The following is a 60,948-nucleotide window of genomic DNA, read 5'->3' as shown; positions in this document are numbered from 1 at the left end:
TTTAAGCAGTCTGTAAATCTTCAGCGAGGAAAGGAAATATTTTTTCTCATTAAGAATTTTTATTGTCGAATTTAATGAAATATTCGTGATAATTCATGCTCATTATTTATGGTACAATGGGTTTCTTGCGTTCATTCAGCTTTTAGAATGAAGATGATTATTAGGGATAATTAGGGTGTTACGTAATGGTTGATTGGGTGACACATGGTGTAGAAATGACTGAAAATCAAGCATCCAAACCGACATGACTCTGGCCTGAGGCCCTGTCTGAGACTGGATTTCATCGAATCTGCAAATATTCGTGAGACTGAGACCAAGACTTAACGTTTTCGGTCCCGTCGAAACTAAGACTTCGAAAAACTCTACGAATCTGGCCAGATGTCATATTGCCTTACTTACTTCCTTGGCGAAGGTCGCACGGGGGCCCATTGCCGCATTTAGAATTTGTCGAAAGCTGGATCTGTCTTTAGATAACTTCTGCCAGTTTCTAATTAAGTCATATTGCCTTGGGGTTGTATTTTTAGGAAATTTCTACGCCGTGTGCTTTCCAAGTAGGATTGGACAGGGTTTTTAGGCATTTAGTTGCACTTCTTGTTTGAAATTAATTCACATTTTCATACATTACTACTTTTAATTATGTGTCCGAGCAACATCTTTGCTAGTGCTAAATGAAAGTTTTCTCCATTAGGTAGCCATTTGTAGCCTTTTCAATTACCACACTCAAGATGAATAGCTCGAGTGGAAAAGGATTGAAATCTACCGAATTCCCGGTTTCAAAAAGTTTTCCGAGACCGAATTAGAGAATATAAAGGAATTCTTCAAAACTTGAAACCAAAACTGTGAAGTCTAGCTTTACGGTGGGATGATGGTGGGTCTTAAAACTCTATTTTTAGCACTTTATAATTCCCTAACTTGACATTTCATTGTAAATTACACAATTGTCAGGTGGGTAACTAGCCTGAGCCTCACATTGCTCAAATTGCCAATTAAAAAGAGTTTAAAGGATGTTTTATGATTGCCTTTACTTACTTTAAAATGCTCAAGTAGTAATACCTAGACATGACATCACTCAACATCCAAACTAACCCCTAAAATGAAAGTAGATGCTTTGATCTAGTCCATGAAGATTTATTTCTCGTGAATAAGTACTTTTATTTTTAAAATTAAATTAGATTATGGACTTAAAATAGATGATGAGAGAATATTAAAAGAGGGGATTATGTTGGATGGTCTGGGGAGGGATATGCTATAAAAATTTAAATTTTTATTTGTAAATTGGGATAAAATATTCCTTAAACATAATGAAAAATTGATGAAAAACAAATTTGAAAACTTTCTTCAAAAGGTTTGATTTTGGGGAGTTTGAGGAATTGGAAATTAAGTGTGGGGTGTGCAGTTATGGAATATTTATGATGTTAGGAATAGGAAGGCTGTATTGTTTATAGGATAAATTTGAAGTCGATTAAGATTTTGATATGAAAAAGTCGACTCAATTAGTTGTAATTATGATTTAAAAATGGATTCCGTTTAGAGGTAGTAAAAGTGACCGTGAATGAGGCTTAACGGAGTCTTTTCATTTGTATCGGTCGGCATTTTATGCTCAAATTTGGAATATCTAGTCCATTATATGCTTTAATCGACAATACATCGTTTAAACTAGTGATTAACTTACTTTCAACTAGTCACAATGTATTTTTGTCCATTCGGAACGATTTTCATGTTTAATTTTAATCTCGAGCAGTACACCGCAGCCGCCAGGGTACCGATAAATCATATTGATTACGACAAGACACAAAAGTCCCTTGAAAGCACCGTGACGGCTGATTTTAGTCCATTTTATGGTAAAGAATGGCATTTGGCGGATCGTACCGAGCAGCATAACGTGTTTTTAAGTGCATGGATACGTCTCCAGATTAACTGCTTGCATGATCTCAATATGCTGCTCGGGCACATAGCTCATGAACCCTTCAATAGAGCATGCAATGCAAATCATAAGCTTTACAATATATAAATAAATTACCTTTATAATACCCAACAATCCCCCCATAAAATCTTCTTAATTGAAATTCAATTTATCTCAATTAAGGTAAATAATTTAACAAATTGAAAAGGACATCAAAATGATCTAGGCAAGAGAATCCATTTTTTTGTCCATAACTCATGTAATATTTCAAAGCTACGAAGATGATGATGAGATTGTTCCATTTTTACTTTTTTTTGTTAAGAAAATAAGATGCGAGAAGTGTATCTGAGCCTAATGTAATTTCCTGCAAAGAAGAAAGTTTCTTTAACTTTCCTATTATGTGAAATCGAAGCGTACTTCCGGGTCAGAAAAAAATATTTTCTTCTTCTTTTTTTTGATTTCCCGGGAACTTTGATGTGCACGTGTTATCAACCTTTAAGCATTTAAGGCTTTTATTTTGCTGTATAAATGATGGATCTCATAAATCATTGTGTCATGTGGGATGGGTGGGTATATTGATTGTGGTGGGAAGGGTTTGAATTTTTGTGGATGTTAAAGTGAAATAAATTTAGAATTTTTGGATATTTATTCTTAATTTTACTATTCTATGCTTGGATTTACGTCGAGCGACACAAATGAAGAAGACTCAGCTATGAGAGCTTTTAAAGGTCCACCTAAGCTTACATTAATATTAAAGCTGCCTCCATATGGACACCAAATGACAGTCATATAGATGCTACATTAAGGCGACCCAATAAAAGAGCTTCGGAGGAGCTTTAAAAGCTCTGTATCGAATTTTTCTTTATTTGTGTTGCTCGGGCACATATCCAAATATGCAATTTAGCTTTTGACTCAGTTAATGACTTGTCGTTCATAGAATAGGGAATGGTTTCAGCCCAATTTCAGTTTTTAATAGGAATCGAACCCAGGTACTCATGTACAATATGATACAGACACCCATTCTGTTGATTAACCTCTCCAATCTACTCTGGACAGAGCTCAACCTCTTATAAATTCAAAATCACTAAAAAATCAACTCAAATTCAGCCATAAATTCCAAATTTTCCACTCATACCTCTACCTCCCATAGCTGATTGAATGAACTTCATAAAACTATTAATACCAATTTTAATTAATATGAAATTTTAAGTTCATAATCATAAATGTTTAATTGGATATAACCATGTTACTTGTTGCTACTCACCACCATTGACGTAAATGCAAAAGTTTCCATTTTCAATAGCTGTAATATAAAGTGGGTTTTTTTATTTTATTAAAATGAATAATTAATCCGCAAAATTTCAAATAATTATTGACTTTTTGATGACTATGCGGAATTAAGAAGGTTAAAAATTTGGTAATGTATAGGCGCAATTTAGAATTTGATTCATAATTAAATCAGGCAATTTGGAGACAAGAGTACTAGAGTAAATTGAGTTTAATATCGGAAGTCATTTTGTGCTGCTCGGAAATTGACTCAAATCGGACTAAAATGAATGATTGGATTGATGCATTCTGGATGGATGCTGAACTCGATTTTGAGTTATATTTACATGGATTTGAGTAGACTTTTCGCTATAACAGTGGCGAGAAACCTTTTATTTTTTTCGGAACTCCTTGGTGGTAAGAATTTTCCGAAGCTAAACACGTCAAACGGTTCAGGAAATTTAGAATAAACCTTCTTGTCACACAGGTTACCCACTACTGTATCTGAGCGACATACTTACTAACTTACTTCGCCGGTCGTTCAGATCAATTGTGATCCATGACCTCCCACAGGAGTCGTCTGAAGCTGAGTCTATCGTTGGCTTCCACTTGCCAATTTCCGATACCAAGTGCAGTACTATCTCTAGCTTCCTTCAAAGAGCAACATAAGACTGTATAATGCTCGGAACCTTACAGCTTCTAAGATTCTAGAGAAAAAGTACACTTTCCTAAAACATAGACCGGAGTGGGACTCGAACCCACACTCTGTCGATTATATGGCAAGTACTCTTACCTACTGAGCTGCCGGGAGTTGTTAGGGGACGTGGCACAAAGCACACTTAAACTTTCTTCTATATCAATTTGACAACCATTTGGAAATTAAAATGGATTTATTATATATTCTGAATAAATAGCTGTCATTCCCTACTCGTGTATCAATTAGAGTAAACATTACATAACATCATCTACATCCCCCCACCCATTAAACCTTAAAAATCACTTAAAATTTTCCCATAATACAACAAAAAAATTCCATCAATAAAACTTCTTATTTTTCCCAAAACATTATCAATAGCTTCGCATCTTTTAGCGTAAATATTACTCTAGTTCCTTCCTAAAATATCTTCTTAAGCTGTATCATTAAGATCATTGTGAAATGATAAAGACAGCAAAATGCTAAATACTTTCTATGGATTATAAAGATAAAAACCCATAAAAAAAGAAAGTTGCGAGAAGGGAGCACAACAAACACAAAAAAATTAAGGTTGGGGTGGAGTAAGCAGCACATAACAATATTTGTAATGTTTTTTCATGAATCATTAACAAATAAAGACATCAAGAAAATTGCTGTGTAGAATTCAATAACATGGAAAAAATAAGTTTTTTTGGATATAGAGACAGACAGTCAGTCAATACAGCCATTAAATGAATAAATGATTTAGAGCAATTCCGTAATTTTTTCAATAGAAATTAACAATTTATTTGATGTTTAATGTACCTTTTAGGGTTTTGAAAATTGGAACCAATGGTAATGAAATTTTAAATTCTAATTGAGGTACAGCATAAATAAATAAGATTCAATATAAGGAAATATTTATGCTGTGAATGTTTGATGTAAACGGATAATTTGAGGGTGATTTGATGGATTGGAAAAATTATTTGGAAAAATTTTTGGGAAAATTATCTTAAGTAGAATGAGTTCTGTAGATGCTGATTGTACGGTACAGGGATGGATACCATTATATGTGCCATGTCACACTCGAGACCATATTTTACGTCATATCCAGTATGCGCGGTACTTATGCCTCGCATACCACTGACTATGTAGCCAGATGTAGCCAGACGTAGTTAAAAATTTTTAGAGCTAGGTATTTTGCATTTTTAACGCATTTTCCCGAAAGAAAATGACGCTATTGTTTATAGGGTTCATCCAACATTGCAAATCTACAGACAAAATACGCAGGCCTTCAGCTTTCGGTGAACTATCAGGTACAACGCAACACTGCAGATCTGCACTTGAAATAGATCAAATGCATAAATTCCTATTGGTGGTCAGATCTTTCCTAATTGTAGGAAAAAGGCTACTGTGAAAGAAAGCTAAAAAAAAATTCAGGAAATGCAGGCTTTTGGGTCTTGTTCAAACCCTATTTTTTATGGAAAGCAAGTAATATTTTGCAAGCTTTTTGACATTTTGTCTTGGAAAAATTGACTAAATTTGTTCTTAAAAAAAGGGGGAGGGGTTTGGTCAGGCCTTGATACACCTTAAGTCAGTCCTCTAGTCCGGTAACAGACAGTGAATCCAGAAATTTTTCGTGATTAAGACTTTCCAATTTTTAAGTGTTTTCTCAATTCAGTTTTTGACGCACATGAAGGTTCTGAAAAATACTACAGACCTAAGCATTTAAAACACAGATAACTCAGACCTGCAGCTTAAGGACACACCCAAAAAAATTTGACAAATTCCAAATTTTCCTGAATAATTGTCAATACATCATTATTTATTGCTAGAAATTTAAAGAATTCCTTTTTTTGTGAATTTCCAGCAAGGAATCTCCAGCTTGCTCCTACAAAACAACAAAGCTCACCAGCTCACATAAAACCGCGCCATCCCAAAAAACATCTGATTTTCCGTCATTAATTTCAATCACTTCTTCTTTAATGCCTCACAAATTCGATAATTTTCATCCTTCACAGAAAAGAGGACGTGAAAAAAAGAGGAAAATTGAAAGTTTTCTGTTAAGGCTTAAGTCACGATATTAAAATTACCACTAAAGCAATTTCAGGGAACAAATTATTGTGTTGTTAAAAAAGTTTTTCTACCTTTTGAAATGGGTTAGGGGCAGCAAAACATGCTTTTTTTTGGGTAGTCAATAAGAAAACATTAAGTTTATGAATTTTTCATTTCTACAAGCTGTTTTGAATTGGGTATTGAGGAACGGGAAAATATGTTGGAAATTAGCTCTAGTTCCGAGCGACAAGGCATGCTTCTAGGGTGTAGCCAAGAACCGCAGACCAAAATTTCTTGCATTTTTAAACCAGAGACCCGAATTTCTTGCATTTTAGATGCACAGATGTAGGAATGAGGATGCTGAACGTATTATCCTTGATATATCTGACAGTCTAAAATTGGGGATGCCTATATGAAAGCCTTCAATTTTGGGCTGCACCTTATAGTTCGTCCAAAGCTTTATTTGACTGCAAGCCTGCAATTTCGGACCAATTCTTCATTTTTCACGAAAAACCAGCACTTGATGGCTCTTTAGCCGTCGTTCAGAAATCATGACTGTCGCCTTTCCATCCTCACCAACATCATGCTCTACTCGGCATCATCACTGTTTCAATACAAATAGCTTCAAGCTTTTATTCATTTTTCGAATATTAAAACAGCGTGTTTCGATTTTCTTATTGCTTAAGAATGATGTAAGAGATGAGAATTTGAGGAATTTGAAAATATATATTTTTGAAATATTATGGAAAAAAAATATAATTTGATATTCATGAAAATGTTTCTTCTGTTTCAAGTAGAAAGAAGCATCTGAGCTAAAATATTTATAGAATTTTCTGAATGATTGTGATGAACATTTGATGAATTTTTGAAAAGAAGTTGATGAAATTAGGACAGAATTCAAAGAATTTATTGTTGACTAAACTTCTTTATTGTCATGGCCGAGGAGTAAAAGTCGGTTACTTACTTACTTACTTACTTCGATGGCCATACAGATCAACAGTGAGCCACATGTCGCATAAAGCCTGTTCTATCGCCGGCTTCTGCCTGCCAATTGGCAATACCAAATGCAACGCTGTTTCTATCGACAGATTCCTTGCAAGAGTTCTTCGGTCTATCACGAGCTCTCTTATCATCCACAAAGTCTGATTTTCAAGTTGACAGATCCAAAATTCGACTTGAAACCGGTGCGATCCTGACTTGATGCTGGATCCGATTTAAATCTTGCACCATCCCAGAGTCAAGCCTGTTCACTGATTAATGCAGTGAAAAATTGATAACTGCTTAGATCAGTGAATGTTCATAGCCATTAATAGCTGTAATATGGAGATGCCTCATGACTATACTTACCTTCTTTGTTGGTTGTACAGATCAATTGTGCTCCATGACCTCCCATTAACCTCATGACAATAATCCGTTTAATGAATGAAGCTATCACGACTCTCTGATGTAGTAATTCTGACAACTAGACAACTTGCATCATTAATGTGTTGTTAAAAGGGGTCAAAGAGTTGACTAGATCACTTTATATAATCTGATTACGATTAATGTTGGATTAATGACGAGTAATCGCATCTAAATCTCTCTTAATCGCCCTGATAATTCGGATATTTATTAAGTTGTTCATTTGGATGTAAAGTTAAAAGTGGATCTAGCGAGAAGGGGCATGGGGTCAACTACCAATAATTCTTTTCTGACAATGACTTTAGAATTGTTCAATTGAATGAAGTTTTTTTGGTCCAAAATTTCAAAAACCTAGTTCCTTCAATTGATTATATCTCCGCGTAGGGGTATTAAGGAAGATTCACTAGGGTCAACCTCAATTTTTTGGACATAATTCTTAAATTTGTTTTGATTTCCCGAGGCAAAAATTAAAAATTCCTCAAAATTAAGAAAATTTGATAGAGATCGAAGTCGTTGACTTTTTACATAGTCGGCGGCAGCTTATTCTTTTTTTTAACAGGCTAAACTTTTTGGCTTAGCTTAGCCGACTTTTAATTTAAGCTCTTAAGTGACTTCGATCTCTGACATTTAACATAGTGAATTGATCACTGATTACGTAACGCTCTTAAACGGGGGAGGTGAAAGGGCTAAAATTCAAAATTTCGCGTTGCATAATAAGTGAATAGCCCATAGTCTTTAGCAGAAGCTGCTTTTATATCCCAGAATACGAAACTTTTCAATATCTTTAATAATTTAAAAATTGCTGAAAAACAGAATTTCTCCCAATGATTCGTACCATGCGGAAATCGAACTACGCACCTTTCGATTGCTGGTCAAGTGCTTGCTATCGCCACATACCATTGGAATTGGCAATTTGCCGAACTTTAATTTTGTTTAATATTCATCGAATTCACAGCAAACCAATGAGAATCTCAATTAAATTCCAGAATTCCATCTAAACATTCACATCTTCCAAACGTGCTAATTCTCATAAAATTCAAATAAAATTAACAAGCATATATGAATAAACTATTTTCTATCCCACAATAATTATTTTTCACATTTCTAGACTCAAAATAAACATAATTTTCTACCCCATGAAACTAATGCGATTTTCCTACATATAAAAAAAAGCTAATTATTCCACAGTCATACATATTCATAAATGTAAGGTTAATGATTGAGGAAGTTTCATCTTTTATTATACATATTACTCTTGTTGCATAGATATAATGTATGTATGGCATATAAAATAAAAATGTTGGCGTTTTTATTACATGTCGCGTGTACACCATTGACTTTTTTTGTTACAGGAATACATGTACGAATGTGATGGATTAAATTACATATTATGATATTTATCTCAAGCTATAAAAGTTTAGTCACTAAGATACAATTTCATACATGTATGTTGCGAACATGACAAATTTTAATTAGGAATTATAGAAACAGTTTTTATAAAAAGGATTAAGTTTCTTTTGGATTTATGATTGCTAATAGGATTTTTGACTTTGTATTGCAATTATGAGGAAAATAAGAAATTTTTGGAAAATTTTGATATTTGGAATTAAATCCGTATTTAAGGAATTATTGAGTAATTACTGTGATAACAGTAACACAGCAATAAGACTGTTGCTAAATATAGTTTAGTTGCTATTCAAAATATGTCTGTGAACTCTGAATTTCAAGGTTGATAAAATAAAGGAGTCATAAGAGTGGAAAATATTGAAATTTCGAGATTTATGCTACATTTTTGAATGAAAACTGCTTGAAGGTTGAAGATGAGTCAGATTTTGAATAGAAAAAAAATTGCCTCAAGTCGATTAAATATGACATAAAGTTCTGTCAATTGATGGTTGGTTAAATATTGATTTCAAACATAGGAATATTGAGGAAAACAGTCTGAAATTCTCTAGAAACTTTCCTACTTCTTTCTATCTACTCCTTAGTTCCTAGAAAAGAAAGTACACTTCCCACAACAATATCCCGAGTGGGATTTGGACTCACACCTTCTTAATTGCATGTTAAGTGCTCTTACCTGTTGAGCTATCGGGAGTTGTAGGGGAGTGTGACGCAATGCTCATTTAAACAACTTCTCTAGCCATTGCTATTTATATAGATCCTTTGTTCGTTTTCTAAAAAGCGGCAAATCTAACATGGAATGCAATTGAATGCTAGTGCATCAAAATTTTAAAAGATTAAGAACTTAGTGTAATATTTGTTTCATGACTATTAACAGTTTGCCGAATGAGGGGTCACACCGAGACCTACAGCTTCTTACTTACTTCTGAAAGTGACTAATATTGCCAATTACCAATATAAAATGCTATACTGCCTCTATCAACAGCCTCTTTTCAAGAGTTCTTTAACCTTTTTCGCTTTCTTTTGTCATCTCCAAAATCAGACTACCTACAGCTTCCAGAATCCAAACCTATTTTTTGCGATATTGCTGCCTGCAGCCTATAGAGGGAGGACGATTCAGGGTATAACCGAGTCTTGAGTCTTCAAAAGACAAACCATTTAGGATTGTTCTTCCTCCATTTAGGATTCTAGAAGAAATACTAAAAATCAGAGCTTGAAGCCGTGCTCTAGAACTCGAGTTAAGTGTTCTATACAAAATCTAAGAAAACTTCCAGCCTAACAAATAATCATTGATTTTACATATTCTAATTAAACTTTTCATAGTTACGAAATTCTAAAAAGTTGTTTAAGATTAAACAGTTTCAACATTCTGCGATCACAACTGATATCGCCATGATACATAAACATTAACGAAAACAAATCAAAATCTCATCAAAATCAACTTCACTTTCATATTCATGAATGATTAAGACAAATTTACATCATCTAAAGATGCGCAATTAAAATCTTGAAGATTAACAAGAGTTTATGAACTTTTCAATCCTTCAGTCAACGTCAATGCCTTAGTAAAAAAATTAATTTAATTTTAAACAGTCAAAAGAATCAAAAAATTAATAAAATTTGGGATTCAAACCTTTTTTGGCGCTTCCTCCACCCAAAAAAGTGATTTTTAACCCAATTATTAATAATTAATCATTTCAGCTGCGACTATAAATAGTTAAAATATCCTGTTTTGAGGATTTAAATTGAGTTCATCACTTCATAAACATTTAGTTGTCATGACTTTAAAGAGATTGCATGAGCAGTTGGATGAGAAACAAAAAGAAAACATCATTTTCGTGACAGCTGTCGATTTTTTTGATAAAATAGAGTGCTAAAAAATATCCTCAAAAAAGCTATTGTATATGACTGCTCACGTTTTAGATGAAAAACCATAAATTGTTGGCTTTTGTCATTATTTCTTGGGGATAGGGAGACATTGAAGTGAAAAATAATGAATTTTTGGGTATTTTTCAAGCATTTTTTGATATGTTTTGTTAAGAAATTGCTTGCTTCACAGAATATTGCTTAAACGGAAGTGATAATTTGACGTTAGAAATGCTTTTTTTATTAAGAAAAGCTCGAGGTTGATTTGAATTTTGTATGGAATCAAGTCAACTTGACTCAAACTAACTTGATTCAAGTTGACTTGAATCACGCTGATCTGACTCAATCCTAAATCTGGGTAATCTTGTTCTTTGAGTATGAGTAAAACATCAATCTTAATTGATGTTGTATACAATTTTACTTCTAAACATGAATAAAGTTGACTTGACTCATGCCATCTTGATTTACTCAGCTTGACTGAAATCGATTTTTCCATGCTAAATTTGAGTCAATTTCTTCCTCTGAGTATGAGTAAAGTATCAATATTAAATAATGCTGCATAAAACTCTAATTTTAAACTTGATGCAAGTTGACTTGACTCAAGCTGACTTCGCATACTTAATACAATGTGGTTTCTAGCTCTGAGTATGAGTAAAATACAATAAAAATCTTAACTGATATTGCATAAAGTTATATTTCTCAAGTTGACTTAATTCGATTTGACGCAAGTTGACTTGATTCAAGTAAATTTTTCCATACTAAATCCTAGTCGTTTTCATGCTTTGAGTACGAGAAAAGTATCATTCTAGTGTTTGCATGAAATTCTAATTCGGAACTTAATTTTTGTCGACTTTATTCATGCTGACTTGACTTAAGTCAACTTGATTCAAGTCGAAATTTCGATACTAAATCTGAGTCTACTTCTTGTTATGAATATAGATTAAGTATCAATCTTAACTGATACTGTATAAAATTCTTGTTCTAAACTTATCTTTAAACAATTTGACTCATGTTAACTTGAGTCATGTTAACTTGACTCAAGTCAACTTGAATCAAGACAACTTGACTAAAATCAATTTTACAAAAAAAATTCCAAATCGACTTCCTGCTTGAAAATTTCAATTCCGCTCTGTTTTGAATGGAATTCAATTTAATTTTACTCCAAAAAAGCCACGTCCTTGATAATAGCAAAAATTAATTTCCCTAACGAGGTGTGTCATTGACAAAGACCATTGAACGTCACATGACATTTATGCAAAGACTTTATAATTAACCAACAAAAGCACCCAAAAATTTCCACTGAATCACAACATGATCGAAAATATATTTTTATTGCTTCACTAAAATTCACTTTACAACGCCTGCTGACTAATCATCCATTCAACTACCAACCTATAGAAAACATGTATCAAAAGGCTCAAAAAAAGCTTTTGTTTTTCCCACTGCTCGGAAAATTTTTCAAAGGAAAAACTTTTTTTTTTTAAGAAATTCTTCTTTATTTTTGGGAAAATGAAAAGGAGGAAAAGCTTTTCATGCTTTTTTCTTCAAAATTTTTAAGTTTAATAAAAATTTTCTTCATTTCATCATTTTTTTTAGGTGCTAAAAGTTATCATATAATGCTGAACAGTAAGCAATGAAAAGGATTTGAATGAAAAATGATATTTTTTTGATGAAAAAGTTTTTCGTAATGTCAAAATTCATTAATTAAAAATTAATTTGATTAAGTACGTGCTGTAATACTAAAAAGAAAGTTATTAAAAATAATTTGAGCCTACGCGAACAAAAAAAAAAGGAACAAAATATAAAAGTGTAAAAAAGTGCTGAATAATTGCTATAATATTAATTAAATTGAAAAATTATTAAGAAGCAGTAAGCCACGTGACGGAATCGGAAAAAAAGCTTTGATGTGAACCATAATTTTGTGTATTTGAGGATCAAGTGGAATTGACATTGTAAGTTGATTGACTCTTTTTTTGTTGCGCATTTTTAGATGGAACCAATTTAGGAAATTGACTCAAGTCAACTTGAGTCAAGTTAAATTGACTCAAGTCTACTTGACTCAAGAAAATTTAAATACTGATTTCAATACTTTTACAAGTAAACATTTAGGAAATTTACCCAAGTAAAGTTGACACAAATTAAGTTGACGCAAGTTAACTTGATGCAAGTGAATTGGAATCAAGTAGAATTTCCATAGTGAATCAGATTCGACTTCTTGCTCTGAGTATGAGTAAAGTAACTGATGTTGCATATGATTTTATTTAAACTGATTTTAAACTTTACTCAAGTCGACTTGACTTATACTGACTTGACTCAAGTCGATTCGAGTTGAATTATTGGAATTGACATTGTAAGAAAATTGACTCTTTGTTGCAATTTTAACGTGGAACAAATTAAAAATTTACACAAGTTAACTTGACTCAAGTCAACTTTACGAAAGTTAACTTGACTCTAATAAAATTTCCATCCTATTTTAGATTAAACTTCTTGCTCTGAGTATGAGTAAAATACCAAACTTTACCTAAGTCAACTTGACTCAAGTCAATTTATCATTACTACATTCGAGTCAAATTCCTAGAATTTCTAATTGCCATTGTAAGTTGATTGACATTTTTTCTCAGCATTTTTACATGAAACAAGTTCAGTAAATTGATTGAAAGTAAATAAAAAAATATTTGGGAATTTTTTTATTGATTTTTTATGGCAACTAACTATTTATTTGTACAAAAGCGTATGTCATATGAAATAACATTAATCTTTATGATTATAGTCAAAGTTTTTGCAGCAACAAACCCCTTTCTTGTGCTACATCGACTTTTTCCAAGGCTTAATGTGACATAAATTTTGGTCGTTTAAATAAAATTTTATTGACAAAAAAAGGCCTTTGGGAGGTTGAAGTAAATTGGAAGAGGAAATTTTTAAATTGACCTGAAAGTTTGTCTTGTAAAGTTCATGACTTGTGGGTCGATGGGTGAGGACTGGGCATTCTTTCATGTTATGGAATGCTGATGGGACTTTTTTGGCATGTGTCTTTTGGGGGATGTGTTAGTGGACATAGCTGTCTTCGTTGAGTTTAAGTTTTAAGACCCAAACTCACCACCCCCCCCCAGACTGCCACAAAGCTCTAAAATTTCATTTAGTCTAGATCAGTGTTTATTTAGGAATGGCACTGTCTTCGACTTTGCGAAGATTTGCCTTGTTCAAAGCCAAAGGCAAGAAATCAACTCTGGTTTAAATGCTAAGAAAGTTCACTCCAACATTCCAATTTATGTTATACATGACTGCTACATAATCAGAATTAGTTCTAGATTTATATCCCTATTTTTCAAAAATCCAGCTTATAAAAACTTCCCCATAAATTTCGTACAATTCTGAATGCAATTATTTACTGCTCTAAAAATTCAGCAGCTTTTCAGTCTTACTCGTGAATTATGATACTTCCTTACATTCAGAAACATTCCCAAAAACCACAAAATATGTACTTAGTTTCAACAGCACTATATTAAAATTGAAATAATTCATAATCATATATCACCTAATCATAAGGAAACAAAGGCACAGCACTAACAGAGACAGAAACATTTTCATAAACTCCTTCTAGAAAATGCTGCTATTTTTTAAGGGAATAACAGCTAAAATTGTATGGGAGGTTCCCAAACTCCACATGAGCTGTTTGAGAAATTTTTCCACATTCATCATATGCAAACAAAAATTGTTGAAACAAGAGTGGTGCTTTTGTAAAAACGACCGTTAATTTTTTTTTCAAATTTTCAAATTTTTTTTGACCGTTATTTTCTTCGTAACCTTAATTTTGATTTTAATATAAGTTGAGTTCGAAATGTTCGAATTTTTCGACAATCTAATGAAACCAGAGTGGTGCTTTCTCAAAAATGACCGTTAATTTGTTTCAAAAAAAAGAATTTTTGTCGTTAATATTCAAATTATTTTTGACCGTTAATTTAACCTTTCTTCGTAACGTAAATTTTGATTTTAAAATAAGTTGTTTTCAAAATTTTCGAATTTTTCGGCAATCTAATGTTCGAATTTGAGGCAACCGCACTCTGGTTGGAACTGGATATGAAGCAATAAAAAACGGTACGGTAGAGTATGAAAAGAAAAACAAGGCGAAACTCTTTTATTTTTTTGTATATTCGGTGGATAAAAATGTACATGTTGATTTAACGCTTTGTACAAACATATGGCAGTGATGAATTTTTAATTAGTCACACTCGTAAATTCACACACATCCGCATAACAATAACGGCAACTTTTTTCATTTCCATTTTCACATATTGCGATGCCTGAAAGTTTTCTGTATATTTTTTTTTCTTCCAACGCAATTTTTGCTGCAAGTTAGTCGAAAAAGATTATAAATTGCGAATATTTTAGCAGTCACGATTTGTCTGTCCATCGCGATGTCAATTAAAGGCTCGTTCTTAATTGGACCGTTGTCTAAATTGAATCTTGTTGTGAGAAATTTCAATAAAAGGTTGAATTTTTTAAATGCAGAAAATTGGGTAAAATGAACTTCTTTGTAGCACTTAAGATGATGTGATGTGGACTTCAAGGCTGAATTTTCAATTTTTTGGGTAGATTTGATTATAAATAAGTCAATTTAATGATTTAAAAGATGTTTATTGTTTGAAGATTGTAAACAAACTAAATAAGCAAATGAAAGGGGACTAACAACTGAAAAAGGGGAACTCAGCTATGTGAAATTCAAATTTGAAATGACAGTTGGCTCAAAAAGGGGAAATCAACTAATTGTGGTTGATTAGATAATTCAAATTTGAAATGACAGTTGATACATTATTAACAGTGATGAACATTTTAGGGATAAATCATTAAGTAATCTTGCATACTAATGAACTAGAAGAACTTTAATGCCATAAAAAAGTCAATTTATTTACAACAGAGCATGAAAATGTCGAAATTGATTGTTGTTTTTCATTTCAAAAAATAAATAACCGTTAATTTTCAAATTTAAAAAGACCGTTACAAAACTTACAAAATTTCTATGTTTCATCTAAAAATGCGCCAAAAAAAACACACCTTAACCCCACAAAAACATCCATTTTAATTTAAATCAATATCTTTTTTTACATATTTTGTGACAGCAACAAACACAGGAATTGAATGAAACTTATGAAATTTTAACGAGAAAATTCAGCAAAATTGTTCACACATCAAACCGAGAAGCAAAACGGTACGCCATGCGACTTGATATGAATCACATGAGTGAATATCATGAACTTAATTTATCTGATGTATAATTACTAGCACTCAACTCCAACATCATTCAACAATTTTCAATTGGGGTTATCACTCATCAAATTAAAAGGCTTGCTTACTTTAGGTGCTGAATGATAATGTGTTTGTGGATTAAAAACGAAGAAGGAAAAAATCAGCTTAAAAAATATGTGAATTATTAATGTAGAGTAAAAAAAAGTAAAGGCACTTAGAACTGTGAACATATTTAGTGACTGACTGTATGTCTGTATATATATCACGTGTAACGTTCATTTAATTGGCATATGTTGACATTGTTTTTAACGTTGTGAAAAAAAAAGTGAAATAAAAGTTTGAAATGAAAGCATCGTGTCATGTAGGCAATCAACATTTGTGATGTTATGCCGATTACAGACTTTTTTTTCATCCTGTCTGTATCTCACTGTCGGTTGAAGGGCAAAAAGCACAACGATAAAGTTAAAAAAAAATAGAAAATCGCATTCAATTCAATTTTCAACTTACATCAATCTGTCTGTCTACCGGCGTTATTTAACATTTGTTGGGCTGATCATCACTTTGTAGACTAGTTGATAGGATTGTAATATAGAAGTTTATATATATACACACACAAATCAAATAGATATAACAAAAACGCATTGAAGATGAACTTTTCACTGTATGACTTCATTGTACTGGATTATAGGATTTTATTCCTCATACTGAGTGGTGAGTAGAAGCTTTATTATTGTACTTTTTTTAAATGTTAATTGGATGGAGGGATAGAGGATTTATGATTAAATGTGTTGAATTAAATGATTCAAGAGTCAGGAATTTTATTTTAAAAATTTAACGAATTTTTGAAATTTGAACTTTGAAGTCGTTATTTTTTGAAATTCAAAATTTAACAATTACCATATTTAAATTATTACAAATTTTTGAAATTTCAATTTTGATGAATTTTTGAAATTTGAACTTTAAAGACTTTTTGAAGTTTAATTTAAATTTTTACGATTTCTTGAATTTCAAATTTTAATGAATTTCTGAAAATCTAAATTTGAAAACTTTTTAAAATTTAAATTTTGACGAATTTTTGAAATTTATATTTTGATGAATTTTGAAAATTTCAAATTTACAGAATTTTTGAAATCTAAAATTTAACAAATTTTTGAAATTCAAATTTAAAAGAATTTTTTACTTTCAAATTTAAACGAACTTTTGAATTCAAATTCGAAATGTTAAAAAAATTTCAAAAAAATTGCAAAAATTTAATTGTAAAATTTTTCTATAGTTCAAAAATTTAGTAAGTTTTGAACTTAATTTGCAATTTTTAAATTCTCAAAAGTCGTAAAACTCATCTTTTTATCAATATAAATTCCATATTGATTCAAGAAGAAAAATGCTGAATCTGAAAAAATTCAATCCACATTTAATAAAAACATCCTCTAATCCCTCCTTTATTGGACATTTTCCAAACATTGACTGTAATCAACATTTCTAAAAAAAAAAAATGCTGTATGATACGTTTATTGCCATTACGAGAGGTTATTAAGAACTCAAGAGAATTCCTTTTATTATTTCAAACAATAATATTCTAGACTGAATATGATGTTGATGATTATTGAGAGGTTTTTTAGTTGATATTATTTTTGAGAATATGGGATGCTGAAAACTTTTATTGCTGTTAAACACGAATTGAATGCTGTTTTTGTTTGAGAAATATTCAACACGTAGTGATACGATTAGTTGGAGTAGAATTTGTTCCAGAACCAAAACAAATATTAAAACAAACACATTTTTCTATGAACTGATGCATTAACCAATCTGAATATGCAGTTAATTAAAGCAGAAATTCAATTCTTAGTTGAAAAAAAGTGAAACCGAGAAATTTTTGAGCTTTTTTCTTCCTAATCCATGACGAAAAATACCAAATGAAATTTTCATAAAACTCAATTTTTTCGTATTAATTTAGCATTCAAATGTCAAATAACTACTAATTAAAGAAGAAATAATGTTTAAAGACTGTTTAAAGTTCATTTAAACTTTCAAAACATAAAATTAGGAAAGATTTTTGTGAAAACGTTTTTTAGGATCAAAATTAAAATAACCTTGGCTTGTAAAAGCTCTTTTTCAAAAACTCAACTCAACCAAAGAATCGCCCTAAGTCATTATGTTTTGTAATTTGGTATCATTTTATCATTGTTCGAAAAGGCATGTGGCGTGAAGAAGTCGGAGAACAGTGTCGCTGGGGCAGTGTAGCTCTAGCGTGGGGTTAAATTGTGTTGAATCTGTCATTGTTCGGCCTGGTGACAGTGTTTTTTTGACTTTTTCACGCCCTGTGCTTATTGGGTGTTTTTGAGATTTTTTTCGATATTAGGGTAAGTTAAAGGAAATCTTTGAACTTCAAATTGAAGTATAACGTTATAAAATTGATTTTTGTCTTCCGAATGCTAATTAATTAGTGAATTTAAATTTAATTTGTTATAAAATAACAAAGTCTTGTGCTTTGTTACATTTTCTTAAAAAATATGACAATTTGTATGATTTCTCGTAAATTGAAGCTTGATGATGATTGAAAGCATTGATTTAGGCTTGAAAAATTTTAATAGAGTGATTAAAATCATAAATTAAGTTTAAAAATTAAGAATGCATCAAAATTAGTTCGATTTTCATTTTCAAAAAAATTCATAAAGGGGCCGTTCACTTATTACGTTCGCTTTTTATGGGGGAGGGGGGGGGGGGGGGTCTAGGATTTTGTAACAGCCTCAAGAAATTTTTTTTTGTAACGACATTTTGTAACGAGGGGCGGAGGGGGGGGGTCTAGAAATTCGTTTTTTTGCATAACGTAATAAGTGAACGGCCCCAAATCAAATTTTGAACAAATTTGAAAATCAATTTTCGAAAATCATTCGAGAATTTTCAAATCTTTCGAACTCAACCGACATTTTATAGATTTACATTCAAATTTAACCATCAATTTTTTGATGACATGAAAAATGACATTTAGAAAAATTGAATTTGAAATTTTAATTTTTGAAAAAAATACATGAATTATTAAATTAGACTTTATTATTACTGCGCTATAAAAATAGATCAATGTGATTTTAACCAAAATATAAAAAATTCATCTTCATTTTCCAGACAAACACAAAATAATCAAAATTCTATTTTTATTTCCTCAGCTCAGAGTCTATAAATTAGTCTAGAATTTACATTGTTTGTTCTTACCGCTCTGACTTGTTAGCATAACAACAGAATCAATCAGAATATGAATGAATTATTTATCAAGATTTATTCTAAATTGAATTATTTAAGTCAAATTACGTTTTTGACCTTCTTTCCATTGTCGGAATATAAAAATGTGTATGACATTTTATAATTTAATAGAATCATCTTTCTTCTTTAATTAGTATGTCTTTACAGGCATGAACTTGATTCTATTATTCCTTGACATTTCAACAAAAAAAAAAGTCTTAATCATGATAATTAATATAATTAATGCTGTTTATATGAATTGACGTTATTTAATGGAATTAAAATGAACAAATCCTCTCCTTGTTGTTGATGTCTAAATTTAGAAATGTCAGATTTTATTTCCTAAATTGACGCAAACATTGTCTTCTACATGGATTGATGGATTTACGTTACATGTTGTATAAATATCGTGATTCACAAAAAATTGGCTGGATTTTTATTTTGTCATTAAATTTAAATTTAGTCAGGTTTTTTTAGATATGATGCTAATTATTGCGTATATATTGAAGATTTTATGAGATATGGCTGATATTTCAATGAAGGACGGCAAGTGCTTTATTCTTAGAAATTGGTTTCGAAAGCGGGAAAATTTAAGTTCGAAAATATTCGAAAATCATTTTTATTGCATAACAAAAACTGCAAACTGTTTGTGAATAAAGCCAGGCCTTACTCCGCTGCTCATACAGATTAAGTGTTACCCGAGAACCCCTAAATATGTCGTCTAAATCCAGCACTATCACCGGCTACCATTTGCCAATTCCCGATTCCAAGTGCATTACTGTCTCGATCGACAGTTTCCCTAACAGGCAAAGAGCGTGCTCTTGAGAGCAACTAGATCTATACTTACTAGGGTTCCCATCCATTTCCACATGGAACGCAATCACAATTAATCATTAAAATAACAGTTGCCAGAGTTGGGAGAATGGGATGAGTGGGTTAGAGCTGCATTGATGACCCGTAACCTTCAGACCAGCATTTAGTTCCTTTTTTATGACATTTTGTGAATTTTAAAACATTACTTCCTTCCCCTTCTCACAAAACAATAAGCAACCGTTCCCACAAGTGTCTTAATATCTTAAATTCCCCCCATACCTAACCGACCAACTCTAATATCATCTTACAGTCAATACTTTTGACTTTTGAGCACATGAAAAAAAATCCTTAAAGGTCAACGAGTACTTATAACTCTTCCTAAATTTCAACATGATCCATAACATTTTTTTGTCTAAAAATACCTTCTGGCTTCATCTAAAAAGCCATTTTGAAGTATTATCATATCTGAAGATGTTTACTCAAGCTGGGTTTTGTATATTATATATTTTTTTTCTGTGAGTTTTATCCTAAATCAATTGACGGATATTGTCTGGATTAGAAGAGTGTGTACTTTTATTAGAAATGCTTTGGGCTTGTGTACTTAAGATGTCTCTTATTTGGAGTGGCGCAACACGAGTTTGGATGGATATTTTGATGATTTGGAGAAGAATCAGGGGTGTGTTAATGGGGTGGGGTGTTTGGGGTCATTATTGATGTTCAGGAGGATTCATAAATTAGAAGCCATAACACATAATCTAGTCAAAGGTTCAATTAGTTCCAAATTAGCACCAAACCACTTTAAGAAGTCAAAATCTAGTAAATTCTGGTAATTTAAAACTGAAAATCAATAAATAACAAGTTTAGAGATAGTTTTGAGCTTTTAGACCAGTAAAAGCCAGAAAACTCGATGGCACAGTGCTTATACTTGAATCTACAGCTCTCCACGACTTCTGGTTATCGCAATCTTGAGCCTGGATGAGGCAACGAACCAAAACTTCACTAACGACATTCATCATTTATGACCAACCCCATTTCCTCATCAAAAAACAGTAAAAAGGTCACCAGATTAATTGATAATTAATTCATTTCTGCTTCCGAATAACAAGAACAACTCAAAATTATCCCAAACTTATCACCGAGGACAAAAATGTTCAATTTTGGAGACATTTCCATCGGTTTTGTCTTGCATCACAAATTGCCAACATTTTTTCGCCCATTCATGTTCCCTTTGATGAATCCTACACCTTTTTTTGGCTATCCATCCAATTCACAAAACCGTTTAAATAATCAAATTACTTCGAGTTCGTCAACCTTCAAATTGCCAACCGTCTGCAATAAAAGGAATTTCTTAATTACAGCAAAATGAACTTTGTCATTAAAATTTTATTTCCATTTGAATATTTTATAGCTGGTTCCAGTGGTGGGTGACCCGTGTGATGTGGTACACTTTGGCGGTAAGCGCCGACCAGAACCGTACAAAGTATATGATTCATGTCAATTTTTGGCTGCACACTTTTTTGCTGCGATACACAGGTGTGTCACAAATTGTGTGTCGCAGCTTTTGTGTCACAAACTGTGTGTCGTAGCTTTTGTGTCACAAATTGTGTGTCGCAGCTTTTGTGTCACAAATTGTGTGTCGCAGCTTTTGTGTCACAAACTGTGTGTTGCAGCTTTTGTGTCACAAATTGTGTGTCGCAGCTTTTGTGTCACAAATTGTGTGTCGCAACTTTTGTGTCACAAATTGTGTATCGCAGCATTTGTGTCACAAAGTGTGTCTCGCAGATTTTGTGTCACAAACTGTGTGTCGCAGCTTTTGTGTCACAAATTGTGTGTCGCAGCTTTGGTGTCACAAATTGTGTGTAGAGAAACATCTTGATGGTGAGTCTCGACTGAAACAGCACTCGGCATATGATTCATGCCAATTTTTGGCACCACACCAGTGTACCACGTCACACAGGTTCCCCATCACTGACTCTATTCATACAAGTAAACTGCAAAATGTTCATCTCACGTTTACAATCATTCCTACATGTAATTTAGCTGCAAGCAAAAAACAAGAAGCAAAATGAAGAAGAAATAAACTTTTTCCTATTCGTTGTGTGCTTTTTAGCCTTTTTATGATACCTTAACACTTTACATACATCCAAAAAACACCGTCTATTCATATAGTTCCTAGCTATTTTAATTGCTGTACAGCTGTAATAAATACTCACAAAACACCATTCAGCCAGCCAACAGCCATTCACGAAGCTAGTTATTTCAATTCGGTATATCGTGCAATGCAGTAAAATGTAATTAGAGAAGGGAGAAAAGAAGTATAGAATTTTTTTAGAAGCAAGTTGGCAAGTGGAATGAGAAGTTCTTTTTTTGTTGAAATGTGATTAACGAAACTACGTTTTGTATGAAATTTTATGTCACGGAAGCTTAATAAAATTATTTGGAAATTAAGTTTTAGTTGAATTAAAGGTGCTTATGAGCTATCATATTGTTATAGTGAAAAAATGGGTGCAAATACGTTGACATTTGGTGTTTATTGCTAGTTTTTAGTTTCGTGGAAAGTATTTTTTGAGTGATCTACTCTGGGGTGTAGTTAGGGGTGGGTTTTTGGTGTAGAAATTGTCATCGTGGCGTAATTTTCTAGAATTTGCTACGAAATCGTTCATTTATGCCAAAAACCTGATATTCAACCCAATCCAATTCCCTCTGGTCCTTTCTCTTCCTGCTTTTTTTCAAATTCCCTGAAGAAATTTGAATTTATTGATTTTATTCAAAGGTCAGATTGTGAGACGGCGTGTGACCATGCTCGTGACACATTTGAAGGTTTTGATGACACATCGTTTCATAAGTTTGAGTATTCCAGTTCTCATCTCATCATTCATTCAAATTTGAGTTCTACAGTTCGCCTGTAATGTCGTGATCATTCTGTGGAATCCTTGTAAAATCTACAAAATTCTGAATATTGTTTCAGAAATCCTTCAATCCTCTAATGGGAATCGAACACACAAACTTAGATGTGAATAACGCAAATATCCGGTCCTTTTCTAAACCGCTCGACCACAGAGACCTCACTCTCGCATTGGTTGAATCGACTATATATTACTCGATACCTCAGAGAGGAGTGGATCATCGGACAGAAACTATGGATTCCATGGATTTTGTGGATTTTGTGGAATCCATCGAAAAATTTATGGAAATCATGAAATTTATGGATTTTTTGGTGGAATCAATGGAATCCATGGATTCTATGGATTTTTTCATTGAATCCATAGAATCTATGGATTAATTTATAGAATTTGTTGATCCTTTAGAATTTGTGGAATTCATCTCACTTCAGAGTTGCAAATACCGCTGCTTAGACAACATTTAACTTCAAAGCTTATAGTTGACTGGAATTTTGTATGGAATAGTCCTAAAATCTTCATTAATAAATTCCAAAATTCAAAGTATAGTCAGCATTGTAATTACTATTGGAAATAGACAAGTGACAATCTACAATAGTGCAAGCTTTAATCCCTATCTGAAGGATCACAATTGATCTCTATAGCCAGTGCTGCAAGTAAATGTTTAAATTGGATTCCTGTGATGAGCTTATAAAAGTCATTGGAAATGCAGTACTAAGAGGAATATGCAAATTGTATGATTTTAAATATGTATGGCACTCTGCCATATAATTGAGTTCTTCCCGATAACTCAGTAGTAGGAGCATACTTACTTACTACACTGGTAGGAGCGTCCGATTGAAAATTGTAGGACATGGTTTCGAGTCTCATTTAGGATCCGTTATTCAGTATTATAATTTTACTGCCAAAATAGCAGTAAGTGCTGAATTAAAATCAAGTAGACATCCAGTCACAAATTGACCATCCAACTCATCACTCAATCCAAATCAACAGTTCATTAAAACAGCATTCGAATAAGTGAAATGGAAAAAAAGAACTCAAATTAAAAATGTTCATTTCCAGTCATGGAAAATTGCACTCGAGTATACGTCGTGACATGAGAGATCCATAAAAAAAATAGAATGAAGTTAGGGAATTTAGCCAAAATGAGAGATGAAAATGAAAAGTGGCTGATTGTGTATATTTGTTGAGATTACAAGCGATTTAAGCACTTTTATGAGATACTATAAAGTGACAGCACATAAAAATCCAGCATTTTCTGTGTATTTACACGTTAGCGATTCTAAATACATTTAAAAAAAAATTATCTCACATAATCTCGGTTTGATTTCCTTCCACTTTAACACATTTACTTTCATTATCATACGGAGCTATGCTGGAGAGCAGTGGTGGGCAACCTTTGTGTTGCAGCACACTAGTGTTGTTATACTAGTCGCATTTGTGTCGCCACACTTGTCACACTAGTTTTGCCACCCAAGTCACACTAGTGTTACCACACAAGTCACACTAGTGTTGCCACACAAGTCACACTAATGTTGCCATGCTAGTAGTCACACTAGTTTGCCACACAAGTCACACTAGTGTTGCCACACAAGTCACACTAGTGTTGTCATACTAGTTACACTAGTGTTGCTAGAGAAGTCACACTAGTGTTGCCACTCAAGTTTCACTAATGTTGCCATACTAGTCACACTAATGTTGCCACACTTGTCACATTAGTGTTGCCGTCCTTCTCACACAAGTGTCGCCACACCAGTCACAGTAGTATGCCACAGCACACAGGTTGCTCGTCACTAATCTACAATTTGGAAATGTCATGAACCACAAATCGTGTTTTGTATCGATCGTGACCTTCCATCAAGCTGTGTCGTGTCACAAAGGTTGCACACTCCTGCTATAACTGATGATGAAGATGAGATGATGAGGCAGCATGTAATGTGAATGAAAAAAAAAATCTCTTGACACACATAAAATTTTAGACAAGAATAAAATTTCGTGTCAACGGAAGTTGTTGTGAGACCTGACATGAATTTAGTTTTTTTCTCATTTTTTCATTAGCTTAAATTTTTCACGGCATTTGGTAGCGATGCGTCATGAGAATGTTAATGCGATGTCTTACGTCTAATTTTTTTCCTACGTTCTTGCCTTCTTTTGGATTTTTTTCTATAATAAATTCTTTAACAGTTTAAGATTCTCGTGAAAGCTGAATGTTGCTGTAGCTTTTTTTTTATGAAGCCATTTTTATCTAGGATGTGTTTGTTTAGAATGACATGGAAGAGGATAAATGGGAGCAAAGATTAAAGCATGGAAAAGATGAATGATGTGGGATTTGTGGGGCATGAATGTCATTTTGTAGATGAGATGGTATTGTTAATGCTTGTAACTGTCAAAAACTTTCGAGGTACTCTTGAGATTTATGGCAACTCCAGTGTGCCGCAGTACACAGGTTGTTCACTACTGGTATTATACATTATGGGCAGAGCATGATGTTGATTTGGCTTTAATCAGGAGTATATCAAGGGATTTGGGGTAACTTCCCTACACTCAATTTGGACAAAATTAGAGGTTTTTGTAGTTTGCTGAGTTTTCTGAAGGGTTTCTCAAACCATCTCCTCACAATTTATGCCAAATTAATGCTTTCCCTCAAAATTATTACTTAAAATTATAAATTTCCACAGAATTTCAGCTATGACGACTTCAAGTTCAGTACTATTCTCCAAGAGTTTACCTAAAATATGTACATAGACGCACTTTGATCCCAATATTGCTTCTGAATAGCACATAAAATTTTGGAATATCAACTGACCTATCCAGAGGCGTAGCCAAAAATTCTTTGAGGGTGTGTGTGGATAAGGAAGGGATAAACAGGTGTGGGATGTTATGAAATGCATATTTAAGGACCTGTCCATCACTTTTCCTACTAAAAATACCCCTGTTTCCATTCTACATGCGTCCCTAGTTCAAAAACGCCACAAGGAACTCGAAACTCATAACAATTCTGTACGATCCCTTCATAATCTTAGTGCTACTCGTACTTCAGTTCTACATAAACTTTAAAACCATCCATCCACTAATTCCTCTTCTACGCACTTTCCATCCCAATCTTATTCACTCTTATGATTTACGAAAAATACCATTTAGTGTCAAGGATAAGATTTACATAAAATGTTCCTCAAAAGTCCCATTACTTTATAACATGCTTTATTATTTTCGTCGATGCTTAAGTGCCAATTTATAAGTCAAACAATTTTTGTATGTATATGTCGTGCGTTTTTTCATGCTGTCGTATTTAACGAGATATTTCACATTTTTTCTTTTCTTCCTTTATGTGTTAAGTATGAGATTAAATATAGCAGGGTGTATGCATATAAATGATGGAATTTAGGGGGAATAAAAGCTTTTTTTAATTCAGGCTTTCTTCTTGGATATGCTTTTTGTTGTGAGAAGAATTGGCTGAAAAATGGAAACATTTTGTGTGGAATAAGCTTAGTTCTTGGATAATGATGTCACTTTTGGTTGCCAGATTTTTTGTTTGAGTTTATTAGGCTGTATTTAAGGATGATGAATTGCTTTGGAATTAAATCCTGGAATAACCACAGCTAAGCTTAATTACGCCACACTTCTTTACTTACTTCTTTGGTTGGGGTGCACGAAGGTGCATTGCCGCGTTTAAATAACGTCTGTAGATAGCTCTATCTTTTAATAACTCCTGCCAGTTCAGGATATTGAGAATTCCGCCACACTACGAAGCTTGTATTGAGAGTCTTAGTCCAATTTAGAGGGACTTGGCGATATTGAGTTAGGTGAGCCATTAAGTCACATGTATTGTGCGCTTACCAACTGTGTTTTTGACAAGAATGATGCTAGTTAAGAGAGTCTAAGCATAGAATCTTAGGATTTTGAGGTTATCCATAACATATTGAAGCTTTCTCAATTTTAATAATCGTTAGTCGTGGCCTTAGCATTATTGTCCAAAGGTCCATTTTTTGGTACAAACCTGAGTATGCTCTCAGGTACGCTAGAGTGTCGTCACCTGGAAATTGTCCATCATTGCACCAAAGAGTCAGCCAAAGAGGACGAATCCATCGAAAATTAAATTTTAGGAAACCACATTCTAGAATTGACAGGACTTCATTTTAAAGGCACTTCCATTTTTTAGCGGCTCTCAAAAAATATGGAACCTCCCACTAAAGCCATGTCACACACTGTTGCAACTGTTATACAGTTAGAGCGGCCATCTACTGTATTTTTGCCGGGACACTTTTCTACCTTGCTGCTGTCCTTAGAAATGCCCCGATTTTTTCAAAAAGTGTCCCGATATTTTGCGAAAATCCTTTGGCCACCCTATATACAGATCACTCAGAAAATTGCACTCGAGTATACGTCGTGACATGAGAGATCCATAAAAAAAATAGAATGAAGTTAGGGAATTTAGCCAAAATGAGAGATGAAAATGAAAAGTGGCTGATTGTGTATATTTGTTGAGATTACAAGCGATTTAAGCACTTTTATGAGATACTATAAAGTGACAGCACATAAAAATCCAGCATTTTCTGTGTATTTACACGTTAGCGATTCTAAATACATTTAAAAAAAAATTATCTCACATAATCTCGGTTTGATTTCCTTCCACTTTAACACATTTACTTTCATTATCATACGGAGCTATGCTGGAGAGCAGTGGTGGGCAACCTTTGTGTTGCAGCACACTAGTGTTGTTATACTAGTCGCATTTGTGTCGCCACACTTGTCACACTAGTTTTGCCACCCAAGTCACACTAGTGTTACCACACAAGTCACACTAGTGTTGCCACACAAGTCACACTAATGTTGCCATGCTAGTAGTCACACTAGTTTGCCACACAAGTCACACTAGTGTTGCCACACAAGTCACACTAGTGTTGTCATACTAGTTACACTAGTGTTGCTAGAGAAGTCACACTAGTGTTGCCACTCAAGTTTCACTAATGTTGCCATACTAGTCACACTAATGTTGCCACACTTGTCACATTAGTGTTGCCGTCCTTCTCACACAAGTGTCGCCACACCAGTCACAGTAGTATGCCACAGCACACAGGTTGCTCGTCACTAATCTACAATTTGGAAATGTCATGAACCACAAATCGTGTTTTGTATCGATCGTGACCTTCCATCAAGCTGTGTCGTGTCACAAAGGTTGCACACTCCTGCTATAACTGATGATGAAGATGAGATGATGAGGCAGCATGTAATGTGAATGAAAAAAAATCTCTTGACACACATAAAATTTTAGACAAGAATAAAATTTCGTGTCAACGGAAGTTGTTGTGAGACCTGACATGAATTTAGTTTTTTTCTCATTTTTTCATTAGCTTAAATTTTTCACGGCATTTGGTAGCGATGCGTCATGAGAATGTTAATGCGATGTCTTACGTCTAATTTTTTTCCTACGTTCTTGCCTTCTTTTGGATTTTTTTCTATAATAAATTCTTTAACAGTTTAAGATTCTAGTGAAAGCTGAATGTTGCTGTAGCTTTTTTTTATGAAGCCATTTTTATCTAGGATGTGTTTGTTTAGAATGACATGGAAGAGGATAAATGGGAGCAAAGATTAAAGCATGGAAAAGATGAATGATGTGGGATTTGTGGGGCATGAATGTCATTTTGTAGATGAGATGGTATTGTTAATGCTTGTAACTGTCAAAAACTTTCGAGGTACTCTTGAGATTTATGGCAACTCCAGTGTGCCGCAGTACACAGGTTGTTCACTACTGGTATTATACATTATGGGCAGAGCATGATGTTGATTTGGCTTTAATCAGGAGTATATCAAGGGATTTGGGGTAACTTCCCTACACTCAATTTGGACAAAATTAGAGGTTTTTGTAGTTTGCTGAGTTTTCTGAAGGGTTTCTCAAACCATCTCCTCACAATTTATGCCAAATTAATGCTTTCCCTCAAAATTATTACTTAAAATTATAAATTTCCACAGAATTTCAGCTATGACGACTTCAAGTTCAGTACTATTCTCCAAGAGTTTACCTAAAATATGTACATAGACGCACTTTGATCCCAATATTGCTTCTGAATAGCACATAAAATTTTGGAATATCAACTGACCTATCCAGAGGCGTAGCCAAAAATTCTTTGAGGGTGTGTGTGGATAAGGAAGGGATAAACAGGTGTGGGATGTTATGAAATGCATATTTAAGGACCTGTCCATCACTTTTCCTACTAAAAATACCCCTGTTTCCATTCTACATGCGTCCCTAGTTCAAAAACGCCACAAGGAACTCGAAACTCATAACAATTCTGTACGATCCCTTCATAATCTTAGTGCTACTCGTACTTCAGTTCTACATAAACTTTAAAACCATCCATCCACTAATTCCTCTTCTACGCACTTTCCATCCCAATCTTATTCACTCTTATGATTTACGAAAAATACCATTTAGTGTCAAGGATAAGATTTACATAAAATGTTCCTCAAAAGTCCCATTACTTTATAACATGCTTTATTATTTTCGTCGATGCTTAAGTGCCAATTTATAAGTCAAACAATTTTTGTATGTATATGTCGTGCGTTTTTTCATGCTGTCGTATTTAACGAGATATTTCACATTTTTTCTTTTCTTCCTTTATGTGTTAAGTATGAGATTAAATATAGCAGGGTGTATGCATATAAATGATGGAATTTAGGGGGAATAAAAGCTTTTTTTAATTCAGGCTTTCTTCTTGGATATGCTTTTTGTTGTGAGAAGAATTGGCTGAAAAATGGAAACATTTTGTGTGGAATAAGCTTAGTTCTTGGATAATGATGTCACTTTTGGTTGCCAGATTTTTTGTTTGAGTTTATTAGGCTGTATTTAAGGATGATGAATTGCTTTGGAATTAAATCCTGGAATAACCACAGCTAAGCTTAATTACGCCACACTTCTTTACTTACTTCTTTGGTTGGGGTGCACGAAGGTGCATTGCCGCGTTTAAATAACGTCTGTAGATAGCTCTATCTTTTAATAACTCCTGCCAGTTCAGGATATTGAGAATTCCGCCACACTACGAAGCTTGTATTGAGAGTCTTAGTCCAATTTAGAGGGACTTGGCGATATTGAGTTAGGTGAGCCATTAAGTCACATGTATTGTGCGCTTACCAACTGTGTTTTTGACAAGAATGATGCTAGTTAAGAGAGTCTAAGCATAGAATCTTAGGATTTTGAGGTTATCCATAACATATTGAAGCTTTCTCAATTTTAATAATCGTTAGTCGTGGCCTTAGCATTATTGTCCAAAGGTCCATTTTTTGGTACAAACCTGAGTATGCTCTCAGGTACGCTAGAGTGTCGTCACCTGGAAATTGTCCATCATTGCACCAAAGAGTCAGCCAAAGAGGACGAATCCATCGAAAATTAAATTTTAGGAAACCACATTCTAGAATTGACAGGACTTCATTTTAAAGGCACTTCCATTTTTTAGCGGCTCTCAAAAAATATGGAACCTCCCACTAAAGCCATGTCACACACTGTTGCAACTGTTATACAGTTAGAGCGGCCATCTACTGTATTTTTGCCGGGACACTTTTCTACCTTGCTGCTGTCCTTAGAAATGCCCCGATTTTTTCAAAAAGTGTCCCGATATTTTGCGAAAATCCTTTGGCCACCCTATATACAGATCACTCAGAAGAGTATTCCTCCTCTGGATGGACATTCAAGAATCCTGTCAGACTAAACGGGAATGCCCAGCCATTTTTAGCTGCGCTTTAGCCATGGCCTATACGTCATTCATCAATCATCCCCCAATATTAAAACATCTCAAACTTAATGCTTAATTTTTAAACATTTTGTGGATATAGCAACACAAAAAAAAACATTAATGGATAGAAAATCCAAATTTCTTGTTTAATGGTTTTGTAATTTGTAAAAGAAAAATCTTTTCGTGGTTTTCCTGAATTTTTCCCATTCAATGAAAAACTTTAAAGATGAAAACTTTAGCTCTGGATTAAACAGGATATCCACTTACTGTTTGGGGATATAAAAAGAATATGTTAAGTAAGACTTTTCTTGAGGGGCAACTAAAGTAGGAAAGTTTTTAATATCCACGAGTTTTAATGTTGAGGAAGACTCAGGAATATTGCTGTTGAACATGAAACTTTACTTCTTTTTCCAATTCAAGTCACTCACTTTGGTGATTAAAAAAAATCAAGCATCTTGAAAAAAACTTGAAATTTTTTTTACTTCTGTTGCACTTTAATTTAATGAGATCGCATTACGAATTGGAATTGATGTCAATTTATGTGAATGGCTTGATACTTAAGAGTTGAAAGTTGTTCTTTATTTTGAAGTTTCAGCCTTGAAACTGAACAAAATAACACAAGTAAGCTTCAAAATCCGGGTAATTGAACCAAAATCCGGAATCAGATCAGAGTTTCGCTAACCTTGTCCTGGATTATGGATTGATTAACAGATTTGTACTTTTCGAATATCATCGTTATAACCAGATATCGACTTCCTCATATTTTCGAAAATTCGAAGTTAATTTCGAAACATTCGAATTATAATCCTGAACGACAAAAAAGAGAAAAAGATGTCAAAATGGTACTTCGAATAATTTTAACTGGAATAATACTTTTCAAAAACTCGAAAATAAATTCCGAAATTCGAAAAAAATTCCGAAAATTCGAAATTTGAAAAAAAAAAATCCAAAAATTCGTAATTTGAAAAATGTGATTAATTTTTTGGCTTTGATTAACCAAATTTGGCCAGATACATGATTCTAAGCTTGAAGAATTATTTATTCTTGAGACACATAATGCGTGCTTAACCTCTGATCTTATCATATCTTAATGAAAAGCTCAACTAGTTATCAATAAAACTCAAAAGCTCTAAGATTATTGCAATAACAATTTCATAATCACCAACATTACACTCAAAGTTATAAGCTCTAATTCCATCATTTAATTTACCTCATCTAATTATGTCTTATTAACAATTTTTTTGTCTCATTTCTCATCAACATTAATTCTTGTGATACTTTTACATGAAATTTTAATGATATTTTGTCATGGCAATTTAAGTGACATGTAATTTACTTCTGACAGTCGCCGCAAAAAAAAAGAACGAAACGTTGTCAAAACAGGTTAATAGTAAACTGTAATGACATATTTTAATAAGTCTAGACTGATACATGATGGTGAAGATTTAAACATACAGAAATATTAAGTGAATTTAGAATAAAATGCTGTAGAATATTTTTGAAAGGTCCTTGAAGCTTCTTTAGCTATTGGTAACTGTTTCTGATGTGTTTTGGAATAGCTAACGAGTAGGAAGAATTTAATGAAACGGAAAATTTTGAAGAAAATTTCATTAAGCTTTTATTTTGAAGAAATTAGATGTAAAATATTTGTTTATGAGTTTTTCTTAAGAAAAAAGTTCCAAATTGAGGTTTTAAGAGTCAAATAAAGAAATTTGAGGTAAATTATCTGATCAGAAATGAATTAAATTGGTCAAAAAGGTTCAAAACTGTTCAAAAGTGTGAAAAATTGTTCAAAAAATTACACAAAAAGTTTAAAGTTTATCAAAAAAGTTCAAAAATTGATCAATAAAGTTCAAAAATTGATCAAAAAGGTTCAAGAATATTCAACACTGATCAATAAAGTTTAAAGTTTATCAAAAAAGTTCAAAAATTGATCAATAAAGTTCAAAAATTGATCAAAAAGGTTCAAGAATATTCAACACTGATCAATAAAGTTTAAAGTTTATCAAAAAAGTTCAAAAATTGATCAAAAAGGTTCAAAATTGACAAAAACTATTCAAATTTGATCAATATTGTCAGAATATAATAAAAAATGATTAATCAATTTTCAACACGACAACAAAAAACTTGTAAAGCATTCAACTATAATTATTTTACACTTAATTTCAATGCCTATCTAATATTTTATCGTCAGACATAGCTGTCAACTTTTACAAAACTTTATTGTCGTGAGAAAATCATCAAAATTAAAAATTCATTACAATTTCTTCTTGGAAATCACGGTAATTAAACTGTGCCTACGCTTCGGGCAATTAATTTGTCATTAATTTTGATAGGCTGCCTGTGTAATTGCAACTAAATTAGATTTCTTGAAAATTAATTTAAAGGGATTTTTTGTACTCGAAGATTAAATTACAATCGATGCTCTTATTTGTGATTGTTTGGACATTGTTACGATGAGAACCAATTTTCTGCTGCCAGAAACCCAAAAATTCCATCACAAAAATACTTCATGTCAAGATTAACATTGAATTGGTCCCAAATTAGTCCCGAAAAATCTCAAAATGGAATTAACACAATCAGAATGGGGAATTTTTCCATATTGAAGCCCAAAAATATGCAAATTTTTATAGGTTTATCATTCTTTATGGATGTCATCTCCAAAACAGACAGAGAAAATTTGTAAAAGACTACCTAATAATAAGAAGAAAGACCCGAACAAAAACTTTTGACTAACCGAAAAGTTGATGGAGATAATTGGGTTCATATTTTGTTTAAAAAAAAGGAAATGGGGACGTTTGGAAGTGATGTAATGTGACAAAATTGTAAGTCACATACTCTATCCCTCTATGTATCCCTGACGGTAAACTGCACGGTAAACGGTTCAAAGTATTTCCGAAAAATGTGTGTCGCAGCACACAGGTTGCATCAGCATCACTTCTTTACCCTCTACCCCCCTCAACCGCTACGCAACTTCCAAATTCACTCCAAAAATTCTTTTCGATAAAAACTTTTCTTTCTCGTGCTTATGCTTAATATTTGATAGGAAATTTCTCTTTTTATATAAACTTTGTAAGAAGGCCCATTAAGAGGTACATCAAGTGCTTAATAAATTTTAATAGACTTTTGAAAAAAAAAATGTGCCAAAGAATTTGGGATTTAATCTCATTGACGCCCACTAGCTGGGATTTTTCAATGAGTTCTGGTCACTAATTAGAAGCAATTTTGATGCGGTTAAGGGAAAATTTTGTAGAGTTAAAAATTTAAAAAGTCAACAGCAATTCTCAAGATCCAAAAAGTCCTACATGCTTTTATTATCTCATTTCTACTTTCTTGAATCCTTACGTGTACAGCATTACTGTCGAAAAACAAACAATGAATTAGTAATGAAGAAAAATGTTGCAAAATTGCTTATTTTTATCTGTCACATGACGTGGGTTGACATGAACTATAGAGCTTGTTTGTTTAAGTTTTAAACACGATGCAGTGACACTTGAAATTTAACTTTTTTTTAACATTTCTGCATTGTAATGAATTTTTAATTAATTTTTCGTATCTGCATTTGGTAAATTGGCCAATGTTTAATCATGTTTTGGTCAATTTTTCAGCACGTATTTTGAGTTTAGCAAGGACTAGGGGTGTCGATTATTTGGGTTTTTAGGATTTGTACAAATCCCAAATCCCAAATAAAAACAAAATGTCATTATAAATAGGCGTATTTTCTAGGATTTTAGGCCAACGCATCTAGATGCAAGTCAGATTTTAACCATATATTGTTATTTACTATTGTAAATCTTGTTTAAAATCATTAAAACTGCGATTTTTCACTTGAATTTTCTCAATTAGATTAAAAAACTCTCGAAAACGTGAACCTTTATCTTATTTTTTTTTTAATTGCAAAAAATGGCAATTTTGGCCAACATTTTCTTAAAAATTTGAAAAATCCTTGAAAATTATGGCTTTTCACCTCAAGCTTCTTTTATCAAAGTGAAAATTTATAGGAAATTGTAAGTTATTGACTGAACTTTCCTACACTAAATTGAAAAAGTCTCGTAAATGGAATTTTCACTATGATTTACTTATAATTAACCAAAACAAATTTTCAAATGTAGTAAAAATTCACTTGGCCAATTGGTAGTTTTTTTTGGCCAACCCTATATTTTTCTTACCAAATATTTATGAAAATATTAATGAATAATAAAATTTTGAAGAACTAGAAAAATAATAATATGAAAATATATAATAATATAGGAAAAATTCTATTTTATAAAGATTTGTACAAGTACTTGGGTACAAAACCCAAGTATTTGGGGTACCCCAAATCCTTACAAAATACCCCAAATCCCAAATACTTGGGATTTGTAATCGACACCCCTAGCAAGGACAACTCAGGTGATACACCGAGAGACATGAAAATGACACTCGAGCGACACAAATGGTTCGATACGAAACCCTTTCAGCCATATGGATGCTACATCTGGGCAACTTTTATTTGTTGCTAAAGAAGGAGCTTTCACAGAGTCTTCTTCATTTGGGTCGCACGTGCACAGTGCGTTGAATTTCAGTTGGCATGGGTTAATATCAGTCATCACCTAAAGCGGCACTATATGGCGACAATAAACTCATTATCCGGGTGGCATTGAATCTGTTTTTCGTCATAAAAATGGGTCAAAATCATTTAGTCTGATGCCATCTGGGCTACTTCGCATCCAAAGGTGCCCTAGTAAGCATAGTTTGCTGTTTGGGCACCGAAGATCTTTGCACCTTGTCGAAAACACGGTGACATAGCAGAGTATTAGCAATTATATTGGAACTCTAGCCAAACAATACCCGATAATGCAGTCAATCGCATTTTTCGTCGTAAAAAGGGGTCGAAATCAACCGTCAGGTCAACTTCTTGTCTCACCATTAATACGACGACGTAGTGGCACTGTACAAATTCCATGTGATGTTCAAGTAACGGATCAAATGACTCTTTACAGCTATTAGCTCTTACAAAATGATTTGTATTAAAAAGCAGCTCCTAATTTCCATCCATAACTCATCGATGAATAGCCAAAGTATCATGAATAAACTTCATAGTTCACATACTTTCCATAACCTAAAAAATTTGACTCTTTGACTTTTTCTGTCAATTTTCAAAGAGCTACCATTCTATTCAAATCATTCTTTTTTGCCATACTGATAAGCATAAAAGCTGATGAGACAGCACAAAAAAATACACTAATGGATAGTTATTGGCCAAAAAATTTATCTTTTTTTCATCAAAATGTCCTCAGGCAGCCTAAAAAGCTTTCACAATCACAAAAGATATCAGTTACCATTTTTTGGAATATTGAAAAAAAATTTACAAAGAATAAGTTTCATCCTTTGAAATTTCAAAGCTTTTTTCCAGCTTTTCAACTTTTTTTTTGGAATAAAAAGAAATTCCAGCATCGAAAAAATAATAATAATTTTTATTACATCAAAGCCTTGTTTGTGACTGACTGAGGAATAAAAAAAATCCAATTTTTTACTCACTTCCATATCCTTATTTTTCATATTATAATTTCAAACATCGTCTATTATTAATTTTTTTGTGTGAGAGGAAAAATTGACGATAATAGAACTGATGATGTCAATTTGAGACCTTTTTTCTGGGAAAAAAGGTAATAATCTTCTCTTTGATGAAAATTTTCATTGTAAACGAAATTGATGGGTTTATGGGGGATGGAAAAAAATGAGATGGAAGATGTTGGTTGTCAAATTTTGTGGCAAGAAACGCATTAGATATGCTTTACATATATGGAAGTAGATTTTAATTCAATAGAAACTTGATTGAAATTCTAAAAATTTAGAATTATTTTGGTTAGATTCACTGAACAATTGAAGGATTAAGGAGTATGATTCGGAATTTGTATGGAAATATGTGCTGACTACAAGTTTGAAATCCTATTAAAGAGTATTTGTGAAGCCTAAAAAGCTTCAAGTGTGTAGATTCTCTTGTTATTTGTATTTTACAGAGTAAAATGCCTCTGTAGAGTAATCGACAAGATGCTTGACGCAAACTCAATGTTGCAACTTAAAGCTCTTGAAGCTCATCGGTTCGAATCCTGCTATTTTCAGATTTAGGCTTTTTGAGGAGTTCATATTAGGGTTCGTCTAAAATTGCAGGTTTGTAGACGATCTGAAAGATACAGTTGAAAACTTCAGGATAGAGCATCTAAAACACAGAAAAAGGAATTTTGCATTTCTTAGCTGAACCAAATTTCCACATACTTCAACAGCTTTACCCAATTTACAAAAATGAAAGAAGTCCATCATGAAATTTTTCGTGGCTTATAAGAATTCTTAAGGAGGCAGCTTTAATTTGGAGTTGATAAATTTATCTGCGATGGCAGGATCCGTGGGATTTCCTTTCATCTGTGATGCAACGCGTTGGATTAGGGATCGAGTCAGTAAGGTAAACTGTGGCGAGATAAATAGTAACAAAACCTACAAGATCACTTTACGAATGCATAGTTGATAGAAAGAACCTATTGTTGTGTCCATTGAAAATTGAAATAAAAGCCTAAATTTAGGTTGAATAATATAAGGTTGAAAACAGTCGAAATATTTCCATCAGAGCACCCTCACGTCTTGTCGTCAACTTGGTGACATAGCGACTATGCTGCTCGGGCTAGATCTAATAAAGCTTGATGTTAAGCTTAATTAATTAAGACTAGTGAAGTGCCTACTTAAAACTAACTTACTAATAATCTGGCAACCACAATGACGGTAAATCCCATTTTTGACAATTTGGCCCTTCTTGAGACAGCAAGCCTACCCAAAATTATATCCAATTTTAAACAGCTACTAAAAAAGCATCTCAAAAGAAAAATTAATTCAAAGAAAATTCATTTTCCTTCTTCTTCATCCCTTTTTTTCTTATCAACGTCATTTGCCTATGAATGATTCGTTCTCAGGAAAGGAAAGCGTCCCGAAAAATTTTCATAATTTTCTCTTACACTTTTCCACAACATTTAACATGAAAATCCCACATATTTGTAACTGTCAAATGAGGAAGAACCGACAATAATCTTTTAAATCAAAAAATAGGCAAAATGCTTCCCCAGCATGAATATCTGATGAGATGATATAATATTAATGACGTATAAGTGGTTTATTTGGTAAGCATAAAGTGAAATTAATTCATTATTCATGGCTGCATCTTTAAGATACATTTATGAATCAAATTAAGGAAATCGATTTTCAAGAAAAAATTGAAAATTTTTAGAGATTTTATGAACAATTTCCTGTTCAAGATTCAAGAGCTTCGCTTATGACGTCGTGCATCTTTGCTTTATTTCATTTCCTTCTTCAGCAAATAGCAAAAAAACTTTCTTTTTTGTCATCATTTGAAGATTGACTTCTTAGATTGTCTTGTTATCTGTGACATTGGAAAATGGCAAAAGATGAGTAATTTATGAGATATTGTCTGTATGAGATTAGACAACATGTTCTCGCAGACATAATTCTTAGTACTTAAATTACTACTTGCATATTTTTGAGACATTTGATTATGTCGCATTGAGGTTATTAAAGAATAAGTAGTCTGGGTAAGATACTTACAATGTTAATGAGTCTGAATTAATTATGATCGGTTAATGATTGACTTGGTAATTATATCTGAGGTTAGACAACAGCTGTGTAATAAACATTAAGTCTCAGGGCAATCTAAGACCTAAGAGATAATTAGCAGGTGCTGTGATTCAATCACGATACAATGTGGGCGCATTCATGATACGATTGCGTTAACTTGACACTTGGGGTAGATGTCATCTACGACACTATGGCATCTATGACACTATGACATCTATGACATTATGACATCTATGACACTATGACATCTATGACACTATGATATCTATGACACTATGACATCTATGACACTATGACATCTATGATACTATGACACTATGTCATCTATGACACTGTGTCATCTAGGACACTATGTCATCTTTGACACATATTGCTTAGGTTAGAAGCATTAAGTCCTAGTTTGGCTAAGATACGGGAAACATTACGGAATGTGAGCACTAACTGAATGTGCATGCTCACATAGTTCGGTGATAGAATCACGATTCAGTGAAAAAATCACGGTTCAGTGATGCAATCATGATACCATGTGAGCATGCCACACACATGTTACCATGTGTGTTCAGAAAACAGCTGACTTATAGGGATTTTGACATGGCCTTGAAACTGATGCACATCTGGAATGAAATTGCAACTCTTTAAGATACAGTCAAAGACAATGAACTGAAAGAAGTATGATTTTAGATATAGTAACGGCATCAATGTCATTTCTGTGAGTTTACAGTAGTCATAAATGACTCATATGTCACATGTCACTCTTATGTCACATGTCACTCTTATGTCACATGTCACTCATATGTCACATGTCACACATATGTCACATGTCATACATATGTCTTTTGATACTTACATAAAGTAAGTGAATCGAGTAGAGAGTTGTGCAAGCTTGACACTAGTTCCATGCCAAATTCAGCTTTATATTGACATGACCATTTCTACCCACTATAAACTGATTCACATCCAATAGCTCAATAAAAACATCATTAAATGCGTTCAATCCTTAAAATATCCAATAAAATAACTTCCAAACGTTGTTTTTTTTTGCTATTTGTTTGTTTTTCAATCGAATGCACGAGTCAATACAGCATCAACATCTCAATATTGGAATAAGACGAGAAATCAAATGAAAAAATATTTGTTTATCAACTTTTTTCTTTCCTTATCCTCTTGTTGTTCCGTAGTTTACGAGCTGTTATTCGTTGCTTTAGTTAAACTTACCATCATTCAAATGACTTGACTGAACTTTTCTTTTTGTAGCTTATAAATAAAGTGATTTATTGGATTTATTTCATTGCCTCATAATGATAGTTCATAGTGTAGTGGTTTGGAACTCAATAAATATGGCTTACTGGTATAGCTCTTGTCAAGTATGACATGAGAGAAAATAGGAGGTGGATATGGGAATGGATATGCAAAGGATATATTGATAGACAGACTAATGTCGGCAATTATAGTATCGATAATAACACATTTTAAGTGATTTAAATGAACACGAATTTCGTTAACTTTTTGTGCTTTTATGGTTCGTTCATAAATGACGTCCATCAATAAATTCAATTTTCTCGTATAGTAACTTGTAAGAAGCTCAATACTGAAATTTAAGGAGCAATTGTTAATCATTGCCACATCGATATAGGGGCGTACGGAATGTAAAATTAGGGTAGGTCCCAAAAAGCTCAAGAAAATTGATTTCTAGAATTTTGTCTAAAAATATGGGTGTTCTGACATCAAACCCGATCTCTCTGGATACGCCCATGCATTGACAACACTATGAAGCGATTAAGGTACCAGTCTTTGGTGGGAATCGAGCTTACGTCTTCACAATGGAGAAGGTTAAATATTTTCGACTTTCTGTTTTCCCTTTTCGCTATTGAAGCTAACTATAGTACTTGACGCCCTGTATGGGATCGAAAGGTTGCTGTTTCTGGATTTTGATGATTTTTTTGAAAGATTTTATGGGATTTTTGTATCGAAGAAGTCTAGCTAGTTGATAGATTTTGTACATAGCGGAGGGGATGATGGAGTTTGACCACCCCAGCTGCTTTTCCATTTGGATATATCCCTGTAAATGTATGTATAATGATCAATACCCCAGATTCTACTTCACTAGGATCTTACAGTCATTAATTATGGATATAAGCCATAAATTCATCATAACTAATTTGAAAACAGAATCTCAGTTTCGAAAAATATGTCAATAGCAGACGGACGTTAAAGAATGGACTCCCAAAGTTCTACCAAGTTCTTCTGGTCAAAAGTTCTAACTCAGAACCCCAACGTAAATGAAAATCCCACATCATTAACAAACAACTCCTCCATGTAATTGTTATCAATTTTCAGACATTATTTGACGTTAAAAATATCACAATTTTCCAGTTTGTTGACACTTGTGAACTTAATATAAATACTTGTCATACTTGCGTGAAAAACCATCAACTAGATTGATTTATTTTCGAATGTTAAGGTCTTGTCATGGATAAATCTCTTTGTTTGTCCACCAGTCATTGAAAATAGCTTTCTATGAAAGAGACTTTTGAGCTTTTTCATGTCTCACACCTACGGTCAGCATCTTCTGATACATTAAAGGATCAAAATGTTTTTCTTATGTTTTACTAAGGAAATGGAATTGACATTTGGGGAATGTAAAAAGGTTTGAGTTGAATCTAGGCGTTATTATTAAACTTTCTAAATTTAGAATCAGTAATTGGGTACAATAAAGAAAAGTTCTTTCCAAAAAACACATGTGTCGTCATACTCGTACACAATAGAAAATAAAAATAACACATTTGATACCTTTGTTCTCTACTTGCTGTCAAGTCTTGTAATCCAATTGGCCTAAAAGTGTCGAGAAAAATTGATTGGGTCGAGTGAAATAAGATTTACATGACCCAAAAAAAAAATAGAAATAGTCTGTAACATACAAGTGTGGTCCTGAAAAAGTTTTGTTTACTATTGGATCTTGAGATTTGTGTGGGATGTAAGTATGTAGTGGAATTGGAAAGCACAACTAGGAAGAATTTTGACTTTAAGTCAACATACAGGATGGATTCGATGTGAAACTGTTTGAGAACCAGATTGTGCTGGTCTGACGATGTCATACTTACTTACTTACTTACTTCCTTGGCTCTGGCGCACGTGTGCCCATTGTGACTCTATAACATTCTCTATCATTCGAGAAAGTAGTTTGAAGATGACATATTTTTGGACTAATTGATATCGTGACACGAAACCCGTATTTTATCCGGGAAGCCTTACATATATCTATAAATGAATAATTAGAGTGGAATTTTTCAAGGGACGTAAATTTCATGAAAATGGCATCATCAGCAATATTGTCAAGGTACTAATAAATATTTGGCTTTCAATTAGGAACATAATCTAGATGAAAAAGATTCAAGGGGAATAGCTTGATACGACGGACACTTGAGTGACGATTAGTGAGTCAAAAGCCCCGATCTACAACTCGATCGGCATAATTCAGCGAACTACAATATAGGCTGTGAAATATGGTCGAAATCAGTCGTCACGGTGCCATTAGCGCAAATATGTGTCTTATTGTTGATACGACAGCATGGTATTACCCTAATGAACAGGTTGAACTGTTCGAGACAACAATGAACCTGAGCATCACAATTCAGTCGCTAAGACATCGCTCTATTACTGTGTTGGCCGCAAGACGTCAGGGTGGCAATATGACATTGTTATACTTGGATTCTCCATTCCAACATCTATAGTAAAGTCAAAAAATTTCAAGCTCTCAATGCCTTTGCTGCAACCTTTAATTATTATTTAAAAACCTTCAAAGCACAATATTCTCCGAATTTTCAATATACCATCATTCCTCCCTTTTTCAAGGAACACAAACAAATGAAGCTCAATTTTCATTCAACCATAATAACAATATTTATTGATTCTGTATGCTACATGACGCAGTAATAACTTAATTTAAATTATTGAGACATTATCTACTTCAACATCATTATCCTAATATAAATTTTCATCCTTAAATCTCTTGTATTAATTATCTGATTAAACGAATCTAGTAATATAATGCTTACAATGGAATCCGTGACATAATTTATATCTAATCCATAGCAAACAACTTCCTTACACGTGTCGGTAGCTTAAACATATGTGTATTTATATAAAATGATATATTAAGACCTGTGGAATATGCTTTTTTATGGAACAGCACGAAGAAGACGAAAATGTTCAGTTTTTGGTTGTGGAATCAAGCAGAATAAGAAATTTTTGAACCATTAAGAGACCATCCAGCGAGTAGGCATAAAATAATTTCTTTTATCGATTTTTGCACAGCGGTAAATTCAGTTCTGATTTTCATTTCACAATTTGTCTTGCTGTCAAAATAATAATGCTTAGTGAAAAATTACATCATATGTCAAATTATGTCAGAATAAGACAGTCGTGAGAGTATCGGATGATAATTTATCGATTTTGCTATTCTAACGGTGTTTTAATGGCTCATGTGGTGTGGGAATTTATTGAATGTTTTGGGAATTCTATGATAAGTGATTTTTGGATGAATCTGAGATGACGATGGCTTAGATAAATGTTTTAGTCGAACATGAGATTGAAATTTTTGATACAATTTAATTGATATTCTATATTTTATTTTGAAATTGATATCTGAAATCCGTATGGCTTCAAAATGCAGCCTTGAGTCGCAGGGGATTCACATAATACATGCATTTGCATGTAGCTTGCTTAATTCGTGATGAAGCATTATTCATTTTTGTGTCACTCGGGATTCAAATTATCCTTTCCCGAGTGGACAACTTGACATAATGTCTTGTTAATATCCTGACCTACGGTCGATTAATGACATGTTTTTCGTAAAGTTACATCAAATTTAACATCAATTTAGCTTATATCAAGGTTCGTCGTGTGCATCCTGTTGGCCGTGGCACTAGTGTGCCGACAAAAATTTGAGCAAATGCCATGAACCGTATGTCATGAGCGGTCTCGGTCAACGCTTACTCCCAAGGTATACCTCGAAAAATAAAAGGCTTCTCACCAGTCTAGTTATGAACTAGACATTGTGTCAAGTTCTTTAACAGGCCGCTTTTAGGTATCGTAGTGGAATTTCTGTATCTTGACAACATGCTCTCTGCCTGTTAGGGGTTTTCCACTTTGGGTTTCAAAACTATAATTGAATTTTGTGGCTGTTGATGCAACTCTGCACTAAATTCGTCATTATTTTGCTTAAACCCATTTTAAATTCAGGAGGAAAGTAATGGAGGGTGATACGATTAATTCTATAACGTAATAAATGAACATTCCCTCTTAACTATTGATCTGTTTAGTCTTAGCAACAAAAGTTATAAACAAAAATTTGAAAAGCTCTTCAAAATCTAATTTAACATTGCCTTTAAGCTATGGAAATTGAATAAAAATAATGAAAATAAACCTCGAGAGTCTTTTATGTAGATACATACATAAATATACCCGAGCAGTTCACTGTGTTATTTCTACTTTGCTATATCAACAGTAAGACATGAGGTTGCCGTGGCTGCACAATGACAGTTGATTTTCATCCATTTTCATGGAGAAAAATGAAAATTTCCGTCTTGTGCCGCTCGGAACATCATTTTGATGCTCTGGAAACTCGAGATCTTTAAATTTAAATATTTATCAAATGTTGTTATGGATCATCACATTAAAGTCATTCGATGTTTACACATTTTCTTTATTTTGAACAAAATGTGACAACAAGTAATTAAATTTATCTTTAAATCCCGAGTGACATGAGTTAAAAATACTCCAATTAGGATTACAGATCCTACAAAGGCTCAATGATGGATACATTTTTGAATACCAAATGTTGGTTGTCTCTGTTGACCGAATAACTTAAATGACAATTTGGTAGTCATTTCAGACTTAAGTGGTTTCTATTTGGATTTTATTATTAGAGCTCTGGCGGAGCTTTTAAAAGAACGCCCTGTGACCTTCTTCATTTATGTTTCTCGGGTATAGTCTTTAAATGACATTGACTCTTAAAATTATTTCATCCAATAGAACACAATAGAAGGATCCGCTTTCATCCGGAACAATAGAATCTTTCATCTGAAAAAAAGAAATTTCATCCGGATGCCTTGAGTCCATATGGCCACCAAATATCCGAATGATAAATCATGACGCTAATATTGGAAAATTATTTGTCACGACGTCTTGACGATCATCAATATTGACAAATACAACAAATTGCAATGAATTGTAACAAGACCTGACGATGAATCCTATTGCAACGTCATCGTCTTCGTGATATCAATCTCTCCTTCGTTATGGTAACATGACCGTCAATATGACCATCATTTGACAGCCCTCAAGTAGTTGTGACAAATGATTTTATAACGTCATGGTCATCATGTGTCGCTCAGTCATTTGATCCTCCAAATGACAGTAATTTGACTGTCATCAAGTCGCTGTGACAAATGCTCTCACAATGTCGTCGTCATGATGTGTCACTCGGGATAGAGGCAGTTTCTCTTTGTTGTTGATAACTATATCCATGACGAATCTTCAAAAAGAGCTCTTTTGTGTCGCTTGAATTAACTTTAATTTACTTATCACTGATTAAATTTTTGAGAAATTACAGCATGTAATTCAAAAAGTATTGCGTCACCGCATTTCCTTATTTAAATTATCACATTAAACTTATCTTCATTCCTGCTTATTGTCTAGTTTTAAGTGGTTGGGTTTTTATATTCTTACAAAACTTATTATCCTCTCCTTTTCATAACTTTTCATAAGTTCCTTTCATGTATTAAGGCAAGACTGGGAAATAAAAAACTTTCTCCACCGACAGTCGAATGAATAAATCACTTAAAATTAATTTAAAATTGCTGGCTATGATGGAAAAAGTTTTTCTATTTTGCGGAATGAACTAACACGAGATGAAAATATAAAAAGAGAATATCCCCAACAATGAAATGTTGAATAACAAGCACAATGCAATGGAAATGTTTTGTAAAGTCTGATAATTGAACAAACATGTTGTTTTTTCATTTTCATTATAAATTTTCATCATTTTCCATTTATTTATACTTCTTTTTTTTGTGTATATTTTCAGTAAAAATAGCATCAAATAGCGCTGATGCACCAATTTCATATTGGGATGAGAGCTATGCACAACCATATTTTGATAATAGTACGAGACGAGATATAACTGTAACAATTGGACAGACGGCAACGCTGCATTGTCGTGTGAGGAATCTTGGTGATAGAGCTGTAAGTTTTTAATAATAAGTTATTGTCTTTTTGGGGGTTTTTTAGGAATGATGTACTTAAGATGTACGGTTAAAATAGAATTTTTGGGAATCATTTCAATTTGGGTTATGTATTTGTCAGGGAATATGCCATTTGCATGGAGTATGTAGATAGTGTAAATGAGTATTTTAATTGCAATATGATGAGCTATGCAAATTCAAAACTGTTAGCGTATCAATAGATTTCTATACGGAAAGACAGAGTTGGAACCGACCATCGAAATTGGTTTTCTATCCAAACAGCCCGGTTGTGTACGTGTTGTATCCAAGCCGGGAACAAAAAGTGGCAATGGATGAATTAAGTCGACTCGAGTCGATCAGAAAAATCCAAATTCATATTCAACTTAAATAGACTTTTTTGTTAAAGTTTGTCAATTTTGTCTGGTAAGATTCCAAAAAAAATTAGTCGAGCTTTCGGAAAAGCTCGGAATCAAGTCAGCTTGACTTGACTCAAAAATACATATTCAACTCGAAGATGGCTTCATTTGAGACGAGTCAACTTAAACCAATGTAAAATGGCAAACGAATTAGGCAGAACTGCGTTTGACTTAGAAATTTAGTTTTGTGTCGCACATTTCAAATGGTCGTCAAGCAACTCCATTTAGAATCGGAAGCCAAACTAGTAAGCCGTCAAAAATTCTTGGAAATGCCATGAACCGTGTGTGGTTTCGGTCCAGGCTAACAACTTAGGTGTGTCTCGATGATAGTCGTGAAAAATCCTTTCCCACATGTGTAGCTCGATCACAATATAAAGCTACAACCCCTTTACAACATCTGCATTTTCAAATATCAGTCATATCCATTTACAAAGTGTTACAAAGCACCAACAGCTCAATTCTAACTTTAAAAGAAACAAATTGCATTTACACAAATAAATAAATTAATGCTTAACAATTGAATTATTTACGATTGAGTGGGATTATCTATTGAAACATACGCTTTCGTTGCTCATATGGAATCAACTAAATGGAATTGAAATTCACTTTTTTTTTTTGTTGCTTCACGCTCGGTGAACGAGCACACACAAACTAGTAATTTTCAAAGCAGCAAAAAATAAAAGCTTTTTTTTTTCATTTACGTATTGCACAACAAGATGAAAAGAAATGAGCAAAGCAGCACAAAGGAATGGGAGCAATAATAGAGAATGGGGGTGATGTTGATGGTATAAAGTAGAACGGTAGTACATTAAATAGAAAAGAAGGTATGAATAATACAAGAAAGTCAGTCGATTTGTACGCCAATACAATGCTCTTTTGTTGGGTTTCATGCTGCTTCTGAGAGGAATGCTAAGAGATCTTTAAGTGGAAGTATGAAATTTTGAAGAAAAAATCTTAAAGCTTTATTCATTATTGAAACAATGACGGCTGTTTGTTATTTTTTAAAGGAGATTTTAAGGCATAAATATTTATGGAAATGAGGTATTGATTGAGATTGGAATTGCAATTGGCTAGACAGTGGCGAGCCATAATGTTAGGAGGAAGTTAGTGGTGTGGATGGCTTGCTTACTTAAGAACAAAACTCGATGACCGGGCAGATCAATTGTAATCCATGGCCTCCCTCAGATGTAGCCTGATGTTGACCCTATCGCTGGATACTATTCTCTAATATCCAAGCCTCTTTCCATTGGGTTAGTGACCTTTGTTACTATTTTATAGCACATTACCCTGGGGCGCCAGGAGATATGGTTACGCTCCTGCTTGGACGTTGATCGCTTTGTTAGCCTAATGGATACCAGGATGACGCGCGGAGACAGCTTCAAGAAGCACCAAAAGCTCTCGAGAGAGCCTTCTTTATTTGTTTCGCCCGGGAAAATAAGTCAGCTGCTCAATACCCCGGGCGTAGTAAGGGGAAGTGGAGGAATTTGTGAAGCTTATGGGCTGGCTTCCCGACAGTAAATTCCTGTCTTCAAACTTGCTAAATCCAATTACATCATTAATCTACAAGCCTCAAATAATACCTCACAATCTGAAGAGCACACATGAATTATCTCAAGTCACTGTTCCATGAAATTTCAAATAGCATCATAACTTCTCATTATAACGACCATAAAACTTAATGAAGCAATAAATTTTCTAAGAATTTCATCAACTTTATAACAAAAACTAACTCAATTTATGAACTATAACAAGCATTTTACTATTCAACATGCCAACAGGACATATTATGCACATAATATTGTTAGTTCCATCTTCCAAGAGGGAAGAAGGGATGAAAAAAAATCTCATAACACAACAAAAGAAATTCTCTTTTTTATTCAACGGAAGCATGAAAAAGAAGTTTTTCAATTTAGATTCTTTTGATTCCTTTTTTTTTCTCTTCCAACTACGAAAGATCCTTATTGCTCTTCCATCTTCCTTAAAGCATAAACTATCGCTGGTTGTATCATATTTCTTTTTGTTGCTTCTTTTTTCTCTTCCATATTTCCGCACTAGAATGAATATACATAAATTGGCATAAGCGTTTTCCATTCCAATTTGAATGTTTATGACATAAGGAATTTAAATTTTTTAAATTACTGCCAATGTGGAAAACTGAAGTTGGATTCTTTTGTAATCTTTTGAATAAATTTGTAAATAAATTTAACATTTTTTTATTCAAAGAGTTGGAGGAGAGTATTGTGATGCTGTGAGGTATTTTATGTACAATGTATTTTGTTCCCGGTCGACACAAGAGACTCTGTGTCCAAATGGAGTTCAAGATGATTTTGTATGGATTCCTCTCATATTCCTTATAGGAACAGGGTTTTTTCTGTGTTGCACAAATCAGGATATTTGAATTTGATACAATCAAGTACTAACAGGGAAAGAACATGCTTCCATGATCCTGAAACATCACTACGGTACCTAAAAGCAGTATCTTTGCCAGTTAGGGAAGACGGGATTCGAACCCTAGCTTCTTTGTTGCAAGAATGCAATCACAGTCAAGCTACAGTTTATTATGAACTTGGGACTCGAACTCATACCTTCTTTAATACAACAATTGCCGACTATTCGGTTACTCAAGCCATTCAACCATCTATTTACATTCTTACTTACTTACTTCGCTGGTCGTACAGATCAGTTGTGATCCATGATCTCCCACAGGAGTCGTCTGAAGCTGGCTCTATCGCTGATTTCTACCTGCCAATTTTCGATACCAAGTGTTTAACCAACCATCTGTTTACTGACATCAATATGAGCAATATCCGTACATAAATCTATCATTCTAATTAATCCACATGCTTTGATCTCCAATAACTCATTACTCAATCCTTTACAATATCCAAATTTACTACCAATTTCCACGTTTTTAGATCAATTTTTCATCCAATTTCCCAATTCAATATCATTTCAGGTCTCATGGATACGTAAACGTGACCTCCACATCATGACGATAGGCATTCTAACATACACAAATGATCAACGATATCAAGCCCTTCACACGGAAGGCTCAGATGAGTGGTCGCTTCGAATTTCATCAGCACAAACACGAGATAGCGGAGTCTTTGAGTGTCAAGTATCGACAGAGCCGAAAATAAGTCAAGCATACCGTCTCAATGTTGTTGGTAGGTTTTAAATGTTAATGAAAGGTTTACATTTCCTCTTACGGAATAAATTGGGAAAAAAGAAAATATTTTCTTGTTATGGTTTTCGTACGCACTTTTCATACTTTTCTTGTGTTTACATTATTAATAATTCGTTTCTTGTGTACACAAAGAGCGATTGGAATTGCGTTATTTTATGATATGGAAGCGGAAATATATTTTCTATTGTATTTTGTGGGATGAAAAGGTGGAAAAGGTGGTGAAAAATGCTGGTGGTTCAAGAGATTCAAAGACAAGATAGTCAGTTAACTTAGTTTTTGATCTAATTCTTGGGACATGTGGTTCTTAAGGCAGTGATTTTGATTTTTCTTAGTAAATCCAAGGATTTAGTGTCACAAAAGCTTCACTTTTAATCAATTTTGAACCTACACAGAGCTTTGAACCAAGCTTTGAATCATTATTGTATGAATTTCATTGCTGCTTTTGTCTACTAGGGCATAGTCAAGTTGAGGTTCTAAACACTTCCTTCTATTTAAACAGAATTCTTTAATTTTTAAAGGTTTTCTGTGACAAACATCCCGAACCTTTAACTGTCCCAATACTGATTCCGAGACATCTTATAGAAATTGTCATTACTGATACTTCAAGTGTCTCTTAGAAAAGGCCTATATAGTCTCCTTCTCGTTAACTTGTCGAGACCGACACTTTAAAATACCCTACATAACAGTTTCTCTCAAAAACTTGCTGACTACTCCCTTTAACAGCTGTTTCTTCCAAGTTTTTGATTATTTTAGTTTCTTACTTTGCCATTGAATAAGTTAATACCCCATAAGAATGTTTACCTGTGAAAATTAGTGCCTTGAACTCTAAGTTTTTCATCAGATAGCAGGCTCATGTATTAGTCAGATTAGGATTTTCCAGGGTTTTCAATCACGGGCTCAATCCTAGGATTAAGTAAATTTTAATCCCGGAAGTGAAAACCCTAAGTCAGATGATCAAGTGCTCAAATCGTTGTAAAACCTAAATGTTCAGAGAATTGGCAACAATTTGACACAAAAAACCACTTTTTTGACCTTTATTCATCTCATTTGTCACCTGACTATGAATAACCCTATCCCATATTGACTTATATTGAATGATTGTAGGAGTAATATTATAGGAACCGAAGCCACGTCTTGATACTTTACTAACTAAGTTCAATCCCCCGAAAACTCATTGAATTTCCAGAATTACCACAAGCAATTGCCAATCATTTCACATTTTTCCACCATCGCAAAGCAATAATAATTCTACGAATGAATGAAATATTCCCATTCATTGTGCTCACAATTAGCAAGAAATCCTAATAATATTTCCAATATTGACTTAATGTTTCCATAAAATGTAATTTATACTAAAAAAGCACAAAAAAATATTTTTCTGATATTTAAAAAAATTCCATGAATAATTAAACAACAAGCGCTGATAAGGAAGCATAAAACTTTTGCCTCCTTCTATTTCTTATTTACATATTTACGTTCTCAATTTTCCCTGCTTTTTTCCACTTCCAAAAATATAGTTTCAAAGGCAAAGATTCTTGGCAATCACGAGCTATTTGTAAAAAGCGGCAGCGACATAAATCTCACATGTGTTGCATCACAAGTTGCAATACCACCATCATTTATCTATTGGTATAAAGGCGGTCGTGTGGTAAATTACTCACAACGTGGTGGAATAAATGTGCAGACTGATAGAAATACGAAAACGAGTAAATTAATTATATCTCGAGCGACAGTAGGTGATAGTGGAAATTATACGTGTGCACCGAGTAACTCAGGTATGCTTGGACATGTCCAAATAAAATTGTAGACCATTTAATTATTACATTTATCTTTATCTTACATTCATTTAGATGCATCAAGTATAATTGTACATGTCATTAGTGGTGGTGAACATCAAGCTGCTATGAAGCATGGCAACAATAGTGCAAGTAGCCTCTTTTCACATACTAAATGGAAATTTTATAGCATCAGAGACTTCTCATTGTCACGATTTCAATCGCTATTTACGTTAAAGTCTTCAACACTAGTACTCTTATGTTCCTTGGTAGCGTCAAGTACATTCAATTCGTACGTCTATGTCAGATGATTGCATGCATAAATATAAATGTAAATTGATATGAGCATTGTTCTTTTTTTGAAAAGAGAGGGGATGAAAAAACTTGAGCGTTTGGAGTGTTGTTCTGTGTGGTTTGTCAGATTAAAGTTTGAATTATTCTTTTGGGAGATTAATAAAATTGTTGTCAGGAAGACTATTATCTAACGGTAAAAGTTTTAATGATATGAAATGATTTGTGAGTCTATGAACTTTGAAGTCGTTTTTTGGTGATTTATGTAGATTTTATAGCCGGAATTGTCTATATTGATACGAGCTGCATAATCCAAACAGCATGTACAATGGAGTGATGGTTTCCGAACCGGCCGAAAGGTATCTGTAAGACAATGTTGCTAAAAAGCACCCTGTATATGGGTGATAAACATACATCTCCTAGGAAGCGTTCTGCCTATGTCTAGGTAAACATAGCCAATTTTACGCCAATTTTAAGACAAAGCCATGCATCCGCGAATGCAGCAAATTGTATTTTTTACCATAATCATGTCAGCCAACTGTCGGATTTTGGATGCACTTCAAGAAAGTTTTCAATATCCTGCCATGGCCGTTCAAATTTAGTTAGAAGCAATTTCCGATTTGTTATACTAACGAATTCCTGCAAAATTTGTTCTAAATTGCTTCAAAGATTAGAAAGTGCAGTTCAGCAACAATTTTATGAAGTCAAATTGAATTTTTCATACAGAATTGTATTTAAACTTAAGCATTAGTTAGGGATTTCTCAAGGATCAGACTCTCTAAAAGAACAGTAGTCTCTAACAGACAAAAAACGAGCTCTAAAGAGCAGAGTAGGTTGAGAGCAACGCTCATGAGTTTGCTCATCCAGTATATTTTATGTGAGCAAGCTTTCGAAAGCATATTCTTTGCCTGTTAGGGGCTGTATTTACTGTACTTTCATATTAATTCAATAAGGACAGTACTTTATTTACTGTAAATACTTGTATGAAAAGTGCAGTAATTACAGTAAGTAATGTACTGTACATTGGAGTCCCGGATCCTTGAAATTTCCATAAACCATCAACCTCCTGCATATCTTAGTGTCGGAGTAACTTCTAGGATAGCAAACCGTTTATCAGAAAATTTGCCAGTACAAGAATAAGGCAACTTTGGTCGAATGGTTAGTCCACAGATAGGAAATCTGTAAAATGCTAATTTGGTCGTGTGATAATGGGTTCGATTCCCATTAGAGATCGATTTCTAAATAATTATATAGATTTTTGCCAAAAAAGAAAACCTCCAGCTATTCAGATCTATTGAGATCCAGAGCTGCCTCCACAGAGCCACTTCGACTCAACAATATTATAAAGATTCGCACCAAGAGCATGCTAACGACATTACAGCAAACTCATAGATTTACAGATCATCCTGCACAAACCTTTAATCTGCTTTAGAGATCGTTCACTTATTAAGTTACAGAATACCGAACATTTGTCGAAAATTCCTAGAATTCAATTGTTTAAATCAGATTTATACTCCCTATTCCCTCGCTTGAACGTAATAAGTGAACGACCCCTAATAACCCTAATCTACCCACAGAACACTCCATTCAATAAAAACTCATAAGAACAGCTCATCAAGTCTAGTTAAATTAATAAAAAATAAAATAGAGATGTTTTATAAATAAAAAGAATAAAATTATTTAAAAAAATAAATAAAAAATGACTATAAGATGAAGAAGAAGTGAATGTAAGGTGCGCGAAGTTCGTTTAGTGTCACATGAACTTTTTCAATTTTTTCTCATACGAAGGCTTAAAGTGAAGCAACTATTTTATGTATTTGAATTTAGTTTCAGTAAGGTTTAAAATTAACTAAAAGTAACCAGTTAACTGTTCTGCTTACATGAATTAATTAATTTTTCTAAGAGATTACAACAACAAATTGCGAAATTCGTTTAGTGTCACTGTAGAAAATTTAAGATTTCAAGCTTCATACCTTATTAATTGAGATTATTCTTTTATAATATTGTTAATTTAACGAAAATAAGTATATATGGAAACTTTTTTCAATTATCCACTGGGTTTTTCCTAATATTTTCCTACTTTAAATTCTTCATACTTAGAATATTTTCAAAACGAGATTTTTCTGTTATTTTGCACCAAATCATTAATAATTTGATTGATTTACATTCATAATTATCATTATTTTTAAAAGAATACCAAAAACCTGGGATAAAAATTGAATTTAAGGCAAAAATTTGAGAAAAATGTTTATTTGGTGAAAAATTTTCACCACTTTTTATCATTAGTCAGGGGAGTGACTTTTTACGTCGACAGAAGTTCTGCAGAATTTCTGCAGAACTTCTGCAGAAATTCTGCAGAATATTTTTCATAATTTTCACACTTTATCAAAAAAAAAAGTTCGCTCATGCCAAGACTTGAACTCATGACCTCATGTTTCAATAATTTTTTGCCTTAACTTAAACCATTGCGCTACCAAGACATACTATTTCATATTTGACTGATGGCAATTTTTCATATATATATATATATAAAAATATTTATTTGATATAATTATTTTAATTATAATAAATATCAAGAAATTTAATTTTTTTTTACATGATCAAAGAATAGATATAGAATAGATATTATATACTTCACAAAAGGGTAGTTTATCAAAAAATTTGTATGAAATTATATACTTCACAAGAGGATATTTTCTCGTAAATCTTGTATGAAATTATATACTTCACAAGAGGATATTTTTAAGGTTTTAACTGTAATTTTTCCTTCTACAAAAATTCCTCTAGTGAAGTATATAATTTCAAACAAAAATTTCTGAAATAATAATGAACATTTACGTAAAATCTTGGGTTAGACAAATATGCGCATATGCATGCATACATGCGCATACAGTACAAATGTATTCGCATACAGTATGCGCATACAAGGCATACAAATGCATACAAATTTAAAAAAATAATTCGATAAAAATCATTTTTTAATGTGGCAAATGAAAATTGAAGGTGAAAATCATATTTTTCTAAGTTTTTCATCTTAATTTCATTAAAATTACGCGGAAAAATGCATTAATTAGGGCATTTATCCTAATTTAAGAAAACTTTTATGCGTATGCACGCATATGCGCATACAGTTTTGACAAACCCTAGTAAAATCTATTCTTTAATCATGTGAAAAAAAATTTAAATTTCTTGATATTTATTAAAATTAAAATAATTATATCAAATAAATATTTTTATATCTATATATATATGAAAAATTGCCATCAGTCAAATATGAAATAATATGTCTTGGTAGCGTAATGGTTTAAGTTAAGTTTATTGAAACATGAGGTCATGAGTTCAAGTCTTTGCATAAGCGAACTTTTTTTTTTTGATAAAGTGTGAAAATTATGAAAAATATTCTGCAGAAATTCTACAGAAGTTCTGCAGAAGTTCTGCAGAAATTCTGCAAAAGTTCTGCAGAACTTCTGTCGACGTAAAAAGTCACAATCATTAGTCAGCATTTTTTGATGAAACTATAGATAACATAATAAATTCGAACAGCATAACTTATTAACCACATAATGCTTAATACAATGCAAAAAACTGCATGGTTCTATGATTAGTGCAAAGATGCAAATTTTGGCAGAAAAGTTGAGTCGTGGTGAAAATTTTTATAGTAATAATCAAATATAAAAAAAAACGAGTTTTAGTACTATTTTACTAGTACTTCTACTACTTTCAAGCAATAAAGTCACATAATAAGCCTTTATTAATAATCTAGACTCTAATTCGGAGCATGGTTTCAGTAAATAAGTAAGTCTGTTTTCCACTATAAAAATTTTTCACCACGACTCAACTTTTCTGCCAAAATTTGCATCTTTGCACTAATCATAGAACCATGCAGTTTTTTGCATTGTATTAAGCATTATGTGGTTAATAAGTTATGCTGTTCGAATTTATTATGTTATCTATAGTTTCATCAAAAAATGCTGACTAATGATAAAAAGTGGTGAAAATTTTTCACCAAATAAACATTTTTCTCAAATTTTTGCCTTAAATTCAATTTTTATCCCAGGTTTTTGGTATTCTTTTAAAAATAATGATAATTATGAATGTAAATCAATCAAATTATTAATGATTTGGTGCAAAATAACAGAAAAATCTCGTTTTGAAAATATTCTAAGTATGAAGAATTTAAAGTAGGAAAATATTAGGAAAAACCCAGTGGATAATTGAAAAAAGTTTCCATATATACTTATTTTCGTTAAATTAACAATATTATAAAAGAATAATCTCAATTAATAAGGTATGAAGCTTGAAATCTTAAATTTTCTACAGTGACACTAAACGAATTTCGCAATTTGTTGTTGTAATCTCTTAGAAAAATTAATTAATTCATGTAAGCAGAACAGTTAACTGGTTACTTTTAGTTAATTTTAAACCTTATTGAAACTAAATTCAAATACATAAAATAGTTGCTTCACTTTAAGCCTTCGTATGAGAAAAAATTGAAAAAGTTCATGTGACACTAAACGAACTTCGCGCACCTTACATATGAGATGTGTAGATAGATAGCCGTGTATACATATATAGGTTAGACACGAGATGTAAAAAATAAATAAATTATATAAAAAAAAATTCTATGTCATCGATAGCAGTGCAAGGAGAAACTCAATTGCATCGGATATAAAAAAAGTTTAATTCTCGTTTTTTTTTGCTGATAAAAAAGATCAAAAGTAAACTTTTTCATGTGAAACGGATGGCAAGGAGTAGTTGTCATGATAGAGCACAAGTTAAAAATATAAAAAAAGTTTCTTTTCAATGGCAACGACTGTGAAATGTGATTGGAAAACTAAGCTTAGTCATTGATGAAAAAAAAATAAAAATAATAACGAAATTTACTTCACTTGCCATGAACTTTATCATCAACGATTAATCGAAATGTTAATGTCAATAAGAGTGAAAAATACTGATAGATTTTAAGATTATTTCCTGACATTTAACAAACTACATAAAACATGGTTTTTTATTTTATTTGATTTAAGATTGAATGATGTGAATTTGTTCGTTGAGTAGCAATTGGCGATTTTTGGGAATAATTGATGATTTTTTTTTTATGGAAGGGTAAAATGCTTTAAAATAGATTGATGGTCTATTTTGGTGCATTTTGCAATTTTTGAGCATTTGCAAGCATCATTGACCTAAATCAGTGGTGATTAACCACAGTGTCGCGATACATAGGTGGCCCATCATCGTTTATATTAGTGGTGGCATCCGTATTGTGCTAAATGACTTTTTAGCTCGACAAACAACTTTTTCGCGGCGGATAGTTTACTACTCATCACTGATCTAAATCAGAGACGGGCAAACTTTTCTGGACTTTGAAATTTGAACTTCGGCACACCTCAGCTGGGAAAACCACAGTATTGTGGCACATAGGTTGCCCCATCACTCGCCTATAACAATGGTGGGCAACTTTCTATGCCACGACTCACCTTAGCCCTAGTAAAATAAGGCACTTAAGATGTTTCACGGCCATCTATTGTGTTGCAACACATAGGTTAGTCATTATTAAGCTATATCAGTGATGGACAGCATTTTTCGTGTCACGATACAACATAACCTAGCAAAACACTGTGTCGCGACACATAGGTTACCTTTCATTGCCCTGTTTTAGTGTTGGACAACATTTTTTGTTGCTGTGACACCCTTCAGTTTGGCAAACCACTGTGTTGTGACACATAGGTTGTTCAACACTCAACAATATTAGTGGTACGACGTACCACTGTGACACGGCCATCTACTGACCTATACTGAAAGTCCTAAGATTCAAATAGGTGGAAAATAGAGAAATATTGCCTCAAGTGAGACTTGAACCTCCGAATTATCAATCCTTCTGATTTTAGATACCAAAACACTATACCTTTATACCACCAAGCAAATTAAGTCCACAAAATTAATCTCAAATTTTATTAATTTAATTTTTTTATAAAATTAAAAATTTTCCCAGCTTTACAAGACAAATATAAATCCCTAAAAATCCCATTGCTACTCAGAACAACCGTGTTAATATTTAGTTCTGTATTTTAATATTGTTAATTGTTTCTGTACACAGACATGGAAATGTGAATTTTACGTATGATAAAAATTATTTAATTAATTTATTTTTGTAACTTTTTTTGAGGAAATTTAACTTTTTTGACTATTTATTTTTGAAATTTATTAAAAAACTTTATTGCCATAAATTATTAAGGAACTTCTTTGTTATAACAAAAAAAAAAAAAAGTTAAAAAAAGCTCAAAAAAATTATTTTAAATATAAATACAAAAGAAGTTAAATTTTCTGAAAAATTCCTACTTTTATTTTTCTCAATAAAAAAACTATAAAAAAATAAAAAAAAACTTTTTTTCATTTATTTTTAAACCAGAAAAAATGTTTGAGTTGTAAATTCCTTACTAAGAATTACTCGCGGTTCAGCAACAAAAAAAAATACAGTCCGAAATATGAAGCGAGTAGTGAACTGCATGGAAATAAAAACTTCCTGTTTTATAACTTATGGGTTGTTATGGCTGCAACTATGAATGAATAAAAATATATTTAATAAAAAAAACAACTTTTAACAATGAAAAAGCATTTAATCACTGACAGATTTTTTAATTATATTGAACATGAAATGGTAGAGAAAGTCCGTGATGAAGGATGAAGTTTTGCATGATATCAGACTTATATTCATGCACAAAAAAAGGGGCCGAGGAAAAAAAATGAAAAATTTTCAACATTTAAATTTAATTAATTACTGTTTGTAATGCTGCTTGTATCGGGTGGGAACTAGGATTGTTGTGGAATGCAGGCATCAATAATTGCTGAAAAGTTGGGCGCATTTTTCAATTTAAAAAAAGTTGAATTTTTAACGGTTCTTAAATATTAAAATTTTTAACGGTTACAATTTTTTTTTGAATCTTTAATGGATTTTAAACTGATTTCAAAATTTTAAACATTTCAACATTATTTTTAAATTTTAAATTTTTAACGGTTTTCAAAAATTTGAATATTTAACAGTTTTTATTAGATTTAAAGATTTTCAAAAATTTGAAATTTTAACAGTTTAAAATTCAAAATTTATTATCAGTTTTTAAAAAAATTTAGTTTAAAGCGATTTTGAAATTTTATTTGAATTTTTAACGGTTATCAAAATTTTGAATTTGTAACGGCTTTTGAAATTTTGAATTTTTTTCTTACATAAATTCAACAATCCGCATTTTTCACACCAAAGTGACTTCCCATTCAACATCCTTCACTATATTCCACGCTAAATATTACAGAACGATACAATTACTCCTCGTGGATGATAAAAAGGCGAACAGAAGGAAATTGGAGAACGAATTGTTTTTAATTTTCGGACTTGCATCCAGCACAACAAAAAGCAGATAGCTTCATTAATTTTAGGTTAAGATGTAGACCCAAAATTCAGTTTCTGCTCTATTTTAAGGATTATTTGTGTACATTTTCAAGCAGTTCACATTCCATTATGAAGCACTTAATAATTGTTCTGGAAAATTTCTCATTTTTAATGGAATTCCATAAAGCTTTTAGTCTTAATTGAAACCTTTAGCTTTGATATTTCATCGTCGTTTATGCTAATGATATTTTTTTCTGTGTAATTACAACTAATGAGGTTCATGAGTGAATGAATGACTTGTTTAGCTTTGAAATGAATGATTTGTTGAAGGTTTTTTGAGTCAATTTACAGATTTCAATTCAATATTGTGTAAGTATCAATTGATTTAGTTTCAGAGTTGTTGTTTCCGAAGGATAGAAATGAAAAAGGATCTGGTATAGATCGTTCGAGGCTTCGTCATTGATAGTTTTGATTGCCTGTGCAACACAAAGCTTCATTAACTGTGCAATACAAGGTAAGGATTAGACAAAGCAACACAAAGATCATTTGTTGGAATCCGTATGAACTAAATATTAACTCCATCTAATACATTGTGTCGGTTGAGTCAAATACAAAGAATTCGAAAATAATTTCGAAAAGTTCGAACATAATTTCGAAAAATTCGAACATAATTTCGAAAAATTCGAAAATTATTTTGGAAAATTCGAAAATATTTTAGAGAATTTCGATAATAGTTTCAAGAAATTCAAAAATAATTACAAAAGTTTGAGAACATTTTCGAAAATTGTTTTGAAAAATTTGAAAGTAACTTTAAATTTGAAACTAGATCAGATTTTTCTAAATTTGAAAAATTCGAATATGGTTTTGAAAAATTCTAACATTATTTCGAAAAATTCAAAAATAATTTTAAAAGATTCGAAAATTATTTCGAAAAATTCGAATATGATTTTGAAAAATTAGCAAATAGTTTCGAAAAATTCGAAAATAATTACAAAAATTTGAGAACAATTTCGAAAAATTCAACAAAAATTTCTAAAATTCGAAAATTGTTTTGACAAATTTGAAAATAATTTTTCAAATTCGAAAATGAGTAAAAAACTTCGAAAGTAAATTCGAAAATAATTTTGTAGAATTTCAAAATAATTTCGAAAAATTAGAAAATAATTTCAATAAATTTTAAAACAGTATTGAAATATTCAAAATTTAAAAAGGATCGAAAATTTCTACATCTATATCGAGAAATTCGAACTCAATTTCGAAAAATTCGAGTTGAAACTGCCGACAATCTAGTAAGCTTACTGATAACAATGAACAAAGCAAGAAGCATTTGCAGTTCTCATACGGACACCAGCATCATGTTTCAATTGAAAGCCAAAAAGTATCTAAAAACAGAATACAAAAATTTCTCTCAAAATTCAACTGCACCAGCACACAAAGCAGAAGGCACAAAGTATGAAAATTCTTTCATGTTAAATTTTAATTAAAAGTGATTCCGAATTTTTTTTATATTTTAAGCTTTTTGTGTCTTTTTGTGAGCATTGAGAGACTTTTCACATCATGAAGCAGTGCAAATAATGTCATGAAGCCGATTGACGCTCATAATCGACTTTTTTGAGTCTCCTTTCTCGCTTTATCTCAGTTCCTTTTAAATGTCATGCCCTCATTTGTTGTGTTGCCACATAAAAGTTGAGGAACAAAAAAAAGGATCTTATGACTTTTTAACAAAATTTCATTTCATTCATTTTCATTGCATGAAAAAAAAACTGAAAATTCCTTTTGTGTGACGAGATAAATTTTTTTCACACACAATGAAACTGAGTAAAGAGGAAAGAGATAAGACTTGGTGAAGGCGCATTGGAATTTATGATAAATTTAGGAAATTTTAGAACAAAAACATTATTAAAAAGAGGAAAATAACGGTACTGAAATATTTGAATTTTTAACAACTTTCAAGATTTTAAATTACAAACTTTTTGAATTTTTACAAAGTTCCAAGTTTTTCAAATCTTAAAAAAATTTTGAAAAATTTAAATTTTTAACGATTTTCAAAAGTTATGAATTTTTAATTATTTTTTAAAGTTAGAACTTTTAAAGACTTTCAAAATTGCATATTTGAAATTTTCGTTTTTATTTGAAAAGATTTCAATTTTTTAGTTTTTTAAAGAATTTCAAAATTTTTAAAGAATTTCAAAATTTTTAAAGAATTTCAAAATTTTTAAAGAATTTCAAAATTTTTAAAGAATTTTAAAATTTTAAGTGGATTTTAAAATTTTTGAACTTCCAAGAATTCTTAAAATTTTCAAAATTTTAGAATTTTTACCAGTTTTTAGAAATTTAAATCGTTTTCAAATTTTTTGAACATGATAATATTTGAATTTTTGATGATTTAAAATTTCAAATGATTTCAAAATTATTTAAACTTTAAATAACATTCAAAACTTATAAAATTTTAAAATGTTTTAATTTTCAACGTTTTTCAAAATTTTACATTTTTTTGAATTTTTTCAAAAATTTGAACTTTTTACAAATTTTAAAAAATTTAATGTTT

General features: G+C 32.4%; 1 protein-coding gene across 2 annotated transcripts; it reads left to right on the top strand.

The window, feature by feature from the left end:
• Positions 1-12,324: 12,324 nt before the first annotated feature.
• On the top strand, positions 12,325-53,066 carry LOC139100945 (zwei Ig domain protein zig-8-like). Of its 2 annotated transcripts, XM_070653732.1 has the most exons (7): positions 12,325-12,517; positions 15,683-15,771; positions 15,846-16,520; positions 45,194-45,351; positions 48,723-48,933; positions 50,471-50,728; positions 50,804-53,066. In XM_070653732.1, exons 3-7 carry the CDS (start codon positions 16,457-16,459, stop codon positions 51,037-51,039), a joined length of 927 nt encoding a protein of 308 aa, XP_070509833.1. In that variant the 5' UTR covers positions 12,325-12,517; positions 15,683-15,771; positions 15,846-16,456; the 3' UTR covers positions 51,040-53,066. The 2 variants fall into 2 exon arrangements, with proteins under 2 accessions (XP_070509833.1, XP_070509832.1); XM_070653731.1 differs by having other exon boundaries at positions 15,683-16,520.
• The last annotated feature ends 7,882 nt before the right edge of the window (positions 53,067-60,948 follow it).

Source organism: Chironomus tepperi, unplaced genomic scaffold (genome assembly GCF_022539635.2).
Source record: "Chironomus tepperi strain 1889 unplaced genomic scaffold, CSIRO-AGI_Ctep_v1 contig_73, whole genome shotgun sequence".
Classification (NCBI taxonomy): domain Eukaryota; kingdom Metazoa; phylum Arthropoda; class Insecta; order Diptera; family Chironomidae; genus Chironomus; species Chironomus tepperi.
The sequence above is the reverse complement of the archived record's forward strand: the minus strand, read 5'-3'. Positions and strand labels throughout refer to the sequence as shown.

Bases quoted from the DNA above. Each gene is read 5' to 3' on its own strand.
- LOC139100945 (XM_070653732.1), top strand. From the start codon at position 16,457: ATGAACTTTTCACTGTATGACTTCATTGTACTGGATTATAGGATTTTA. The intron at 48,934-50,470 runs GTAGGTTTTAAA...CCAAAAATATAG, and splicing joins ATACCGTCTCAATGTTGTTG to TTTCAAAGGCAAAGATTCTT. The intron at 50,729-50,803 runs GTATGCTTGGAC...ACATTCATTTAG, and splicing joins GTGTGCACCGAGTAACTCAG to ATGCATCAAGTATAATTGTA.